The sequence below is a fragment of the Hemiscyllium ocellatum genome, chromosome 9, assembly GCF_020745735.1.
Source record: "Hemiscyllium ocellatum isolate sHemOce1 chromosome 9, sHemOce1.pat.X.cur, whole genome shotgun sequence".
NCBI lineage: Eukaryota > Metazoa > Chordata > Chondrichthyes > Orectolobiformes > Hemiscylliidae > Hemiscyllium > Hemiscyllium ocellatum.
The window spans coordinates 16,795,681-16,867,769 of NC_083409.1; the positions used below are offsets into that span (position 1 = coordinate 16,795,681).

The following is a 72,089-nucleotide window of genomic DNA, read 5'->3' on the forward strand; positions in this document are numbered from 1 at the left end:
TAAATATGTGGATAGTAATCGTACAGACCTGTATATATGAATGATTACTCTGTCCCTGTATACAAAGAAATGGAATGTTACGGATGTATGGCATGACCAATTGTACAGATCATCAAAATAGTTTACGAATAAAGTATATTTTTGAAATTTAAAAAATGCCTTATTCACTATCTTTCCGACCTGTGACTCTAATTTCAAGGACCTATGAACCTGCACTTCAAGGTCTTTTTGTTCAGCAACACTCCCCAGTACCTCACCATTAAGGGGTGACACGGTGGCTCAGTGGCTCAGTGATTAACACTGCTGCCTCACAGTGCCAGAGCCCTGGTTCGGTTCCAGCCTCAGATGACTGGAATTTGCACATTCTCCATGCGTCTGCATGGGTTACCTCCCATAATCTAAAGATGTGCAGATTAGGTGAATTGGCCATGCTAAATTGCCCAAAGTTCAGGCATATGTACAATAGGTTCATTCGTCAGGGTTAAATGTAGAGGAATGGGATAGGAGAATGGGTTTGGATGGGTTACTCTTCAGAGGGTCATTGTGAACTTGTGCCAAACGGCCTGTTTCCATACTGTAGGAATTCCATGATTAAGCATCTAAATCCTCTCCTGATTTGACTTTCCAAAATGCAGCATCTCACATTTATCTAAATTAAACTCCATCTGCCACTCATCGGCCCATTGTACACTGTGGTAACCTCCTTCACTGCCCACTACATCTCCAATTTGGTGTCATCTGCAAACTTATTAATGATACCTCCTATGTTCACATCCAAATCCTTATGTCAATGACAAAAAGCAGTGGAGTTAACACTGATCCTAGTGGCACACCACTGATCACAGGCCTCCAGTCTGAAAAGCAACCCTCCACCACCACCCTCTGTCTTCTACCTGCAAGTCACTTATATATCCAAGTAGCTAGTACTCCCTGTATTCCATGTGATCTAACCTTGCAAACCAATCCACCACAAGAAAACTTGTTGAATGCCTCACTGAAGTCCATACAGATCACGTCCACTGCTCTGACATCATCAATCGTCTTCGTTATTTCTTCAAAATCTCAATCAGGTTAGTGAGTCATGATTTCCCATGTACAAAGCCATGGTGACTATCCTGAAACAGTCCTTGTCTTTACAAATACATGTAAATCCTGTCCCTCAGGACTCTCTCCAACAAATTGCCCACCCACTATGTCAGGCTCACCGGTTCCTGGCTTCTCCTTACTACATTAGCTAAACTCCAGTCTTCCAGCACCTCACCGGTGACCATCAGTGATATAAATATTTCAGCAAGTGGTCCAGCAATCACTTCCCCAGCTTCCCACAGAGTTCTGGGGTGCACCTGATCAGATCCCAGTGATTTATCTACTTTTATGCATTTTAAGACATACTGCACTTCCTACTCTGTAATATGGACATTTTTCAAGATGTCACCATCTATTTCCCCAAATTCTCTATCTGCTGTGTCTTTCTCCACAGTAAACACTGACGCAAAGTACTTGTTTAGTATTTGCCCCATCTCCTGCAGTTCCACCATGGGCTGCCTTGCTGATCTTTGAGGGGCCCTATTCTGTTAATTGTTACTCTTTTGTCCTTAATGCACTGATAAACTCCCTTTGGATTCTCCTTAGCCGAATTAAGTAAAGCTATCTCATGTTACCTTTTTGCCATCCTGATTTCCCTCTTAAGGAGGAGGAGTTAGCAATTCTGGAAAGCGTGAAAATATTTAAGTTCCCTTGGCCGGATGGGATTTATCCAAGGATTCTCTAGGAAGCCAGGGAGGAGATTTCCGAGGCTTTGGCTTTGATCTTTATGTCATTATTGTTGACAGAAACAGTGCCAGAATACTGGAAGATAGCAAATGTAGTCCCCTGGTACATGAAGGGGAGTAGAGACAACTCTGGTAATTATAGACCAGTGAGCCTTACTTCGGTTGTGGGTAAAGTGTTGCAAAAGGTTAGAAGAGATAGGATTTATAATCATCTAGAAAGGAATGAGTTGGTTAGGGATAGTCAGCATGGTAGCTCCGGCCTCACGAACCTTATTGGGTTTGTTGAGAAGGTGACCAAACAGGTGCATGAGGGTTAAGCGGTTGATGTGATGGATATGCACTTCAGTAAGGCATTGGATAAGGTTCCCCACAAAATACCAAGGCATGGAATTAAGGGTAATTTAGTGGTTTGGATCAGAAAGTTGGCTAGCTGAAAGAAGACAGAGCGTGGTTTTTGATAGACAATGTTCATCCTGGAGTTCAGTTACTAGCGGTGTACTGCAATCATCTCTTTTGGGGTCACTGCTGTTTGCCATTTTTATAAATGACCTGAATGAGGGCATCGAAAGATTGGTTAGTAAATTTGTGGATGACACTGTGGTTAGTGGAGTTGTGGATAGTGCTGAAGGATATTACAGGTTACACAGGGACATGGATAAGCTGCAGACCTGGGCTGAGAGGTAGTAAATGCAGATTTTAATGCAGAAAAGTGTGGGGTGATTCACTTTGGAAGGAGCAACAGGAATAAAGAGCACTGGGCTAATGGTAAGATTCTTAGTAGTGTAGATGAGCAGAGAGATCTCGGTATTCATGTACACAGATCCTTGAAAGTTTGATAGGAGAAAGTGAGGACTGCAGATGCTGGTGATCAGAGCTGAAAATATGTTGCTGGAAAAGCGAAGCAGGTCAAGCAACATCCAAGGAGCAGGAGAATCGGCGTATCAGGCATGAGCCCTTCTTCATTCCGGAAACGTTGATTCGCCTGCTCCTTGGATGCTGCCTGACCTGCTGTGCTTTTCCAGCAACACATTTTCAGCCCAGTTTGATAGGGTGGTTAAGAAGGCTTATGGTGGGTCAATTTTTATTGATAGAGAGATTGGGTTTAGGAGTCATGAGGTCATGCTGCAGCTGTACAAAACTCTGGTTTGGCCGCAATTGGAGTATTGCATACAGTTGTGGTCACCGCATTAAACCAAGGATGTGGAAACTTAAGGGTTCAAATGAAATACACTAGGATGTTGCCTGGCATGGAGGGAAGGCCTTATGAGAAAAGGATGAGGGACTTGCGGCTGTTTTCATTCAAGAGAAGAAGGTTGAGAGTTGTCTTAATTGAGACATACTAAGATAATCACAAGGTTAGATAGGGTGGACAGTGAGAGTCTTTTTCCTCAGATGCTGAGGGGACATAGGTTTAAATTGAGGGGTGATAGATATAGGAGAGATGTCAGAAGTAGTTTCTTTACTCAGAGACTAGTAGGGGCATGGAATGCACAGCCTGCAACAGTAGCAGACTCGCCAACACTAAGGGCATTTAAATGGTCATGGGATAAACATATGGATGAAAATGGAATAGTGTAGGATAGATGGGCTTCAGAATAGTTCCACAGGTCGGTGCAACACCGAGGGTTAAAGGGTCTGGACTGCGCTGTCATGGTCTATGTTCTCTGTTCTAGATATGATATTGCTCACCACCGCCCTCTACAGGACAATTAGGGAAAGACAACAAATAGCAGACAAATCAAAGCTTGCCCCATCCCAGGAGAAATCAAAATAAATGACGTAGAATTCAAAAGATTAAACTGGTGAGGCTTGAACTCACCTCTTTGAAAGACTGGAGCCTCGGCCATGACATGGATGAGCCTGCATTTTTAAATTGCAAGGTGGAGTCCCCGACGGATCAGACACAAAATGAATACACAAAGACCGAACAAATGACTACCCAAGTGTGTCACCAAACTGCAATTTTATGGGCGGCACGGTGGCACAGTGGTTAGCACTGCTGCCTCCCTGTGCCAGAGACCTGGGTTCAATTCCCACCTCAGGCAGCTCTCTGTGTGGAGTTTGCACATTCTCCCCGTGTCTGCGTGGGTTTCCTCCGGGTGCTCCGGTTTCCTCCCACAGTCCAAAAATGTGCAGGTTACGTGAATTGGCCATGCTAAATTACCCATAGTGAAGGGGTAAATGTAGGAAAATGAGTCTGGGTGGGTTATGCTTTGGCAGGTCGGAGTGGACTTGTTGGCCCGAAGGGCCTGTTTCTATGCTGTTACTAATCTAATCAATTTGTCAGGAAGAACTCAAGAGAAAGCCATTAGTGGGTGTAAGAGGGTAAGACAGACTAGTGTCAGATGTCATTGAATGCACCATAAATGCACTAAAGCTGTTGGGATAGAGCAGGGCAATGGGATTAATTGAATTTTTCTATTGAGAGCTTTCCTGGTTGGAATGATAAACGTTAAACGGTGAAGTGTAGCTCATATTGTAAACAATGTACTGCAGTGGGCAAGAAAGGATGTTGAGCAACATAAACGCTTAAAATTGGGAAAGAAAATCAGAAAAAAAGAAATGGGAAAGGGCAATGGGACTTCGGAATGAATATTGAGAGTGAGGAGATGGAGGGGAGAGTGGCCAGGACAGCTGGACTGAAGAATGGTTAGGTCACATCTGGGATATGGTGTACAGTTAGGGGCTTCATTGAGGGGCATTGCAGAATGGGGCAGGGACAGGGATAGGGGATCTAGGTTACAGGGAAACACCAGAACAGAATCTCGAGGGGGAGGGAGAGTATTCTGATAACAAAACTTCTTGATAAAATCGACACAGTAAATGTAGATTTAATGTCAATACTGACAAACAGAAAGGCAAAATGACACATTCTCTGGTCATACACCAGGAACAGGAGGGAGATCAGGAAAAATATTTTGATATAGAAATTGGAATTTAGCAAGTGCTGGTAAACTGAGTCGTCCATTCTAAATGGGACAGAATTACTTCTTGAAATTTGAACAGGTCTGAAGCAAAAGAGCAAATTAGGATCAAATAGTCATTTGAGAATATTAAACTGGCCTGAAAAACGTCTGGCTTTTGGAAGCTTTTTGTTTTGACCTCTTCAGGACAATTTTGTTTTTTGAAACATTCAAATGAGGATCAGTTTGGAGAGAAAGAATGAAGATGGAAATGTATTAAGTTAACAATGAAAATTGATCTAAATTCAGCAGAGACCAGGATAGCTTCACCTTGAACTTAATACAGGAATTACCAGGTGAAATTTAATCACTGGAATGATTTAACTACCTTCCACCAGTTTGATTGTTTGAATTGTTCATCAGTTATTTGGATTACTCCTGGGATGGGGAGGACAATGATATGTCTGCTGTTTATTGCCCTTCCCTATCTATCCTGGAGAGGGCGGTGGTGAGCCATGAGTTTCTCAAAGAGGATCTGACAGTGGGACTAGCTCATGTGCTGGGCCTGAGTACAGCTGTCCCTCAGGAGAATGAGCTGTGGCACAAGGGAAAACCTGGGAGTGGTGAAAAGGCACAGGCAGACCGGCTAGGTTGCAGAGGGACAGAACCAGGTTTGACAAATGAGCTGAGGTCCTTCCGAGCTGAGTTGCAGACTCAGGCTTTCAGGGCCGCACAGCTTACACTGTTACTGACCATAGCTCCATGGTTGATGAGACCTGCCCCAGGAGAACATCCACAGAAAGCTGTCTCCTGTGTGTCTGATGTGTCTGTGTGTCTCTCAGACGTGACAGAGCAGGCAGCAAGAGATTCAGCAGCAACAAAGATGTTACTCTAGTAGCCCTCCCACTTTCACCCAGCGACTTACAAACTCCTTCCGGGGAAAGGGCTCAGCACCTGCTATCGCCTGCTTCAATCTGTCCTACACCCCACCTCAAGACAACTGATCCCACTGCCCCCTGCCCCTATCATCTGTTCACCATCTCTCTCCTGAAGGCACTATCTCTGGCTGGGAAACATCTCTAGCCTCCCCAGGTGGTCTCATTCCTCCAAGTGTGGGCTGGGATGGGGAAGCAAGGCAGGCTGTTGGACCGGGAGGTTTCAGCCTGGTCCCAGTGGGGAGCACTCTCCCCTCCCACTCACAATGTAGCAGACTGGGTGGATGAGCCATTGGGAAATGCAGGTTGCAGGGATAGTGCATTGGTTTAGATCTGGGTGGGATGCTCTTCGGAGGATGGGTGTGAACTCATTGGAGTGAATGGCCTGTTCGACGTTGTACGGATTCCATCATTACATGATTCTATCACTGAAGCAAATGATCCAGGCTGAGAGTGCAGTGCAACATTGTCAGAAGGTCAGTACTGAGGGACTGCCACACTGTCAGAGGGACAGTACTGAGGGAGTGCCACACTGTCAGAGGGTCAGTACTGAGGGAGTGCCACACTGTCAGAGGGACAGTCCTGAGGGAGTGCCACACTATTGAAGGGTCAGTACTGAGAGAGTGTTGCACTAATGGTGGGTCAGTACTGAGGGAGTGCTGCACTGTCAGAGGGTGAGAGCTGAGGGAGGGTTGCACTGTCAGAGGGTGAGTACTGAGGGAGTGTTGCACTGTCAGAGGGTGAGTACTGAGAAAGTGCCACACTGTCAGAGGGTTCGTACTGAGGGAATGCCGCAATATCAGAAAGTCCACACTGTGGGAGTGCTGCACTGTCAGATAGTTCATGATGAAGGCATGATGCACTGCTGGTGTGTCAATACTGAGGGAGTGCAACACTGTCAGACGTTCAGTTCTCAGGGATGATCTTTCAGATGGGATATTCTGATGTCTGCCCTCTCAGAGGCCAGTAGAAGATGCCATGACTCTATTAGAAGAGCAGAGCAGATCCCCATAAAATATACCTTTTAAAAAATACCTGGATGAGCGCCTGAAATATCCAAACATTCAATACCTTGGGCCCAGTTCTGGAAAGTGGATGGAGAGTAGATTTAGTTTTGCCTTGGTGGGACAGACATGATCAGATGAGGGACCTCTTCTACACTGTATGATTCTCTGATTCTGTGAAACCTCCGGCTGATGACCATGTTCTGTCCTCCCTCGTCTGATGAGTCAGTCTCTCCTCCATGTTGAACAGCACTTGGAGGAAGCTCTGAGGGTGGTGAAGGCACAGAATGTACTCTGGGTGGGGGGCTTCAATGTCCACAATAAAAGGGAATTTTAAAAAAAACATCGAGTTTGTTAGGTGTTGTGCACAGAGGAGACACAATTTTAAATAGAACAGGGCTGAGCTGACAGGACAAAGGTCATTGTCAGCACTGAATTTCAACTCTCTTCCTTCTCAGGACTGGCCTCTGGAGACTCTGAGGTTCGGGGTTTCAGGCGGGTAACTGTGACACGATAGACAGAGATTCACTCTGTACCCAACCAGTGCTGTTCCTGTCAGTGTGGAGACAGCTTTATTCTGTTTCTTATCCTGTCCCTGTTCTGGGTGTCTTTGTTGGGAACAGTACAGAAAGAGCTTTACTCTGTATCTAACCCTATTCTGTCCCTGTCCAGGAGACTGTTTGCTGGGGACAACGTTGACTTGTGATAACAAGCATAACCTTTCAAAGGTATTGAAGACAGTCAGCTGCTTCAGTAAACCAGATCTCCATCCTGCTCAGCCGCCAGTTCCACCTCAGGGTCTTGTCACTGTTTAAAGGGACAGGATTCTCATGTTAGTGGGAAAATCTCCACAAGTGTTTTCCTCAAGCTCCATTGTGGCTGTGAATTTGAGCAGCTTCCTCTGTCTGGGCTGTTAATTGCTGACTGTTTTCTGTCAATGTCAGTCCGGAAAGGGAAATAAAGATGAAGAAGATTCAGTCTCTGTCTTTGTCTCTGTTTCGTGTGTGCTTTGGAAATGTCCCGAACTGAAGCCTAAGGTGTGTGAAGTGAAACCCTCCACCATTAGGGCACGGAAAACGGGATTGAAAATAGAGAGTCCAATGGGGTCCCGGGAGCAGGAGGGCCACACTACAGTTAGGGCCAGAAGGGGCACTTTCAGCAGGAACGCAAGGCCCTGAGAAAATTTTCCCCAATAACTGGAGAAGAGAAGAAAGGTATGGTGGAGTACGGAAAGATTGAAGAATGATGCTGAGAGTGAGCTGAACTCAGAGTGTAGATGGGGAAGTTCCAACCCAGAGTGGGGAGGGTACCTTTCACTCCATAACCCCCATCCACCATGTTGGTGCTCTGAAGGGGCAGTACCCATCCTGAATACCTGTGCCTGATGGTGTACAGTGAATGGAGAAGAGCCTGTGTCCATATGTATGTGGGTGGGGAACAGGGAACATATTGAGTTTTTTATATGCATATATATATATATATATATACACACACACTCATACATCTCACACACAGATGCATCCATCAAAACCACTGGGATCAGTCCCCTCCAGTGGAGAGTGAACTGAAGGGGTTCACGGGGGTCTCTGGGATGGGAGGGCGAACAAGAAGAGGGAGAATGGGCTCTCTGGCAGTGCATCTGAACATAATAGAGTGAGCTCACTCAGGGAGTGTTCAGAGCTGATTGCCTGATTGCTGAGGGACTGGCAGTGTGTCTTCACACAGTTGAGAAGGAGAACGTGTCCCTTCAGAATGACAGAACTCTGAGGAGTTGCTCCGAGGGATCCAGATGTTGATCCCTTCCCTGGAACAGCAGGTGAAAAACTGCTGCATTGCTCAGGTTCCTTGATGCCACACACCATCAAAGAGGCCTTGATGTCAAGGGCCGTCACTCTGCCCTCACCTCACTCGCATGGTCAGGGAGAGCTCACTGACTCACATTTATCTGAATGAATTACACTTGTTACTGATCAGCCCATCTGACCCTCCAGCCCGTCTATATCCTCATGTCATCTTGTACTGCTTCGGGACACCCCCATTTGGGAAGGTCAATAAATGGAAAGCACTAAAACTTTAATTCAGATACTGATAGAGGAATAGACATCTTTCGTTTGTAAATGGGATCAACATTTCTTTATTGAGTTAAAGTGACTCAGATTAAACACATCTGTAGTGAATGTATAAATCTACGACAATTCCCACACAGAGTGTTTGGATTGGAGGCTGAGTTGAAAGTATTGGTGACACATCAGGGAGGTGCAGAGATACCTGGAGACTTTGTTCCAGAAGGATGTTATAAGCCTCAGGACCAGGCAGTCCCATTCCATATGTAGGAAGGGGCAGGAGGGTATGACAATGAGGAGGGCAGGTAAGGATTTGGAGAGCACTGTAGGACAGGAAAACCCTTCACTTTTGCTGTAGTTGTGGGTATGCTCGCTGAACTGGGAAGTTGATTTGTAGACATTTTGTCCCCTGTCTCGGTGACATCTTCAGAGCTTTGGAGCTTCCTGTGAAGCGCTGTTGTGCTGTGTCTTCTGGAATTTATTTGGTTCCATTCTTGCTGTTTTCAGTTACTGGTTCCTGATGTTCGTTGCAGTGGTCAGTGTACTGGGTCTAGGTCAATATGTTTATTGATGGAGCCCATGGATAAGTGTCATGCCTCTAGAAATTCTCTGGCTACCCTCTGTTGAGCTTGTCCTATGATCATAGTGTTGGCCCAATCGAATTTGTGGTCCTTGTCATCTGTGTGTATAGCTACTCAGGACAGCTGCTCATGGGGTTTAGTGGCTCGTTGGTGTTCATGGATGTGGATGGCTAGTTGTCTGGCTGTTTGTCCGAGGTGTTTCGTGCAAAACGTTGCATGGATTCTTGTAAATTACATCTGTCTTTCACACAGTGGGTATTGGGCCTTTTGTTCTCATGAGTTGTTGTCTGAGCGTGGCTGTCAGTTTCTGGGCAGTTTATGAGTGGTTGGAGAAGTCTAGCTGTCAGTTCTGTGATGTTTTTATATAAGGTAGCGTGGCTAGTGTGTTAGGTTGTGGCATGTCCTCATCGCGTTGTTTGTCTGTTAGGCATCTGTGGATGAAGTTGCAGGAATATCCGTTCTTTGCAAAGTCTTTGTAGAAATGTTCTTCTCTTTGCAGTTCGGGAGTGCTGCAGTGGGTTGTAGCCCTTTAGAACAGGTTCCTAATGCAACTTCTCCTGTGTGTGGGGAGGGATCAGGCAGAGAGGAAGAGTCAGTGCAGCCATTGTGCAGCATCCATTGTCGAGTTGTTCCATTTCCAATCCCACTGCAATGTCATTGTTTGCCCTGACACCAAGCAGATGCTCCCATCACAAGAGGCTCCATGGCCCTGAGGACTGTGAGAGTGAGCCCTGTCCATTCAGCCCGATCATCAAGCTCCAGCCTTCCTGATGTGGTGGCAGCCAGGAGAACCCTGCCCATGGGAGATTCCACACACACTCCCTCCCTCCCTGCAGGGAAAGATGATTCCATGGCCCTGCTTTCTCTCCAAACTGATCCAAATTCAAGTGTTGCTGAAAAAAAAGAGACATTTTGTCAAAGCTTTTGTCTTGCACACAACAAGACATTTTGTAAGAAATAGCGCAGCAAAATAATGGAGATCCCAGCGGGTCAGGCAGCATCCATGGAGAGAAAGCAAGGCAAAATGAAATGTTTTCACACGAAGGATCTTGTCTCACTCAAGTACTATATTCGCAAATGATTATTTGATCCTGATTTCCTCTTTTGCTTCAGGTCTGTTGAAATTCTAAAAAGTAATTCTGTCTTTTTTTGAATGGAGCACTCTGTTTATCATCATTCATCATTAAGTTCCAATAACTGCATCAAAACATTTTTCCTGATCTCTTTTCTGTACCTGGTATATGACTGGAGAATAAGTCATTTTGCCTTTCAGTTTGTCTGCACTGATGATAAATCTACAGTTACTGTCTTTATTTGTTTAAAAATTTGTGAACATCAGAATTCCCTCCCTCCACTTTCGAGATCATGTTCTGGCCTTCACAGAATCACAGAATTGAGGAATTCCTGCTGGGTGGAAACAGGCCACACAGCCCACCAAGCTCGTACCGACCCTTGAAGACCATCCCACCTAGACCCACACCTCCCCTACCTTATCCCTGTAACCATGCATTTTCCATTTGCTATCCTGCACATCTCTTGTGACCCTTGATCCCCTGTCCATTACCCATAATGTATTGTCCCTCAAAGCAGCCCCTAACTGTGCACCATTCTAGCCATGACCTAACCATTCTTCAGGACAGCTGCCATGGTCACTCTCCCCTCCATCTCCTCACTCTCAATATTCAATCCAAAATCACATTGACCTTTATTTCTGATATTGTTTCCAATTTAAAGGAGATCTGTCACTCCACATCCTTTCTTGCGCGCTGCAGTGTTGTTTATAATATAAACGGCCCTTCAACTTTTATCATTCTCAGAGGAGTTGCAACTGAGAAAACCCCTTCCAGCTCTCAGTGGAGAAATTCAGTAATTCCCGTTTCCCTGCTCTATCCCAATAGCTTCCCTTTCTGTGTGACTGTGTTTCTGGTGTGTTCAACAATATCTGACACTTGCCTGCCGAATGCACTTACACCCACTGATACCTGTTGAGGTCTCCCAGATAAATTGCTGCTCTTTGCAGTTTGGTGACCCACTTTGATAGCTGTGTGTTCGGTCTTTGAGTGTAATTCATTTTGTGTCTGATCCCAGTGTCAATCTGAAGGACACTCCACCTTTCAGTCTGACAAACCAGGTTCACCCACGTCATGGCTTATTTCCAGCCTAGGCTCAAGTATTCCAAAAAGATGAATTCAAGCCTCACCACTTTGATCATTTGAAGAGTATTTCATTTATTTTGATTTCTCCTGGGATGGGCGGGCACAAAAGTGGCTGCTATTTGTTGCCCTTTCCTAATTGTCCTGGAGAGGGCAGTAGTGAGCCATGTAATATCTGGGAAGGAAGGTGCTGGGATCTGAACAAAAAAAAACCCCATGAAACTCAATGTCATGTTCATGAATGTAGTTTGGACAAGGGAACCCAGTTATCACCCGGTCTGTGGCTCCAGTCGCACACAGTGACGCGATTCATTCTTAAAGTCCCCATAATCTGGCTCAGAACTCAGTACGAGTAACTAGAGATGGGCAATAAATTTGAGGTTTAATTTACAATAGTTTATCAGATAGTTCATTTTTAAAAAAGAAAATATTTAAAATATTTAAATCAATGTTAACCTGAGTGTACAAGGCATAACTTCAAACTTTGCTGATGGTATGAAACTTGAATGTATTACGGTTGATAAAGAAGATAGTGTCTAACTTCAAAAACGATGTAGATAAGTTAATGGAATGACCAGACGGCTGTAGAAACAATTTAATGGAAAGAGATGTCACTGATTCATTTTGGAAAGAAAACGTGGAGAGACAAAACAAACTAAAGGGTACAAGTATGGATGGGTGTAGGGGCAGTAGGACCTGGATGTTTATGTGCATCAGTCACTGAAGGTGGCAGGATAGGCTGCTGTTCTCATGAGAGAGCAGCTGATTAAAGCAGATTCCATATCAACATGAACATAGAATACAGCGTGGATGTGAAAAGCATGTTTCCTTTTCGGGGAGAACATCAAATTAAAACAAGTTCCCTCATAGAAGACCGAGATAAGCAGTTTTTTTTTCTTTCATAAGGTCATAGATCTTTGGAACTCTTCATCAAACATAGAAATGAAACCTCTGAATGCTTGTAGTGAAGAAGTAGATAGCCATTGTTTTCGAGAATCTATCAGAGTAAGGCAAGAATGTGGAATAATCAGGTCAGCCATGGGGAGCAGGCTCAAGAGGATGAATCTCCTTCCTCTGCCCCTAACTCATTTGATCGTGTGTCCAGTTCCACCGTTGAAAGAACAGCGCCTTGAAAGCTTGTGGTTTTCAATAAAGCAGCTGAAGTGGCTGCTGGTTTGTGTGGGCGCGAATGGAAGGGGACTTTACCCATAATCCTCAGCAGCCGTGCAAGCGCTCTCTCGCCACTAGAGGGCAGCTGCTTCACTGTCCCTGATCAGTAAAACGTAAAGTGGGACTCTGCTTGGAGCTGACAGGCTCAATCTGCAGAGACCCATAGAGAGCCAGTGCAACTTTAGAAGTAGGGTACTGAGGGCACCACAATGAAAATGTCCCTTGTGATAAGAAAAGTACTTTGATGGGACTTTTGCTTGTCTTCACAGTGTGCTGTTTGTTCATTCTGTGAAACACGTAGATGGTGTCAGTACTGACTTCCTGCCCCACTGTCGATGTAAAGGCAAGTGGGAACTGTTGAGGTTAATCCCATCATGAACATCAGAACATTCTGCTCAGCTGGAACTACATCCACTGACTAATTTCTCTGGCCACCATCACATTAAAACCAAATCTCTCCCTTTGTCATCACAAAGAGAAAGTGCCCATCAGATTCCCTCGTGTGTTTAGCCCAATAGGAGCAGCACTGGTAGACCGTGCTGCATCAGCCTGGACAGAAACTTGGGCAAACTCCAAATGAAACTGTGATCTTCAATGGATCTGCTGCTACAGGAAATATGCAATTGGAATCCTTGTTGGAATCTCTCACTATTTAAATAATAGTCAGCCTTTCGATTATTCCGAACAAAGTGCATGGTCTCACACTTTCTGATATTAAATTCCGTCCACTGTGTATGAGTGTTTCATTTTCAGTTTGGTCACCTCTTTGTGATCGACTGACTCAATGCATCTATCTATAGTGTGTCCCATTCCCATTTGATGATGGCCCTGACACTTGATTGTCCAGCCCTTTCCTGTTGGTTCCATTCAATGAAAGGCAGGCGGTTGGAGGAACACAGCAAGCCAGGCAGCATCAGGCGGTGAAGAAGTTGATGTTTTGGGTGTAACCCTTCTTCAGGAATGGCGGAGCTGCAGATAAAGGGGTGGCGGGGCCAGGGTGGAGAATGGGGATAGATGAAGACAGGCAGAGGACACGACCTGGTTCATCAATGGAAGGAATGAATCTGTTTGGTGGCAGAGAGGAATGGAAGAGATGGGAGGGGTTGGGGAGGGAGTCAGGGAATGGGAAGCGAGGGTGTTTGAAATTGGAGAACTCAGTGTTGAATCCTCTGGCCTGTAGACTGCCCAGGCGGAAGATGAGGTATTGTTCCTCCAATTTGCAATTTGGTTCATTGTGGTAATGGAGGAGGCCAAAGATGGTCATGGTGGAAAGGGAGTGGGAAGGGGAATTAAAATGGGTGGTGACTGGGAGGTCTGGTCGACCCCTACAGGCCCAGCTGAGATGCACAGCCAACCACTGCCTAAGTTTATGTTTGGTCTTCCCGATGTAGAGAAGACCACATCGCAGGCACCTGATGCAGTAAACTAGGTTGGAGGAGAGGCAGGTGAATGTTTGTCTCACCTGGAAGGACTGTTTGGGGCCCTGGATGGAGGTGCTGGGGTTGGTGTACCAGCAGGCTTTGCATCATTTCCGTTTGCAGGGGAAGGTACCGAGGGGTTCAGGAGAGATGGTGGAGAGAGTGGTGCAAACCAAGAATTGTCAAAGGGAACAGTCCTTGTGGAAGGCAGACAGGGGTAGAGTGAGGAAGACATTCTTGGTGGTGGGGTTTGGGGTTGGCAGAAGAGGATGATGGGTTGGATACAGAAATTGGTTTGGGTGATAGGTGAGGACAATGGGCACTCTGTCTTTATTCTCTTTGGAGGGGGGTGGGTTTAGAGCAATGGAACGGGAAATGGAGGTTGTGCAATGGATGACAAAGGGAGCAAAAGCATGTTGTTCGAAATAGGTGGACATCTGGAATACTTGGGAGTGGAATGTCTCCTCATCCGAGCAGATAGAGCAGAGGCGGAGGAATTGGAAGAATGGGATGGAGTTCTTGCAGGATACTGGGTGGGAGAATGTATATTCCGGGTAATAATGAGTTTGCAGTAAATGTCTATCTGAACACGGTCACTGGAGATGGGAATGGAGAGGTCAGTAAAGGGGAGGGAGGTGTCCGAGGTGGACCAAGTGAATTTGAGGGTAGGGTGGAAGTTGTGGGCGAAGACGATGAACTGCTCGAGTTCAGCCTGGGTGCAGGTCACTGCACCAATGCAGTCATCGATGTAATGGTAGCAGAGCTGGGGTACAGTGCCTGTGTAGGCACTGAAGAGGGACTGTTCAGCATAGACAATAAAGGGGCAGGGGGAGCTGGGGCCCATCCACATACTCATAGCCACCCCATGGATTTAGAGGAACTGGGATGAGTTAAAGGAAAAGTTGTTGAGGGTGAGGAGGAGAGGATGGAGTTGAGGTAGGATGAGAGGAGTTCGGTGGGGCAGGAGCATGTTGAGATGATGGGTCGGCCAGTGTAGTTGGGTTTGTGGATCTTGGGGAGCAGGTAGAACTGGGCAGTGCAGGGCTGGGGGACTATGAGATTGGAGACAGTGCAGGGGAGATCACTGGAGACAATGGGGGCACTGACAGTGTGAGTGATTTTGGCCTGATGGGTCACGGTGGGGTCATGGGCAAGGGGGAGGTAGAACGTGGTGTCAGAGAGTTGGGGTTCGGCCTCTGCGACATAGACGTCCGTTCCCCAGACTACCGCCTTTGTCAGTGGGTTTGATGGTGAACCAGGGGTTGGTACGAAGAGAGTGGAGTGCTGCATGTTTGGAGGAGGGGTGATTGGAGAGGGTGAGGGGAGGTGGAGAAATTGAGGCGGCTGATGTCACATCAGTGGTCAGCAATGAAGAGCTCTAGGGTGTGTACACAGCTGGTGGTGGGGGGGGCGGTGACCAAGTGGAGGAGGAAGGTTGAAGGTGGGAGGAGGGGTCCTCAGAGGGAGGTTGGGAGTTTTTGTTAAAGAAGAAGACATGGAGGTAGAGGCGGCGGAAGAAGAGCTCCACGTCCTGGTGGGTGCGGGGTTTTTTGAGGTGGGGAACGAATGTGAGCCCTTTTCTCAGGATGGACCTTTTGGACTCAGAGAGTTCGAGGTCGTGGGGGGATAGGAAATAAGGGGCAAGGCTTGGGGTGGGGGACGAGGTTTTCAGGGGGCTCCGAGATGGCTGAAGGAGGGGAGGGGGAAAGGCTGATGGGAATGGGAGAGAATGGGTGTGGGAGAGAAAGGAGATTGGAGTGGAGGTGGGTTATGGAGTGAGGTGTGGGAGTGGGAAGGTGGGGATGAGGTGAAGATGGAGAAGTGGAAGGATAGGGTGCACTGTGGGGGTGGATGGGTGAGGAGGGAGAGCGAGTGTGCTGGCTGGCTGCAGGTAGGCAGTTGGACTCAGGGTGACTCTGGGAAATGTAGTCTCAGTCTTGTTTGCAGAGTGGGAGGGGCCAGAAGTAGAGGCAGAGGTTGGAGCGAAGTCAAGGATGGTTTAGGTGTTTTGAGCAGAAAATATGTTGCTGGAAAAGCGCAGCAGGTCAGGCAGCATCCAAGGAATAGGAGAATCGACGTTTCAGGCATAAGACCTTCTTCAGGAAAGCCCTGAAGAAGGGCTTATGCCTGAAACGTCGATTCTCCTGTTCCTTGGATGCTGCCTGACCTGCTGCACTTTTCCAGCAACATATTTTCAGCTCTGATCTCCAGCATCTGCAGACCTCACTTTCTCCTTGGGTGTTTTGACGCAGCTTCAATTCCAGCCTCAGGCAACTGTCTGTGTGGAGTTTGCACATTCTCCAACTGTCTGCGTAGGTTTCCTCTGGGTGCTCTGGTTTCATCCTACAATCTAAAGACGTGCAGGTTAGGTGAATTGGCCATGCTAAGTTGCCCATAGTGGTCAGGGATGTGTTGGTTAGGCTCATTCGTCAGGGGAAAAGCAGAGTAATAAGATAGGGGATTGGGTCTTGGGTAGGTTACTCTTCCAAATGGCCTGTTTCCTCACTGTAGGGATTTTATGACAGTCCATTCCACATTCCCACCACACATTGAGTGAAAAAGTTCTTCACCAAATCTCATTTGCGGTGTCCATAATGAAATCTTTCAAACCATTCATTTTGTCTCGTGTCATTTAGCTCTTGAGCTCCTTGTTCAATAAATGTTTATTCTTTTTGATGAAATATGAGTTCTCTGACAGGGACAGTTAACTTTGCCCAATCAGGGAACCCTGGCTGACAGATAGAAAGGGGCATGTCAGAAGGACTGATACTCTGGGACCTGACTCTGAATAACAACCTGCCAACCAACCCCCTCCTTCTGTCACCCTCAATCTCCCCATGCTTACTCTTGTTTCACCTTCGATCCAGCCTGTGCTGCCTTTGGGAGAGGTTGACCTTCCCTCCATCACCCAGGAATGTGGTCATCATCCCAGAGCAGTCACACTTTTAACCTGAGGGTCATCACAGCTGGGGCAGGGGGAGAGAAGGTGGCACCTTCATGGTGGTCATACCTGTCATTAATCCACCGCAACCTCTCTTGGGGCTGCAAGAATTCAACCTCCCTCCCTCAGACAGCTCCCCTCCCTGGAAGGTAATATTGCTGCACCTTGTTTTGGGTTAATTAACCACTGAAATATGACTATGGGGAGCCAGCATTGGCTGGGCAGGCAGCCACGATTGACCCTGGATTCAGAAAGTCCCCTTGTAATTGGGCAACACATTAGGGAGCACAGTCTAGATTAGAGTAGTGCTGGAAAAGCACAGCAGGTCAGGCAGCATCTGAGGAGCAGGAAAATCGACATTTCTGCATTAGGGAGCACAGTGCCCACTGCCTCTGAAATCCCTCACTTACTGAGAATACACTCTCAGTATTCACCTTTCTCAGCTGCCATCTGAATTTACAATAAATTCTGTGTCCAATGATCCTGCCCCTCCAGCTACCTGATGAAGAAGCTGTGCTCTGAATGCTTCTACTTTCAAATAAACCTGTTTGACTATCACCTGGAGTTGTTGAATTTTTTAACTTTGGCCATCTGAGTGAGCTGCCATCTCAGACTGAATCAGCAGACCTGTTTTCCATTCATGATTTGAGAAGATTAAAGCCTAATCTTCAATCCCCAGCACAAAGCCCATTCTCAATCCATCGCTTGGAGACACATACCTCAGAGAGACACCTACAGACAGCACAGAGTAACACACTCACTCTGTGAGACAGGTAGCACTGAGGAACATGATCACACTCCATGCTGCAGACAGGTGTCTCCGAATGTGGGTGCGTTACTGAACGCTGCCTGTAGGTGTCTCTCTGAGTAACAAATCCACACTGAGAGAGACCCCTCCAAGCAGCATTAAGTTAAACACTCGCACTCAGAGAGGCACACATTCTCGATTAGAGTGGTGCTGGAAAAGCACAGCAGTTCAGGCAGCATCCGAGGAGCAGGAAAATCGACGTTTCGGGCAAAAGCCCTTCATCAAGAATAGAGATCTATTCCTGATTAAGGGCTTTTGCCCGAAATGTCAATTTTCCTGTTCCTCAGATGCTGCCTGAACTGCTGTGCTTTTCCAGCACCACTCTAATCTAGAATCAGGTTTCCAGCATCTGCAGTCCTTGTTTTTACCTCAGAGAGACACAGCTGACAATGTCAGTGATTGGCCGAAGATTGTTTCAGCTGCTACCCAACAGACAGCAGAGATTGCACAGTGCGATCCCATCAGCCGGGCCTGGACCAACAGAGTGAAAAGGGAATGCATCAGATTGTACTTATTGAGTCCTAACAACTTTCAGTTTCTGTTCTTTTTGGAATCTTGTAACCTGCATAAATTCCTGACCAAAGGGATCATTTGGAAATGATTAATGATTGATGATTGTAATTGATTGACAGGCCAACCAGCCAATCTTGACAATGGCTGCATTTCAGCAGGTCAATCAACTGGGGGGCGGGGAAGGTCATCTATTTCCAAAGCACACAGAAACAGAGACTGAATCTTCATCTTTATTCCCTTTTCCATATTCACATTGACAGAAAAAAAACCTGCAATTAACAGCCCAGACAGAGGAGGCTGTTCAAATTCACAGCCACAATGGAGCTTGAGGAAAACACTTGTGGAGGTTTGCTCAATAACATGAGAATCCTGTCCCGTTAAACAGTGACAAAACCTTAAATTGGAACTGGTGGCTGAGCAGGAAGGAGATCTGGTTTACTGAAGCAGAGAATTCTGAGGTTCACATTGTTTTGTACAGCTGACAGTCTTCAGCAACTTCAAGAGATTTTACTTGGCATCACAAGTCAACTCTGTCCCCATCAAACACTCCCAGAACAGGGACAGCATGGGGTTTGGCACAGCGTAAAGCTCCCTCGACACTGTCGCAATGACCTGCTTTTACATCCAAACCTCAGAAGGTTCTCTGAGCAGTCCTGAGAAGGAAGAGAGTTGAAATTCAGTGCTGACAATGACCTTTGTCCTGCCAGCTCAGCCCTGTTCTATTTAAAGTTGTGTCTCCTCTGTGGACTGTCTCACACTCTCTACACACATTCTGATCTCCTGATGCTCTTGCTGAGGGGAGAGGGGAGGGTCACGTGGGTGAGGGCACAGGAGAAGTGAGCGTTGGACTCCCAGTCAGACCCAGAGAGGGTCAGCAGGCTGCTGACACTGTAGGTGCTGTCCGAAGCTCGCAGGTAGTTGCTGGTCTGAACCCCATCCGAAATGACTGCACCGTCCTTCTTCCACTGCACCTCCAGCTCATCGGGATAGAAATGGTTGGCAAGGCACACCAGGGTGGCAGTGCCCTTGGCATTGACCTGCTCCGGGGAGGGGGGCAGCAGGGTCAGCTTGGGCTGAGAGTTGTCACGGGCTGAAAGGCAAGAGAAACAGTTTTAATCCCTGCCATTTGAAGGGAATTCAACCCTCACAATATTCACTGGCAATACAATCTTTTTGAACATTTGTAGTCAACAAAAGAACAGACACTTTTCAAATTGCTTCTTGGGATCTGAGTGTCACTGGCAGGGCCAGCATTCATTACCGTCCCTAGTTGCCCCTGAGAAGGTGATGGTGAAGCAGCAGAGAGAGAAGGGACAGTTTTGGACCATCGGTTATGGAATGAATGTGGGCATCTGGAAGGGCTATCAATGTGGGAGCATTTTAGTGACAGTGATCAGAACTCAGTGAGATTGAGAGTAGGGATGGAAATGGAGAACCATGGAGCAAGTGTAAAAGTTTTCATTTTATGAAACTGTGCGGTGCTTTGGTAAAAGTGGATCGGAACCAATGGCATGATGGGAAATCAGTGTCAGGGCAGTGGGAGCCCTCGAAGGATGAGACAGACTGTTCAGAATCTGTTCCCACAATGAGTAAGGGTGGGACTTCCAGATCTAGACCAAATGAACAAGAGGATTGGGGTTCATGTACAGACTTGGATTGGGAACTGGTTGGCAGGCAGCACAGAAAGAATGAGTCTTTTTCTGAATGGCAGGTAATTACAACTTAGGGTGCCACAGGGGTCAGCCCTTGGTACCCAGTTATTCATAATATATCACAATAGAGTCATAGGGACCCAAAAGGCCCATCAGCCCATTGTGTCCATACTGGTCAAAAAATAACAACCCAATAATTGTCATCCATTTTTCCAGCAAAAGGGAATTAGATGCAATGTGTATTTATGAAGGAATTAGATATACTTAGGATTAAAGGGATCAAAGAATGTGGGGAGAAAGTAGGAACAGGGATCTGTGTTGGATGATCAGCCATGATCATACTGAATAGTGGAGCAGGCTTGAAGGGCCGAATGGCCTACTGCTGCTCCTGTGTTTGATGTTTCTATCTGTTTCTCAGATAATGAAGGAATGTCTCTCATCATGTTGAAGCTGGAAGTCAGATGTGTGTGGAGCTGGAAGATGTGGCCATGGTGATTAATGAATGCAGGTCAGCGAGGTGGTTCCAGAAGACACATGGGAGAAACTGTTTTTCTTCTTCCCTTGATGGAATGAGGGCATTGCTGGATCGGCAGCATTTATTGCCCATCCCTAATCACCCAAAGGGCAGTTTAGAGTCACCCACATTGCTGTGGGTCTGGGGTCACATGGTAAGGATGGCAGTTTCCTTCCCTAAATGACATAAGGAAATCAGATGCTTTTTCATGACAATCAACGATGGTTTCATGGTCATCATTAGGCTCTTAATTGCAGATGTTTTTTGATTGAATTTGAATGCCACCATCTGCTGGATTCTAACCCTGGTCCCCAGAACATTACCTGGATCTCTGGATTAACAGCTCAGCAATAACACCATTAGACCATCACCTCCCTTATCTCATTTTTGGTTGACTGTGAAAGCAAAGAGTTTGTTTATTCTGGAACTGTATGAAACCCCAGTTAGAGCACAGTGAGAGACCTGTGTATGGTTCTGGTCACCACATTACAGGAAGGATGTGATCTCTCGAGAGACCAGGACAGAGGAAGAGTTTGTCTGGAATGGGGACTTTGAGCTTTAAGGAATGGTTGGATTGGTTGGGAATGTTTTCGTTGGAACAGAGGAGGCTGAGGGGAGATTTGATGGTGGTGTGTAAAATGATGAGGGGCCTGGACAGAGTGGGTAGGAAGGACTGATTTCCACCAGCACAGAGGGCAATAACCATGGGGAGAGATTGAAATCAGTTGGGGGCAGGATTATAGGGGAGTTGAAGGTATTTGTTTTCAGCCATAGGTTGGTGGGATGTGGGACTCACTGTCTGAAAGGGTGGGAGAGGCCGAAACCCTCATCATATTGAAAAAAACACTTGGATATTCACTTCAAACAGCAAAACCTCCAGAGCTATGGAGCAAGAGCTGGAAAGTGGGATGGAGCTCGATATCTCTTTAACAAACCTCCGATCACCCACAGATCAGGAGAACTTTATCCAAGAACATTGGAGCAGACTCGAATCCACACACTTCATGAAAGAGTCACATTGTGTGTCTGTGTAGAAGATTCTAGATTATATTTCAAACCTTGCTGCACACTATTGGGCTGAGCTCAAGGGTGAGGCTGCAAAGAGTCTCAGTGTCCTAGGGTCAGACAGGGTCACTGCTCCTAATGACCCCATGACTCCTGGAAAGTGAGAGTGCGCAGACAATGGATGAGGATCCAGATCAGGAGACTCCAACCCTTAAAGAAAGACTTGCATTTGTGTACCACCTTTCCCCAACTCAGGATGTCCCACTGGATCTTTCCAGCAGACTGTGCACAGCGAGATCCCAAACCCCATGTGATAATTAGCAGAGAAATACATTTTGAGTGATTTTGACTGGGGAATAAATATTGACCAGGGACACCAGGGGGAAATTACCTGCTGTTCATCCAATAGTGCCATGGAATGGCATCTTTCACAACTGAAAGACTCTCAGTTCATCGAAAACATGAAGAATAGTTCCTTGAAGATGAAGTTGCAGGAAGGTAGGGGAGTGACAAAGTCATTTGGTTTGCTTTCCTTTAATGGGCACTGCATTGGGTATTGGAGTTGGGAGCTGTTGCGGCTGTACAGGGCGTTGGTTAGGGCACTTGTGGAATACTGTGTGTAATTCAGTTCTCCTTGCTGTAGGAAAAATGTTGTGAACCTTAAAATGATCCAGAAAAAATTTACAAGGATGTTGCCGAGGTTGGAGGGTTTGCGTGAAAGGGAGAGGCTGAATATGCTGGGGCTGTTTTCCCTGGATCATTGCAGGTTGATGGGTGACCGTACCAGGTTTATAAAATCATGAGCAGCATAGATAAGGTGACTAGAGAAGATCTTTACTCCAGAGCAGGGGAGTCCAGAACTGGAGGGCATAGGCTGAAGGTGACAGGGGAAAGATTTAAAAGGGACCTAAGGGACAACGTTTTCATTCAGAGGGTGTTAAATGTATGGAATGAGCTACCAGAGGAGGTGGTGAAGGCTGGTACAATTACACCATTTAAAATGCATGGATATGTAAATTGGAAGATGTTAGAGGGATATGGGCCAAATGCTGCCAATGGGACTAGATTAATTTCGGATATCTGATCAGCATGGACGAGTTGGACCAAAGGGTCTGTTTCTGTGCTGTCCATCCCTCTGACTCTAATTGTATTTCAATCCAGCCCTTAACACTTCAGGCTCTCCCAAAGACATTTACAGACAGTTTTGTTTGACAAGCAGTCACTGTTGCAATGTCAGTAACGTGGCAGCCAGTTTCTGCACAGCAAGATCCCACTAGAAACAATGAGATCAAAGAGTAATAATGATGTTGGCTCAACGATAAATATTGGCCTGAACTCAACCCAAAGAGAAAGGAATTTGGTTCAGTTGGATGGAAAATGAGAAAATGGAAGGTAAAGGAGAAGGTAGGATTGCCGGTTAGTGATGGGATTGATTGTTACCAAAAAATAAAAGAAAGGGATGGAAGTTTTGAACATCAAAGGAACCATGAAAGTGCAGGGAAAATCAATAATAGTACAAACTTACAGAGGTTGTATCTAAATGCACAAAGCATTCCGAGTAAGGGAGTAATAGTGATGCCACACATTGAGGTAAATTGAGTTTCTAAGGAATTTAAACTAGTTAAAGTGGAGGAGGGCTCAGGAAAGGTTATTCAAGTTTCTAGAAGATGTAAAAGGACAGTGAGTACAGAAAGGATCAGGAATCGAACATAAAGCACAGCAGATAAGGGGACAATGATGAGAAGGAGGGCAGTCAATGCAGGACTGAGGGTGTTGTACTTAAATGCACACAGTATACACAATGAGATTGTAGTGCAGATTGAAACTGGCAGGTACGGTGTTATGGGTATCACAGAGACATGGCTGTAAGGGGATCCAGGCTGGGAACTAAATATTCAAGGATACATGTCCCATCAAAAGGACAGGCAGATGGGCAGAGGGACAAGTGTTGCCTTGTTAGTGAGAAATGAAATTAAATCTATGGCAAGAAGTGATGGAGAGTCAGAAGGTGTAGAATCTGTGTGGGTAGAGTTGAGGAACTGCAATAAACAAAGAATCTGATGCAAGTTATGTCCAGGTCTCCAAGCAGTAATCAGGGTGTGGGGAAGGAAATCAATCAGGAGACAGAAAAGTCATACACAAAGTATCAGGGCAGACCTCAATGGATAGGTGGACTGCGTAGCGCGGCTCAAGGAAAGGATTTCGCGGAATGTCGACGAGATGGATTTTGGAGCAGCTTGTGGTTGAGCCATGATGGAACAGGCAGGTCTGGATTCAGTGATGTGTAACGAGGAAAACTTGATTAGTGAGTTTAAGGTGAAAGTATCCCAATGGATACATGACAATAATACGATAGAATTCCCCTGTAGTTTGAGAGAGAAGCTGCAATCAGATTGAACAGTATTTCAGTTGAGTAAAGGTAACTCCAAAGACATGAGGAAGGAGCTGGCCAGAGTTGGTTGGAAGGGGAGCCGAGCAGGTAAGATGGTGGGGCAGCAAACAGCAGAGTTTCTGGGGGTAATTCAGGAAGCAGAGCAGGAATTCATCCCAAAAAAGAAGAAACATACTCAGGGGAGAACAAGGCAACCATGGCTGGTGAGGGAGGTCAAGGACAGCAGAAAAGCAAAAGAAAAAGCACACAATGTGGTGGAGAATAGTGGGAAGCCAGAGGATTAGGAAGCCTTTAAAAACCTGCAGGGGATAACTGAAAAAGCATTAAGGGTGGAGAATGTGAAATGTGGGAGTTATCTAGCCAGTAATATAAAAGAAGATTGCAGGAGTTTTATCAGGTGTATAAAAAGGAAGAGGGAGTCAAAAATAGACTATGGATCACTGGAAAATGAGGCTGGAGAAAGAATAACAGGAAATGAAGGAATAGCAGAGGAATTGAATAGATACTTTGCATCAGTCTGCACCATGGAAAACACCAGCAGTGTACCAGTAATTCAAGACTGTCAGGGGTCGGAGGGGAGTGCAGTGGCCATCACTAAGGAGGAGGTACTGGGGAAGCTGGAAGGTCTGAATGTGGATAACGCACCCAGACTGGACGAACTACACCCATGTGTTATGAAGGAGATCACTGAGGAGATTGTGGAGGCATTGGTGATGATCTTTCAGGAATCAATGGAGTCAGGGTGTGGAGGAGGGGTGGGGACGGAATTGGTGGGGGCAAGGGACAGGAAAATGGCTCACATACCACCCCTGTTTAAGAAGGGAGGGAGGTGGAAGATGGGACATGATAGGCCAGTTAGCCAGGACTCAGATGTTGGTAAGGTTTTAGACTTCAATTTAATGATGAAATTGCAGAGGATTGGAAGTGCAATGGCTTCATCAAGGAGACGTCATGCCTGGCAAATCTGTTAGAATTCTTTGAGGAGGCAATGAGCCAGTCAGACAAAGGAGAGTCCGAGGAAGTAATCTATTTGGATTTTCAGAAGGCATTTGACATAAGATAAGCGCCCACAGTGTTAGGGGCAATGTACTGACATGGACTGAGGACTGGCAGGTTGGCATAAAGCAGAGCGTGAGGAAGAATGGCCGCTGGTGACGAGTAGAGTTCTGCAGGTGTCAATGTTAGGACCATAACTATTCACGTTATACATTAACAATCTGGATGAAGTAAATGAAGACATTGTTGCTCGTGACATGAGGTAGGTGGAGGGACAGGTAGTGTTGAGGAAGTGGGAAGGCTGTAAAAGCTCCTCGATAGGCTCAGAGAGTGGGCAAAGAAGTGGCAGATAGAATATAATGTGTGACAGTGTGAGGGTGTGCACTTTGGGAGGAAGAAGAGATGCAAAGATGGTTTGCTAAATGAGGAAAGCCTTTGGAAATCTAAAGCACAAACCACATTCAGGTTTCTCTTCAGGTTAACAGGCAGGTCCAGTTTGTGCTTGGGAAGGCAAATGAAATAATAGCATTCATTTCAATAGGGCCAGGATACAAGAGCAGAGATGTACTGCTGAGGCTGTGTAAGAGTCTCATCAGACTGAATTTGGAATATTGTGAGCAGATTTGGGACCCCTATTCTAAGAAACAATGTGCTGGCATTGGAGGGGTTTACAAGAATGATCCTGGGAATGAAAGCCTTGTCATATGAGGCGTGCTTGAGGACTCTGGGTCTGTACTCGATGGAGTTTAGAAGGATGAGAAGGGATCTTATTGAAATTTACAGAATACTGATAGGCCTGGATAGAGTGGATGGGGAGAAGATTTTTCCATAATCAGGAGAGACTCAGTAACCAAGGCACAGCCTCAGAATGAAGGGCCGACCCTTTCGAGCTGAGATGAGGACTTTCTTCAGCCAGAGGGTGGTGAATCTGTGGAACTCACAGCGACAGAGGGCAGGGGAGGCCAAGTCACTGAGTGTATTTAAGACAGAGATAGATAGGTTTGTGATTGTAAAGGGGATTGAACGCAGAAGAATGGGGGTGAGAAGCATATCTGCCAAGATCAAATGGCAGAGCAGATTCAATGGGCTGAATGGCTGATTTCTGCTCCTATTTCTTAAAGACTTCTGGTGAGTTTCCCCAAAACCCTGGAACACTGAACCCACTGGACTGTGAGCCCTGCTGGAGCTGTTTGTCATCAGAACTTTGCCAAGAGATAACCAAAGAGTGGAGAGAGAATGCATCCATGTGGGAATTTCAGAATGCTTCCTAGCTCCTGGAATACCATGAGTACAGGAAGTGTGGTCATTGACAGCAGTTGAAGCTCCGGATTTCGGAGCTTGAGCAGCAGCTGGTGTCAGTGCGGACCGTCCGTGAGGCTGAGAGCTCCATGGAGAACACGTTTCTAGATGTGGTCACTCCGCAGCTTCAGAATATGCAGGGAGTGAGGGAATGGGGGAGCAGCAGACAGTCCAAAAGGACCAGGCAGCTAGTAGAGGAATCCCCTGAATGCATCCCACTCTCCAACCAGGATTCAGTTTGGAATCCTGATGAGAATGATGGTTCATCTGGGGAGTGCATCCAGAGCCAAGTCCATGGCACCACTGGTGACTCAGCTATATTGTTGGGGGGGTGGTGGTGGAGTGGGGGGGAGGGGGGTTAGTGTAAGGAAGACTGATCGTGAAAGGAGATTTGAGAGTGAGGGCATCGATAGGTGTTTCTGCAGCTGCAGATGGGAATCCAGGATGGCGTGTTGTCTCCCTGGTGCCAGGGTGAAGAATGTCACTAAGCGACTGCAAAGCACCCTGAGGGGAGAGGGGAACAGGCAGCAGTTTTGGTCCACATCGGTCCCAGTGACAGAGGGAGAAAAGGATGTAGTCCTGCAATTAGAATTTAGGGGGCGCTGGAGAGAATTAACATCAGGAACTCAAAGGTAGAAATCTTCAGATTACTCCCAGTGCCCCAGGCAAGTGACAAGAGGAGCAGGAGGATAACACAAGTGTCTGTGGGGCTGGAAAGAGGATCCAGGAGGGAGGGTTTTAGATTCTTGTGACATTGGGACTGGGTCTGGGTGAGATGGGACCTGGATAGACCAGACAGCGCTGCTCCTGAACAGAGCTGGCACTGAGCTCCTTTGAGGTGATCTACTCGTGCTGTTGGAGAGGGTTTAAACTAACTTGGCAGAGCTGTGGGAGTCAGGAGGAACTGTCAGAGAGGAACACCAATGTCCACAGAATCATTAGTGCAGTCAATAAGTTACCACCCAGTGGGATGGATTTAGAGGACTACATTTGCAAGGAATTTACAGAGACCTGCAAATATAATAGTCATTATTTTTTTTTGGGGGGGGAGCGTGGAATGTCTTTAATTTCTGAATATAGACTGGGGTAGTAGCAGTGTGAAGGACAGAGGGGCCAGAGTCGTGAGAGTGTGTCCATGTGAATTTTCTCCAGCCGCAGGTTTCCAGTCCAATGAGAAAGGAGGCTCTGCGAGATCTGGATCTTGGGAATGAGGAGGACCAAGTGGATCAAGTGTCAGTGAGAGGACACTTAAGGAAGAGTGATCATTTTATCACAAAGTTGAGGGTGATGGTAAAAAAGAACAAAGGCCTTTTCAGGGTCAAACATCTTCACTGGGGAAATGCCAGCTTCTATAGGATATGGATGTATTGGATCTGAATAAAGTGGGATCAAAGGTTGGCAGGAAAGTCCTGAAAAGAATAGTAGAGGATGTGGACCAGGTATAGTCGAGATACATTTGAAGGAGGGCAAACAATTCCTGAACTTACTCAAGGGCAAAAGTGGTAGAATTATGGTAAATAAGAAAAGGGCAAAAGAGTAACTAGAGAGAGAATAGGGCCCCATGAAGATGAACAATGTACCTCTGGGTGGGTCCACAGGAAATGGTTTAGGTCTTAAATGAATATTCCAGGTCAGTATTTATCATGGAGAAAGACATGGAAATTTGGGAACTTTGGAAGTAAATAGTAATGTCTTGACACAAGTCCACATTACAGAAGAGGATTTCTTAAAGTGCAAGACGGTAGATAAATCTCCAAGACCTGATCAGGTGTATCCCAGGACATTGTCGAAAGCTAGGAAAGAGATTGCTGGACCCCTTGCTGAGGTATGTTTCTGATTGACAGCCATGAGTGAGGTTCTGGAGAACCAGAGAGGTTGGCTAATGTTAGCCATTGTTTAAGGAAAAGCCAGGGAACTATAAACCAGTGAGCCTGATGTCATTGCTGGGTAAGTTATTGGAGTGAATTCTGAGGGACAGGATTTACATGCATTTGGACAATCAATGCAGTTTTGTGCATGGTAATCGTGTCTCACTAACATGATTAAGGTTGTTTGAAGAGAAGATTGATGTAGGCAGAATAGTAGACACTGTCTATATGGACTTCAGCAAAGCATTTGACAAGGTTCCACATGATAGACTGATTAGTAAGGTTAGGCCACATGGGATCCAGGGGGAGCTAGCCATTTGGGTAAAAAAATGACTTCAAGATAGGAGTCAGAGAGTGGTGGTAAGGGGTTGCTTTTCAGATTGGAGATCAGATGTCAGCTGTGTGCCACAAGGATTGGTGCTGGGTCCATGGCTTTTCATCATTTAAATAAATGATTTGGATGTGAATATAGGAATTATGGCGAGTTTGTAAATGACACCAAAATTGATGGTACAGTGGATAGTGAAGAAGCTTATCTGAGAGTACAGTGGGACCTTGATCATTTGGGGAAATGGGCAGAGGTGTGGCAAATGGACAAAAGTGCAGACTGTAGATGCTGGAAATCAGAGTTTAGATCAGAATGGTGCTGGAAAAGCACAGCATGTCAGGCAGCATCCGAGGAGCAGAAAAATCGACTTTTCGGCTAGAGGAATCCAGATAAAGGGCTTTTGCCTGAAACGGCAATTTTCCTGCTCCTCGGAAATTGCCTGACCTGCTGTGCTTTTCCAGCACCGCTCTGATCTAAATGTGTGACAAATGGAGTTCAATTTAGATAAATGTGAGATGTTGCATTTTGGAAAATCAAACCAGGGCAGGACTTGTACTGTTAATGGTGGGGCCCTGTGGGGTGTTGCTCAACAAAGTGACCTCAGGGTGCAGGGGCAGGGGCAGGGGCAGGGGCATTATTCCTTGACAGTGGAGTCACAGGGAGACAGGGAGATGAAGAAGGTGTTGGGTATACTTGCCTTTATTGATCACTGCACTAAGTATCAGAGTTGGGACATCATTTGCAGCTGTACAGGAAATTTGGGAATAATGTGAACAATTCTGATCATCCTGTGATAGGAAGGATGCTGTTAAACTTAAAATTCTTCAGAAAAGATTTACATGGATGTTGCCTGGAACTGGAGGGTTTGAACTGTCGGAAGATTATTTTTCCTGCAGGATCGGAGACTGAGGGGTGGCCGTATAGATGTTTATAAAACCATGACAGGCATGGACAGGGTGTATATCCCAGGTCTTTGCCTTGGGAAAGGGAATCTAAAACTCGAGGGTACAGGTTTAAGATGGGAGGCAAAAGATGCAAAAGGGACCTGAGGGGTAACTTGTCACACAGAGGGTGGTGCGTGTACGGATCGAGCTGTCAGAGAAAGTGTTGGAGACGGATACAATTATAGCATTTAAAAGATGTTTGGATGGGTACATGAATAGGAAGGGTTTAGAGGAATGTGGGTTAAATGCTGGCAAATGGGATGAGGTCAGTTTTGGATATCTAGTTAGCATGGAGAAGTTAGACTGAAAGATCTGTTTCCACGCTGTATGACTCCGTGACCATTAGAGGCTGGAAAAGCTGAGATCTTTTACCCTGAAGTGCTGGAGGCTGAGGAGTGACCTTATAGAGGTTTATAAAATCATGAGGGACATAAATAATGTGAATAATGCAGGAAGGAGGTGAATGTTTTGTAGAGCTGGCAAACTTATGCACAAAGATCATTCCAGGGATGAGGAATATCAGTTATGAAGATAGATTGGAGAATTTGGGACTGCCTTCTTTGGAGAAAGTTACAGATCACACAACATCAGGTTATAGTCCAACAGGTTAATGTGGAAGCACTAGCTTTTGGAGCACCGCTGACAACCATTTGATGAAGGAGGGGCGCTCCGAAAGCTAGTGCTTCCAAATAAACCCTCTGTTGGACTATAACCTGGTGTTGTGTGATTTTTAATTTTGTCCACCCCAGTCCAACCCCCGCACCTTCAAGTCTTTGGAGAAGGCAGCGAGGAGAATTGTTCCAGAAATTCAAAATCAGGAGGGGCCTGGAACAGAGTAAATAGGGAGAAAATGATTCCACTTGTGAAAGGATTGAGACCGAGAGGCCACAGATTGAAAGTAATTGAAAAAGTAAGAAAAGTGAGATGAGGGAAAACATTTTCAGCCAGTGGGTGGTTAAGGTGTGGAATGCACTGCCTGAGAGTGTGGTGGAGGCAGCTTCAATTGAAACATTCCGAAGGGAATGAGACTGTTATCTGAAAAGGAACAATATGCAGGGTGACAGGGAGAAGGCAGGAGAATGACACTCAGTGAATTGCTCATTCAGAGAGCTAGTCCAGACAGGATGGATGGAATGGCCTCCTTGTGCACTGTAACAATTCTGTGATTGTGTGATTGAGCAGAGTTAAAGCTGGGGGAGGTGGGAGCTCGGTGTCTCACTGTGCTGCTGCTGCTGCTGCTGCTGCTGCTGCTGCTGAGGTCAGTGAGATCAGAGACTGGGACAGGGAGCCAGAGCTCACATCAAACTCTGCCCCGTGTCCGTCACACTGAGACTGGCAGGAGGCTACTCACTGATTTCACTCCATGCTGCAGGAATGGGACCACAGGCTGCAAATGGACAGAGCTCCTCCACACAGTGAGTAAAACTGACTGACTTATATCTTGCTTTTTTTAAAGAGGGCATGAAAGTAAAGAAATACAGCTGGACACCCTGTTAGACACAGTGCTCCTCAATCAACCATTTCATTCACTGCAGCTTCCCACTAACACCTTCAACAAATCAGTAACTGTATTTTAGAAAGTGTGTTTCAGTATTGACAGGGTTAATAACAGAGGATTGAGGTTTACTTACTCAGTCTGAGCTTGGTTCCTTTACCGAACGTGTAAGGCCAGCTGTAACCTTGCTGACAGTAATAGTCAGCGACATCCTCATTCTGAACGTTGCTGATTGTCAGGGTGAAACTGGTCCCTGATCCACTGCCGGTGAATCGCTCGGAGACTCCTGTGAATCGAGTTGTTGCACGATAGATCAGGAGAGAGGGTTTCTGACCTTCTCGCTGCTGGTACCAGTTAACATAGTTGCTAACAGATTGACTGGCCGTACAGGTGAGTGTTGCGGTCTGGTCCCGTCCCACTGACAGCACCGGGGGAGACTGGGTCATGCTGATGTCCCCACTGATACCTGAGGGGTCAAAGAGAAACACAGTGAAGTCAGAACTGTCACAGAAAGAGCCGGTCAAATGAGAGATTGTTGGAGACACTGAGCATTCCTCTGGTTTCAGCATTTTCCCTTCAATCACAAGTCAGTGGAATTGGAGTGAAATGGAGAGCAGCGAAAGATTCAAGGTGGAAGGAGAGAGATTTGTACCTGCGACACAGAATGCCAGGGGCCAGATCAGCTGGATGTGTGAAATCATGGTGTGTGCTCCTGTCCCTGTGCCTGGTTCCTGATAAACTCTCCCTTCACTGGGCTCTGCTTTATAAAGCTGCAGCCTGTGAGAGTCTGACTGGGTGTTCCTCAGTATGTAAATGGCATCAGGCAGAGAGAGCCACGTCCTCATACTTCCTCTTCTCTCTCTTTCTATCTCACTCTCTCTGTCTCAGAGTCATTGATGTGAACAGCACTGAATGAGGCCATTTGGCCCATTGTGTCTGTGCTGGTAAACAAAGATCTGATGACACTAATCCCATCCTCCAGCTCTTGGCCCATTACCCTGGAGGCTACAGCAACACAAGGGAATATCTAAACACTGCTCCAATTGTCACGAGAGTTTCTGACTCAACCAGCCTTTCAGGCAGTGAGGTTCAGACTCTCACCACCCTCTGGGTGAAAACATTTCTTCTCAACTCTCCTCCCACTCTCCAACTCGCCTGGCTATGGACTCCCTCGTGTTCAGAACGATGAGAGGGGATCTGATTGAAACATATAAAATTGTAACTGGGCTGGGCAGGGAGGAGGTTTCCCCTGGTTGGGAGTCTGGAACCAGGGGACACAGGCTCAGGGGGATACAGGGTTGACCATTTCGGACTGAGATGAGGAAACATTTCTTCACTCAGAGGGTGGTCAACCTGTGGAATTCTCTACCACTGAAGGCTGTGGAGGATAAGGAACTGAATATATTCAAGAAAACAAGAGAGAGATAATTGTTTTGCATTTTAACAGCTTGAAGAGAATGGGGAGAAGGCAGGAATATGGCTTTGAGAGAGAGGATCAGCCATAGATCTTAGAATGCCTACAGTGTGGAAACAGGCCATTTGGCCCGACTAGTCCACACCGACCCTCAAAAAAATGATGACATTCAAAACTTGATACAGCCATGATCATACTGAATGACAGAGCAGAATCAAAGGGCCGAATGGCCTACTGCTGCTCCAAGTTTCTACGTGTCCATGTCTGTGTTACCTTCAATCTCTGTACCAGGTTATTAAATCCTTTACTGATGTAAAATGTGCCATCCTACCTACCCTATCATTGTCCTGAATAATCTTATCCCTCTCTATCAGGTCCCTTTTGAGCCTTCACTGCTCAAAGCTCACATTCAGGCAGCATCCTGGAAAATCTCCCTGTACCCTCTCAGGTACAATCACATTCTTCCCAGAGTGTGGTGACCAGGACTTGTCCCTCTCTCTCTGACTCACATCTGCCATTTCTTTCTCTCTACCTCTATCTCTCTCTCCTAATGTTAATCTCTTTCATGTTCTCTCCCTCTCTCTCTCACACACACACACGCGCTCTGTCTCATAGCCACATTCTCCAACTCACTGATGCTTTCTGACTACATCTTATCATCTGTTTCGCCTTCTCTCACTGTCTCTGTTACTCGCTCCCTCTCTCACTCAGCCTCCAATTGTTACCTGTCACTCTCTATTCCTCCCTCTTTCTCTCTCCCTCCCTCTCTATCTTCCAATTTACAGTCTCTCTCCCTCTCTCTCTGTCATTATAAATCTACCCATACTCATCTCTTTCTCTCACAATCAACCCTACCCTCCCTCTCAACTCTCTTCATGCTTAGTCTCACACCCATCCTGTCTCTTTCTCTCTCTCTCTCTCCTTGTCTCTTTGTCTCTCTCCATCCCTCTCAGTCACACTGTCTCACATCTTGTTTTTCTCTCTCTATCCCTCAACCTCACCATTTCTACCTCCCTCTACCTCTCTCTTGGTCCCCTCACATATCTTACACCGTATCAGATGCTCGTCCCTCTATCTCTCTCTCTCACTTTCTTTCTTTCTTTCTCTCTCTCTCTCTCTCTCACACACACACACATTATTTTTCCCTCCATCTCTCTCTCTCTCTGCCTCACTGCTCTCTCTTTCTGACAGTGTCCTGGGTGGTGACAGTTGAATGCAGGATAAATCTCCCTCTGCTTTGCCCCACTAATGGATGTTAACCCTTGACCCCTGTCTTCTCCTTGGGTAAGGCCCTATTTCCACGTTGACCAGGGTTTGGTCTTTCTCAGGAAGATGGACAGATTCTGGTCAAATGAAGGGCAGTTCTGTGCTGTTGGCCTATTCTCACTGGGGACTGATTTGGACACAAACCTCATTCCGTGAAGGCCCAGCAGAGAGAGGAGATCCTCAGATCATCAGCGTGAGTTCGAGGGGAGACAGGAGAGGCTCTGACCCACTGACCCATCCTGTCCATTCACAACATGTTCCAATCCTTTCCCCTCTCCTTCCCCTTCCATGGTCAGTCTTTTCTGAATGGAGAGGTCCCTTCCCTGTCTCACACCAAGGAGGAGATGGACAGATATTTAATGGGTAATGGGTTAAAGGATGATGGAAAGTGGGCAGGAAAGTGGAGTTGAGTCTGAGATGGGATCAGCCATGATTGTATTAAATGGTGGAGTGGGCTCGAGGGGCTGAATTGCCTGCTCCTGCTCCTAGTTCTTATGTTCCTCCACCCTCTCCCCCATCCCTCTTACTGCAACTTTGTGAACATTCTTGGAATGCTTGGACATCGAAGGAGTTATGTGAATTCAGGATTTGTGTGGATTTAATGTGGGGACAGAATTGCACACGGGCTGTGATAGATCCTGCGGGTGAATATCCTGCTGGCAGGCTCCCGCCTTCCATATACAGAATGGGGAAGTGGGGGATGTCGGAATGTACTGCCGGGGTACACGGCACTGTCCTCTAGCAATGTGGTTGACTCTCTAGTGCCCTCTGAAATGGCCGAGCAAGGCTCTCAGTTGTATCAATTATGACAATGTTTCAACAAAGAAATGAGACCGGACGGACCACAGGCATCGATCTAGACACCGAAAAGACAAGGACAGAAACAACCCTGTCTACCCTGCTCCATCCTCCTTACTGACATCTGGGAGCTAGTGCCAAATTCAGGAGAGCTGTCTCACAGATGACTCAAGCAACAGTCTGACACAGTCACACTCACAGAACCATACCTTACAGACAATGCCCCAGACACCACCATCACTGTCCCTGCATGTGTCCTGTCCTACCAGAAAGGCAGACCCAGCAGAGCTGATGACACAGTGGTCTACGGCCAGAAGGGAGTTACCCTGGGAAGTCTCAAAGTTGTCTCCCGTGAAGACTCATGACACCAGGTTAAACATGGGCGTGGAAACCTCCTGGTGATTACAAGATATCTTGCTCCCTCGGCTGATGAATCAGTCTCTCCTGGATGTTGAACAACATTTGGAGAAAGCACTGAGGGTGATGACAGCAGAGAGTGTACTCTGTGTGGGGGGGTTTCAATGTCCACCACTGAGAGTGGCTCGGCAGCAGCATTACTGATCGAGCTGGTTGGTTCCTCATGGATGTAGCTGAGGGACTGGCTCTGCAGCTGGAACCAAAGAGATGGAAAAAGTTGCTTGACCCCATCCTCACCAATCTTATGGCTGTAGATGCATCTATCCTTGACAGTATTGGTAAGAGTGACCATCACACAGTCCTTGTGGAAACAAAGTCTGTCCTTCACATTGAGAATCCCCTCCATTGTGTTGTGTGGTACTATCACCGTACTAAATAGGACAGACTCCGAACAGATATTGCAACTCAAGGCAAACTCTTATTGCACAATGCTCAGCACTCTTCCCAACTCCTCAGATACTGAAGCAGTCCACATGCAAATGCAACAATATCTGGACAATATCCAAGTTTTGTCTGAGAAGTGACATTTCCCATTGGTGCCATGCAAATGCCAGCCAATCACCATCACCAATAAGAGACAATCTAAACATCGCCCCTTGACAATCAATGCTATTACCATCACTGAATCCCCACGATCAACATTCTTGAGGTGTCATTGACCAGAAACACAACTGTATTCACCAAAGAAACACAGTGGTTACAAGAGCAAGTTAGAGGCTAGGAATACTGCATCCAGTAATTCACCTTCTGATCCCCCAAAGCCTGTCAACCAAGTCAGGAGTGTGAGCAAATACTCCCCACTTGCCTGGACAGGTGCAGCTCCAACAACATTCATAGATTGATAGTGTCACAGAGTCAAACAGCACAGAAACAAACCCTTAAGCCAAACTTCTACATGCTGACCAAGTTTTCTGAAGTGAACTCATCTTATTTGCCTGCGTTTCACACATATCCCTTGAAACCTTTCCTATCTATGTCGATTGTATCCTATGTCTTTCTTATCCACTCAAAAAGCTTGATACCATCCAGAGCAAAGCAAACTCCTTGATTGGCATCGCATTCTCAAAGCATCCAAACTCACCGTCACTGACGCTCCATAGCAGCAGTGTGTATTATCGATAAGATGCACTGCAGAAATTCATCACTGATCTTCAGATAGCACCTTCCAAACCCATGGACAAAAATAGAAATTTCAGGAAAAGCTCAGCAGGTCTGGCAGCATCTTGGAGAGAAATCAGAATTAACATTTCGGGTTGAGTATGAAATATTAACTCTGATTTCTCTTCACAGATGCTGCCAGACCTGCTGAGCTTTTCCAGCACTTTCTATTTTTGTCTCAGATTTACAGCATCTGCAGTTCTTTTGGTTTCCCTTCAAACCCACGTTCACTTCCATTTAGAACAAGAGCAGCAGATACATGGGAACACTGTGAGCTGCAAGTTCCCCTCGAAAAAGCTTAGCATCCGGACTTGAAAATATGTCGCTGATCCCTCAGCCTTGCTGGGTTAAAATGCTGGCATTGTGGGTCAACTTACAGCTTGTGGACGATAACAATTCAAGATGGCAGCTTCCCACCACCTTCTCCAGGGCAACTAGGGACAGGGTAAAAAATGTTGGCCCAGCCGGTGATGCCCACTTCCCACAGGTGAATATGTAAAACCAAATGAAGTGTCCCTCAGGAGGGGAGAGGGAATGTTCAGGATCCTGAGCTCCATTTCCCAGCCCAGGCAGTTTGTCTCCCAATGAATGAATGAGATGCCAATTTGAAGCCCAGGTTCAGGGCAGTCTCACTCTGTGGACATGAGGTCTATAAGAGGGAATTGGAGATTGAGCTATAAAAGAAAGATTTGCTTGGTTACGGGGAGAGAGAGGGGAGCAGTGGGATTAACTGGGTCATTCAAAGGCATGATGGGCTGAATGGCCTCCTCCTGTGCTGTCAGATTCCAGGGAGTGCAGACAGTTCACAGTTTTCTCCTGTCTCAGTAACAAACACCCAGCTGCTCCGAGCTCCTTCTTTCACTTCCTCTCTTGGTGAAGTTGCAACCTTGCGCTCTGACAGTCTTTGCAGTTATTTGTTGCACTGGGGCTTTCTGCTGTGGTCAGAATCTCTAATAATAAGTGTCCAATCAGTGACAATCACAGCAGCTAAGACCAGTCAGGACTGAGGAGCCAGGCTCACTGGGAAACACATTGGCAGGATCAAAGCCATCCTCTTCAGCTCCCAGTACAAACTCCATCCCTCTCCCTGAGCACTGTCTGCTGCTCTACCAGACTCTTTACAACTTTGGCCTCATCTTTGGGGCTGATTTGAGGCCCAAATCCTCCACATCACGATTATCAGCCACTGAAAATCTCAACCATGTTTTTGAGACCATTCCAATGTTATCCACGCCCACATCACAGCTACTGACTTCCGTAAACATCAGCTCATCCCAAACTCTGCTGTCAGTGTTCAAACTCACACCAAGTCCACCCCATACTCCTGTCCACGCCTCCCTACTCCACCATGACCATCACAATCCTCACTGACTGACATAAGCTCCTGGTCCAGCAACACCTCGATTTTCAAATTCTCATCCTTGTTCTCAATCTGCTCCCTGTTCTTCCACCCTCCCTATCTCTGTGACTTCCTCCAAGCTGCCTCACTCACTGTGATCAATAATCTTGGATATATGGCTCTCTGTTTCTTCATCCAAGTCATTGAGAAATATCGTGAAAAGCTGAGGTCCCAGCACAGATCCCTGGGAATACCACTACTCACATCTGGCTCATTGGAACACACGCACATTATCCTTCCTCTCTGTCTCTTAGACAGACCCATTCCTGACCCAAGGTAAATGCATTTCTCAAATTCCATCCAATTCCATGATTTGGAGATGCCGGTGTTGGACTGTCGTGTAAATGTTAAAAATCACACAACACCAGGTTCTAATGCAACAGGTTTGTTTGGAAGCATCAGCGTTTGGAGCGCTGCTCCTTCATCAGATGGTTGTGGAGTGTAAGGTCTGAATCAATGTTTCTTTTGTGGAACATTCTTAAATGTCTTTTGGAATTCCCTATAGACAATAGCCATCGACATTCCCTTATATCCCACACCAGTGAGCTCCTAACAAAGTGTAACCCGGTTAGTTAAAGATGTCTGAACCTTTGTCAATCCAGACTGACTCTCTCGGACCAGTTCATATTTGTCCGTTATTCTGTCTCTAAAAACAGACTCAACCACTTCCTGACAACAGACATTCAATGGAGATGTTCATTGTGATTGAGGCTCGTAAACAGCTAGCACTGACACGAGGGGCTGAACAGCCTCCTCCTGTGCTGGCACATTCTCTGTCTCCTGGACTGAAATATTTTACAGATTAAAAACTAAAGACCAGCAGCAAATTTTAAAATATAAATTAAAAACTCCTCAAATAATTTCCACATACAGGGCCGGGCGATGTGTAGTAATTGTACGATGGGGAAGCTGGTGGAGCCCATTGTAGCTCAGAGTGACCACATCTACAGCAAGTGTTGGTTGCTCAAGGCACTCCAGCTCAGAGTTGATGAGCTGGAATCTGAGCTTCAAACACTGCGACACATCAAGGAGGGGGGAGAGTTACCTGGACACTGTGTTTGGGGAGACAGTCACACCTTGTAGGTTAAATACTTCAAATTATGGCCAGTGGTCAGGGACAGGAGGGTGTGACCAAAAGTGAACAGGCCGATGCAGCCTGGATTTAGCCTTACAGGTGCCTCAGCTCCTTGTCCAACAGGAATGAGGTACTTGCTCCCTGTGTCAATGAGGAAAAGGATTGTCGGGAGAATGGGCAAATGTAGTTTGAGGATTTTGGTGATAGTGACCATAACTCTGGAAGTTTCAAAGTCATTATATAAAAAGATAAAGATAGGGCAGAAATTATAATGTCTAAACTGGGGAAAATGTAGGGATGTGTAGGTTAGGTGCATTAGCTATGGGAGATGCAGATTTACAGGGATAAGGTAGGGAGACAAGTCTGGGTGGGATGCTCTTCAGAATGTTGGTGTGGACTCATTGGTCTGAATGGCCTGTTTCACACGGTATGGATTCTATGATTCGATGACTCCTACGGGCAGTCATTGCTGGCTTGGCCAGAGATGTCCATTTCCTATGAATGAATGAAGGAAACCACTGCACCATGGTCCAGGAGACCACTCAGACTGGGGGAGCATAAAGAAAAGAGGGGTCTTGATAATGAGGGGAACTGATAGCATCCTTTGTGAGCAGGATTGAGAGCCCCACATGGTGTGTTGCCTGCCTGGTTTCAAGGTAAGGGCATCTCGAGCCGGCTTTTAAGTATAACAGACTTGGGGGGTGGGGGGGTGGGGGTTGAGGATCCAGTTGTTGTTGTCTGTGTCGGGACCAACAACGTCAACAAAAATCGGCAAAAGGCCCTATTTGGACAATATCAGGAAAGCTATCAGAAGGATATTGATTAGACAGATGGAGAGAAATAAGAAAGAGGTGAGTACAGCATCAGTGCTGAGGAACAGATTCCAGTGAATGGACTAAATAAGAGTTCTATATCCGAATGCATGAAGCGTAAGGAATAAATACAATAATCTGCAGGCACAAATTCAAATTTAAGATTGTGGTATCGGATCAATTACTGAGCCATAGTTGCAGAATCATTCAGATTGGGAACGATATCTATCGGGTTAGAAGGTTCACAGGATGGATATGGGAAATGGCAGAAGAGGTGGAGCAGCTTCATTGATGAGGGAAAAAATGGCTTCAATGGTGAGGGAGGTCATAATGAGGAGAAAACATTCAGTGGGACTGAGGAGCAGGAAAGGATCGAAAACTGTAGTAGATGTTGGATACAGACCCCCCTGACAGCAGCTCTGAGGTGCTGGATTGTATAAATGGAGGAATTAGACAAGTGTGTAGCAAAGCCAGTGTATTATTAATGGGGAAGTTTAACTTTAAATTAGATTGGGAGACAGACAAGCCCTCTGTCAGAAAGGTAGTGAATTGCTGCTGTGTGTCCAGAATAGTTTCCAACAGCAATAGGTCCTGGATACAACAAGGGGACAAGCAATATTGGAATTAGTAATGAATAATGAGCCAGATTTAGTTTGTAACTATTTGTGCATGAATATTTATCAAATAGTGATCATAACATGATCTAGTTCAGTGTCGCATTTGAAAGTAAAAAGCATGAATCAGCTGCTAGAATTTGAGATTAAGGTAAGGGCCGACTTTAACGAGATGCGACAGAGACAGTCCACAGTAAACTGGGAAAATCTGCTCATGGGTAAAACAACTGAAGAACAGTGGGGAATACTTAAAGGAACATTCAGCACAAAACAAAGCCAGTTTATACCTGAGAGGGAAAAGCGAACAAACAACAATGGTCAATTAAAGAGATAAGGGAAAGAATAAAATGTTAAAAAAGGCTTACAGAAAAGCCAAAAAAAGGACAGATTCCGCTGAATGGGAAGGATACAAAAGGGCCCCATATCAGCTTCTAAGAGCTACCATAAGGGATTCTGAAAGGAAACATGTAAGGGATAACAAAATCAATAAGGAGAAATGTTACAGTTCCATAAAAGGGAAGCTGGGAGGTCAGGAGCAATGTTGGCCATTAAAGACTGAAAGTGAGGGATATTGTCAGTGACAATGGGGAAATGACAGACATATTAAATAAATACTTTACCTCAAGATTTGCAGCAGAAAAGGAAGAGGACTTGCCTGAAGTCCCAAAGGAATTAACAGAGGATCTGTGTCAGGGACTGATTAGATTCCCTGCAGTGTGCAAACATGCCTTTTGGCCCAACCAGTCCACACCGACCCTCCGAAGAGTAACCCACCCAGACCCATTTTCCCTCTGACTAATGCACCTAACGCTATGGGCAATTTAGTATGGCCAATTCATCTGACCTGCACATCTTTGGATAGTAGAAGGAAACCCATGCAGACAATGTGCAAACTCCACACAGGCAGTTGCCCAAGGCTGGAATTGAACCTGGGACTCTGGTGCTGTGAGGCAGCAGTGCTAACCACTGTGTCACCTGAATAAAGTTAATGTCAATAGAACATGTGTAATAAGGAAAATAATGGAACTAAAGAGTGACAAATCCTCAGGACCTGAGGGTGATAAAGTAGTAATAGACCACATTGCAGACACCCTGACTATAATCTTTCAGAGTTACCTGGCTTCAGGAGTCGTACCTCTGAATTGGAAAATTGCAAATTTCATTTCACATTTAACAAGAATGTTAGAGAAAAACCAGGGAATTACAGGTCACGAAGCCAACGTTTGTGGTGTGGAAATTGTTGTAGTCTATAATCAAGGATGGGGGTAACTGAAGACCTTGAAAATGGTCAGTTAATCAGGGAGAATCAGCATAGATTCATGACAAGTTGGTCATGGTGAAAAAATCTCACTGAACATTTTTGAAGAGGAAACAAAATTACTGGACACAGTAATGTCAATGGATGTTGTTTATAGGGACTTCCAGAAGGCATTTGATAAAATCCCATGTAAGAAACTGTTCAACTCAGTTAGAAATCCACAGAATTGAGGCTAAAATACTGCCATACCGAAATTGGTTGACAGGTGACAGAAAATAGGGATCATGGATAAGTGCTGAAATTGGCAGGATGTGACCAGTGGTGTCCAATAGGAATGTGTGCGCACACCTCAATTATTTACATTATTTATTAATGCATTGGATAATGGCATAGAAAGTCAGATACTCTAGTTTGCTAATGACACAAAGTTAGACAGCTTTGTAGGTAGTGTTCATAGAGTCAGAGAGTCAGCATTCATCCAGTGCAATCTTTAACAGAGTATAATTTATCTTTGACATAGAACTCCTTGACTCCATCTCTCTCACTCATTCTCTCTCCCCACCCCTCTCTAACTCAGCTGCATAGATCTCACTCTGAGTTCCATTCCTCTTTCTCTGTCCAAGCTCTATCCCCCTCTCTCTTAGTGCTCCATCTCTCTCTCTCTCTCTCTCTCTCTCTCTCTCCCTGTGCTCCATCTCTTGCTCTCTAAGCTGTATCCCTCCCTCCATTTCAGCTGCTGGGAGTTCGATCTGAGCCAATGCCAGTGAATCCCATGGAGAATAATGACGGGATATTTGGAGTGTGAGTTTGATGATGTAAATGTGAACCATTGCAGCAAAGACATTACAGATGGTTTGTACAGACAGCAAAGCCCAAACCAGAGCATTGTGTCAATCAACACAGACCTAATGAAAGCTTCAATAAAATAATTATAAATGCGATTCTCAGAGATATCATTATTCTAGTTACAAATGGCTATTTCTCAGTGAAGATCCATCCTGCTGAATATTAGATACAGCTGGGCTTTGAAGAAATATTGGGCAGATGGAGTGTAATGTGGGGGAGTGTGACCTTGTTCACTTTCATAATAATCATTCAAATGTGACTGGAGAGTTGTTAAGTCCACAGAGCAAAACTTGCCATTGGGTATAATCCATTAGGTGTGATAAATACAGAACCTCGCTTAGTTCTAGTTATCAGTGAGTTCTTGTCAACATCCTTTTAACAAATCAATTTTATACAAGAATGACATACAACAAACCCTCTCTATACAACCTTCTCAGCTGGGAATAGGGCATCCCATATGCCTTCTTCACCACCCTGTCTAGCTGCGCTGATACCTTCTGGGATTGATGGAGTTGTACACCAAGGTCCCTTTGTTCCTCAGTACTCCCAAGGAACATAAGAACATAAGAACTAGGAGCAGGAGTAGGCCATCTGTCCCTTCAACCCTGCTCTGCCATTCAATAAGATCATGGCTGATCTTTTCATGGACTCAGCTCCACATTAGACCATAAGACAAAGGAGTGGAAGTAAGGCCATTTGGCCCATCGAGTCCACTCCGTCATTCAATCATGGGTGATGGGCATTGAAGGACAGTTACCCACACTCTCCCTGTAGCCCTTAATTCATTCCAAGATTAAGAATTTATCAATCTCTGCCTTGAAGACATTTAATATTTCAGCCGCCAGTGCGCTCTGTGGCAATGAATTCCAAAGGCCCATCACTCTCTAGCTGAAGAAATGTCTCCTCAGTTATGTTTTAAACTGACCCCCTCTAACTCTAAGGCTGTGCCCTCGGGTCCTAGTACTCCCACCTAATGGAAACAATTTCCCAGCATCCACCCTTTCAAAACCATGCATTATCTTGTAAGTTTCTATTAGATCTCCCCTTCTAAAGTCGAATGAATACAATCCCAAGATCCTCAGCCATTCATCATATATTAGGATTACCATTCCAGGGCTCACCCATGTGAATCTCCACTGGACACGGTCCAGTGTCAATATGTCCTTCCTGAGGTGTGGGGCACAAAAGTGGACTAAATGGGGCCTAACCAGAGCTTTATAAAGTCTCAGTAGCACATCTCATTTTACATTCCAACCCTCTTGAGATAAACTGGAGAAAGTGAGGACTGCAGATGCTGGAGATCAGAGCTGAAAAATGTGTTGCTGGACAAGTGCAACAGGTCAGGCAGCATCCAAGGAGCAGGAGAATTGATGTTTCAGGCATAAGCCCTTTTTCATTCCTGCTGCGCATTTTCAGCAACACATTTTTCAGCTCGAGATAAATGACAACATTACATTTGCTTTCTTAACCACGGATTCAACCTGCAAGTTAACCTTTAGAGAATCCGGGACTAGCATTCCCAGATCACTTTGTACTTTGGCTTTATGAATGTTCTCACCGTTTCGAAAATTGTCCATGCCTGTAGTCTTTTTTCTGAAGTTCAAGACTTGGCATTTACTCTCACTGTATCTCTTAATTCCTTTATTGTTCAAAAAAATCTACTTAGCTTTAAAACATTTACTGAAGTAGCATCAATTTCTTCATTGAGCAAGGAATTTCATAGATTTATGACCCTCTGGATAAGAGGTTCCTTCTCAATTCAGTCCTAAATCTGCTCCCCCTAATTTTGAGGTTAAACCCTCTTGTTTTAGTTTCACCTGCCAGTGAGGACATCCTCTCTACTTCTGTCTTATCTATTCTCTTTATAATTTTATTTGTTTCTATAAGATTCCCCTCATTCTTCTAAGTTCCAATGAATAGATCCCAGTCTACACAGTCTCCCTTCATAAGCGAAACCCCTCCACCCCAGAATCAGCCTGGTGAACTTTCTCTGCACCCCTCTAGTGCCAGTATTGCCTTTTTCAAGTAAGGAGACCATTACTGCATGCAGTACTCCAGGTGTGGTCTCACCAGCACCCTGTACAGCTGCAACATAATCTTCCCGCTTTTTGAACTCAATCCCTTTAGCAATGAAGGACAAAATTCCATTTGCCTTCCTAATTGCTTGTTTTATCTGTAGACCAACCCTCTGTGATTCATGCATAAGGATACTCAAGGTACATGCCTTTCATTGTGTATATCCTTCCCTTATTAGACCTCCCAAGTTGGATCACCTCAGAGGTATCAGGATTAAATTACATCTGCCATTGCTCTGCCCAATTTACCAGCTGACCAATATCAGACTGTAGCCTGAGACCCAGTAATCCAAGATGGCCGCAGAGTCAGACACTTCAGAACGAGTTCATCTGCTCCGTCTGTTTCCTTTTCTTCTTTCTATCCCACTTCTCTTTTCCTTTTCTTTTGTGTTTTTCTTTTGTCCTTCTCCCTAATTTCTTCTCCCGGACTCGGACTCGCAGCCTCAGTTGCCAGGCCTCTGACCCAGTGCAGACCTAATGATGTGGCCTCTTGGCTTGATGTGGCAGTGTCCTGGCCTGGCAGGGAGATCTACCAGAGCTGAAAATGTGTTGCTGGAAAAGCGCAGCAGGTCAGGCAGCATCCAAGGAACAGGAGAGTCGGCGTTTCCGGCATGAGCCCTTCTTCAGGGATACCTTCCAGCCCAACGAGGCAGTCCAACATGATGGCCTCTGTTTGATGTGGTGGCCTCTCAGCCCAGCATGCTAGACTGTCAGCCCAGCGTGATGGTCACTCGGCCTAGTGTAGCGATCTCTGAGTGGCCCAGAGTGGTTCTCTCTCAGCCCACATAGTGGTCCTTTCTGTATATGGTGGTCTCTCCACCCGGGAAGGCCTCAGCGTGGACTTCCGGTCTCGAGATGATGATTTAAAGAATGATCCCATGGTAGCTAAGTTCTTAAGAAATGCTGTAATGTTTGAACTTTCAGCTTTATTTCTTCATTTTCTACTTAAAACTAAAAAAGATCTGCAACGTGTAACCTTGAACTTTATTCTTTCTTTCTACCTTGTTCTTACGATTCTGTACTGAGGTCCTTGTACCTAAGATGGCACCTTGTGAGGTGACGTTACATACTTTTCACTGTACTCCAATACTTTTGCAATCGAGAACACGTGACAATAAACTTAAATAAAAATCAAATCAATATCAATAGCACCACCAATTTATGTGGCCTCTGAAAACTTTCTAATTTTACAATCACAGTCAATTTGTTAATGTACATTACAAACAGCAAGGGTCCCAGCCCCAATCCCTGTCTTACACCACTGGTCACAGGCTTCCAATCACAAAGACAAACCTCTCCCATCACTCTTTGCCTCATATTTGGATCCAATTTGCCAAAATGCCTTGGATCCCATGGGCTCTTACCATAACTCCAGGAAAGGCAAGAGAGGTAGGCAAGTAGTGCAGGAGTCTTCTGTGGTTATTCCCATTTCAAACAAGTATGCTGTTTTGGAAAATGTAGGGGGTGATGGAAACTCAGGGGTACTTAGCATGAGCAGCCAAGTTTCTGGTATTGACACTGGCTCTAATGTAATGGGAGGTACGTCGGGTTCCAAACAATCGACTGTGTTAGGGGACTCTCTAGCCCGAGGTACAGACAGACATTTCAGTGGCCAGCAGTAAAAAATCAGAATGGTGTGTTGCTTCCCTGGTGCCAGGATCAAAGATGTCTCCGGGAGGGTGCAGAATGTTCTTAAGTGGAGAGAGACCAGCAGGAGGTCTTGTACACTTTGGAACCAACGACATAGGAAGGGAAAAGGTTGAGATTCTGAAGGGAGATTGCAGAGAGTTAGGCAGGAATTTAAAAAAGGAGGTCCTCAAGAGTAGTAATATCTGAATTACTACTGGTGCTATGAGCTAGTGAGGGCAGGAACAGGAGGATAGAGCAGATGAATGCATGGCTGAGGAGCTGGTGTATGGGAGAAGGATTCACATTTTTAGATCTTTGGAAGCTGTTTTGAGGTAGAAGTGACCTGTACAAGAAGGACAGATTGCACCTAAATTGGAAGGGGACTAATATACTGGCAGGGAGATTTGCTAGAGCTGCTCGGGAGGATTTAAACTAGTAAGGTGGGCGGGTGGGACCCAGGGAGATAGTGAGGAGAGATTTCAACCTGAGATTGGTAAAGTTGAGAACAAAGGCAAGTCAATCAGTCAGGGCAGGCGGGGACAAAGCAGAGAACAAGGTAAGACTGATAAATTAAACTGCATTTATTTCAGTGCAAGAGGCCCAACAGGGAAGGAAGATGAACATGGGGCGTGGTTAGGATCATGGGACTGGGATATCATAGCAATTACAGAAACATGGTTCAGGGATGGGCAGGACTGGCTGTTTAATGTTCTAGGATACAAATGCTACAGGAAGGACAGAAAGGGAGGCACAAGAGGAGGGAGAGTGGCATTTTTGATAAGGGATAGCATTACAGCTGTACTTAGGGAGGATATTCCCAGAAATACATCCAGGGAAGTTATTCGGATGGAACTGAGAAAAAAGAAGGGGATGATCACCTTGTTGGGATTATAATATAGCTCCCCTCCAGTAGTCAGCGGGAAATTGACAAACAAATTTGTAAGGAGATTTCAGTTATCAGTAAGAATAATGGGGTGGTTATAGGAGGGGATTTTAACTTTCCAAACATAGACTGTGACTGCTATAGTGTGAAGGGTTTAGATGTAGAGGAATTTGTTAAGTGCGTACAATACAATTTTCTGATTCAGAATGTGGATGTACCTACTAGAGACGGTGCAAAGCTCAACCTTGGAAATAATGCAGGGCAGGTGACTGAGGTGTCAGTGGAGGAGCACTTTTGGTCAGCGACCATAATTCTATTCATTTTAAAATAGTGAAGGAAAAGGATAGACCAGATCCAGAAGTTGGAGTTCTAAATTGGAGGAAGGCTAATTTTGCCAGTATTAGGCAAGAACTCTGAAAAGCTGATTGGGGGCAGTTGCTCGCAGGTCATGGGACAGCTGGAAAATAGGAAGCCTTCAGAAATGAGATAAATTGAGCCCAGAGATAGTATATTCTAGTTACGGTGAAAGGAAAGGCTGGTAGGTGTAGGGGATATTGGATGATGAGAGAAGTTGAGGGTTTGGTTGAGAAAAAGGATGAAGCATATGCCAGGTATAGACAGGATAGATTGAGTGAATCCTTAGATGGATACAAAGGCAGTAGGAGTACACTTAAGATGGAAATCAGGAGGGCAACAACATGAGATAGCTTTGGCAAATAGGGTTAAGGAGAATACAGAGGGGTTTTATGAATACATTAAGGACAAGAGGGTAACTAAGGAGAGAATAGGGCCCCTCAAAGATCAGCAAGGCGACCTTTGTGTGGAGCAGCAGGAGATGGGGCAGATACCAAATGAGTATTTTGCTTCACTTTAACTGTGGAGAAGGATATTGAAGATATAGAATGCAGGGAAATAGATGGTGATATCTTGAAAAATGTTCATATTACAGATGAGGAGGTGCCAGATGTCTTTGAAATGCATAAATGTGGATAAATCCCCAAGACCTAATTAGGTATACCCTAGGACTCTGTCGGAAGCTAGGGAAGTGATTGCTGGGCCTCTTACTGTGATATTTGTATCCTCAATAGTCACAAATGATGTGCCAGAAGACTGGAGGTTCACTAATTGGTGCCACTACTTAAGAAAGGTGGTAAGGACAAGCCAGGGAACTGTAGACCAGTGAGCCAGACGTCAATTGTGAGGAAGTTATTGGAAGGAATCCTGAGGGACAGATTGTCCATAAATTTGGAAAGGCAAAGACTGATTAGGGATAGTCAGCATGGTTCTGTGCATGGGAAATCATGTCTCACAAACTTGATTGAGTTTTTTGAAGAAGTAACAGAAAGAATTGATGAGGGCAGAACATTAGACTGGATCTGTACGGACTTCAGTAAGACATTCAACAAGGTTCCCCATGGAAGATTGGTTAGCAAGGTTAGATCTCATGGAATACAGTTAGAACTAGCCATTTGGATACAGAACTGGCTCAAAGGTAGAAGACAGTGGGTGATGGTGGAGGGTTGTTTTTCAGACGGGACGTCTCTGACCAGTGGAGTGTCATAAGGATTGGTGCTGGGCAACTACTTTTTGTCATTTACATAAATGATTTGGATGTGAACATAGGAGGTAGAGTTAGTAAGTTTGCAAATGACACCAAAATTGGAGGTGTAGTGGACAGCGAAGAAAGTTACCTCAGATTACACCAGGATCTTGATCTGATGGGCCAATGGGCTGAGGAATGGCAGGTGGAGTTTAATTCAGATAAATGCAAGGTGCTGCAGTTAGGAAAGCAAATCTTAGCAGGACTTATACACTTAATGGTCAGGTTCTCGGGAGTGTTGCTGAACAAAGAGACCTTGGAGTGCAGGTTCATAGCTCTTTGAATGTAGAGTCGTAGGTAGGTAGGATAATGAAGACGACATTTGGTATGCTTTACTTTATTGATTAGAGAATTGAGTATGGGTGTTGGGAGGTCACCTAAACCACTTTTGGAGTATTGTGTTCAATTCTGATCTCCTTCCTATCAGAAAGATGTTGTGAAACTAGAAAGGGTTCAGAAAAGATTTACAAGGATGTTACTAGGGTTGGAGGATTTAAGCTATACGGAGAAGTTAAATAGACTAGGGATGTTTTCCCTTGAGTGAGGTGTGACCTTACAGAGGTCCCTGCTGAGGGGTGACCTTACAGAGGTTTACAAAATCATGAGGGACATGGATTGGGCAAAGAGACCAAGTCTTTTCCCTGAGCTGGTGGAGTCCAGTAATAGAGGGCATGGGTTTAGGGTAAGAGGGGAAAGATATAAAAGAGACTTGAGAAGCAACTTTTTCACGCACAGAGTGGTGCAAGTGCAGAATGGGGCTGCCAGAGGAAGTGGTAGAGGCTGGTACAATTACAACATTTAAAAGGCATCTGAATGGGTATATGAATAGGAAGGGTTTGGAGGGAACTGGGCCAGGTGTTGGCAGGTGGGACTAGATTGGGTTGGGATGTCTGGTTGGCATGGACAAGTTGGACCTTAGGGTCTGTTTCCATGCTGTACATCTCTATGACTCTAGAAGGAGGCTGTTCAGCCCCTTGTGTCAGTACTAGCTGTTTACTAACCTCACTCACAATGAACATCTCCACTGAATTCTGGATGAGTGGTGCTGGAAGAGCACAGCCATTCAGCCAGCATCCGAGGAGCAGCGAAATCGATGTTTCGGGCATAAGCCCTTCATCAGGAATAAAGGCAGTGAGCCTGAAGCGTGGAGGGATAAGCTAGAGGAGGGTGGGGGTGGGGAGAAAGTAGCATAGAGTACAAGCAAATGTGTCTGTGGTAGCGAGTTTGTTTCATGAAATGTTTGAAGAGCTTCAGGGCAGAGGAAATGACCTGGGAGTTGCAGTGGGAGAGGGACTCCCTGAGATTATTGTAGAGAGAAGCTCTTCAACCATGTCATGAAACAAACTCGCTCCCACAGCCACATTTGCTTGTACTCTATGCTACTTTCTCCCCACCCCCACCCTCCTCTAGCTTATCTCTCCACACTTCAGGCTCACTGCCTTTATTCCTGATGAAGGGCTTTAGCCCGAAACGTCGATTTCGCTGCTCCTCGGATGCCACCTGAACTGCTGTGCTCTTCCAGCACCACTCATCCAGAATCTGGTTTCCTGCATCTGCAGACATTGTTTTTATCTCTGTTGAACGTCTATTGTTGGGAAGTAATTAAATCTGTTTAGAGACAGAATGTCTGACAAATGTGAACAGATCAGAGTAAGTCAGCATGGATTAAAAAGGGTCAGACATCTTTAACTAACCTGGTTACATGTTTTAACGAGGTCACTAATGTGTGAGATAAGGGAATGTGTTGTTTATATGGACGTCCAGATGACATTCAAGGAAGTTCTGCACAAGTGTTATAATGTTATCGTTGGAACAAAGAGATGACAGATAAACATATTCTGGATCTTTCTGCACAAATGAATTCTCAAATAAATCTCAGACACGTTGGTGAACTTGGGGTTTTATCAGAGGAAGGAGCTGAGGGAAGTCAGTTGTTGGAGAAAAATGGTTCTGGGTAAATTAGAATGTCTTAAATCAGGAGGGCCAAATAATCTATTTTCAGGAGTGCTTCAGGAAGTGGTTGTAAAATATGAGAAACATTGATGGTTATCTGTTTGTCGACTGTGGAATAGGTCCTACAAAATGGAGGGAGTTAATTTAACACGCCTATTGAAAGAGAGAGAGAGAGAGAGAGGGAAAATAAGAAATTTTAGACCAATTAGCCAGAAGTCAGCAGTGGAGAAAATGCTTAAGTTCATTATAAAATATTTTATAGCTTAGCACTTTGAAAACAGTGGCAGAACTGGACAGAGTCGGCATGAATTGTCGAAAGGGAAATCATGCTTAAAAAATCGACTGGAATTGTTTGAGGATGTAGTGAGTAGATTTGATAAGGTGGGGGCCCATGGATATGGTTTGTTTGGACTGTGTAAGGGGAATAGATCGGCGGTTCTGTGGTCAAATACAAGACTCACGAATAGCATGTTGCCTCCCAGTTGTACAGCTCAGGGATGTCTCAGATCGGCTGCAGGACATTCTGAAGGGGTGGGTGAACAGCTAGCTGTGATAGTGCATGAAGGGACTGATGATATCGTAATAAATGGAATGGGGTCCTACAAGCAGAATTTATGGAGTGAGGAACCATATTAAAATGTAGGATCTCAGAGGTAGTAATCTCAGGATTGCTCCCAGTGCCATGTGCTAGTCAGAGTCGAAATGAAAATATAGGCAGGGTGAATGCGTGGCTTGAGAGATGGTGCAGGAGGGAGGGTTCAGATTTTTGGGACATTGGGACTGGTTCCTGGGGAGGTGGGACAATTACAAATTGAGCGGTCTACACCTGGGCAGGACTGGAACCAGTGTCCTGTGGGATATGTTTGATCACGCTCTTGGGGAGGGTTCAAAATAGTGTAGCAGAGGGATGGGAACCAAATGAGGAGGTTAGTGGGCAATAAGGAGGGAGTAACTAAAGCCTGTCAGGAACTAGATATTGAAGTCAGTGTGACTAAGGTTAAGAGTAGGTAGGGAGCAGATGATGAACGCAAAGGGACAGATGGTCTGAGATGCATTTGTTTTAATGTGAGAAGCGTAGTAGGTAAGGCAGAGGAATTTAGGGCTTGGACTAGTATCTGGGAGTATGATGTTATTGCTATTACTGAGACGTGGTTGAGGGAATGGCAAGATTGGCAACTAAATATCCCAGGATACAGATGTATCAGATGCGTTCGAGAGGGAAGTAAAAGGGATGGAGGAGTTGCATTACTGGTCAGAGAGAATATCACAGGTGTGGTGAAGGAGGGCACTATGGAGGACTCAAGCAGTAGGGCAATATGGGCAGAGGTCAGAAACAGGAAGGATGCAGTAACAATGTTGGTGCTATCCTACAAGTCTCCTAACAGTGAACGTGAGATAGAGGTACAAATATGTAAACAGATTATGGAAAGATGTAGGAGTAACAAGGTGGTGGTGATGGAAGATTTTAATTTTCCCAACATTGACTGGGATTCACTTCATGTTAGAAGTTAAGATGGAGCAGAATTTGTAAGAAGCATCCAGGAGGATTTCACAGAGTAATGTGGAAGTAATCTAACTTAGGAAGGGGCCATACTGGGCTGGTGTTGGGGAATGAGCCCGGCCAGGTGATTGAAATTTCAGTCGGGGATTACTTTGGAAGAATGATCACAATTCCATACGTTTTAGAATGCTCATGGATAAAGATGAGAGTGGTCCTAAAGGAAGAGGGCTAAAGTGGAGGAAGGCCAACTATCCCAAAATTTGGAAGGAGCTGGGGAATGTGGATTGGGAGCAGCTGTTTAAAGGGAAATCCACATTTGATATGTGGGTGGCTTTTAAAGAGAGGTTGACTAGAGTCAGGACAGACATGTCCCTGTGAAAATAAAGGATTGAAATGGCATGATTAGGAAACGCTGGATGACAGATGAAATTGTGAGACTAGCTAAGAGGAAAAAGGATGCATACATAAGGTCTAAGTGGCTGAAAACAGACAAAGCTTTGGAAGAATATCGTGAAAGTAGGACCAATCTGAAGTGAGGAATTAAAAGGGCTAAAGGGGTCACAAAATATCATTAAGGAAAATCCCAAATCCTTTTATTCATACATAAGGAGCAAGAGGATGACTCGAGAAAGGGTTGGCCCACTCAAGGATAAAGGAGGAAAGTTATGTGTGGAGTCAGAAAATGGATGAGATTCTTAATGAGTGCTTTACGTCGGTATTCACCAAGGAGAGGGAAATGACAGATGTTGAAGTTGGGGATAGGTGTTTGATTACTCAAGGTCAAGTCGATTTAAGTAGGGAGGAAGTGTTGGGTATTTTAAAAGGCATCAAGGTGAACAAGTCCCCAGGTCAGGATGGGATCGATCCCAGCTTACTGAGGGAAGCAAGAGAGGAAATAGCTGGGGCCTTAATCGATATCTTTGTAGCAACCCTGAACATGGATGAGGGTCCCAGAGGACTGGAGAATTACTAATGTTTAAGAAGGGTAGCCAGGATAATCCAGGTAACTATCAACCAGTGAGCCTGATGTAGTGGTAGGGAAGCTGCTGGAGAAGATACTGAGGGATAAGATCTATTTACTTTTGGAAGAAAATTGACTTATCAGTTATAGGCAGCATGAAGTTGTGCAGGGAATGTCATGTCTTACCAACTTTATAGATTTTTTTGAAGAACTGATGAAGTTGATTGAGGAGGGATGGGCTGTGGATGTCATACGCATGGACTTCAGTAAGGTGTTTGATAAAGTTCCCCATGCTAGCCTGATAAAGAAATTTAAGTCGCATGGGGTCCAGAGTGTACTCACTAGATGGGTAGAGAACAGGTTGGGCAACAGAAGACAGACAGTAGTGGTGGGAGTACTTTCTCAAAATGGAGAACAGGAATCCGTGCTGGTACCGCTCTTGTTTTTGATCTCCATAAATGATCTGGAGGAAGGTATAGGTGGTCTGATTAGCAAGTTTGCAGATGACACTAATATTGGTGGAGTAGCAGATAGTGAAGTGGACTGTCAGAGAATGTAGCAGAATATAGACAGATTGGACAGTTGGGCAGAGAAACGGATGGATGGAGTTCAAACCAGGCAAATGCGATCTGATGAATTTTGGAAGATCCAAATCTGGAGTAAACTGTACGGTGAATGGAACACCCTGGGAAAATTGATGCCCAGAGCGACCTGGGTGTTCAGGTCCATTGTACCCTGGAGGTGACAACACAGGTCGACAGAGTGGTCAAGAAGGCATATGGCACATCTTCCTTCACCAGACGTGGTATTCAGTACAAGAGTTGGAAGGTCATATTAGAATTATATCAGACTTTGGCTTGGCCACATTTGGAATACTGCGTACAGTTCTGGTTGCCACATTACCAGAAAGATGTGGATGCTTTGGAGAGGGTGTAGAGGAGGTTCACCAGGATTGCCTGGTGTGGAGGGCACGAGCTATGAAGAGAGACTTAGTAGATTAGGATTATTTTCATTAGAAAGTCAAATGTTGAGGGGGGACCTGATTGGGGTCTACAAAATCATGAGAGATATAGACAGGGTGGATAGCAAGAAGCTTTTTCCCAGAGTGGGGGACTCAATTACTCGGGGGTCATGAGTTCAAGGTGAGAGTGGAAATATTTAAGGGAGATATGTATGGAAAGTTCTTCACACAGAAAGTGATTGGTCCTGGAACACGTTGCCAGTGGAGGTGGTAGAGGCAGGTACAATAGCATCGTTTAAGATATATCTAGATAGATACATGGATGGGCAGGGAGCAAAGGGAGACAGACCCTTGGAAAATTGATGACAGGTTTAGATGGAGGATATGGACCAGTGCAGGCTAGTAGGGCCGAAGGGCCAGTTCTTGTGCTGTAATTTTCGTTGCTCTTTGTTCTTTGAACTGAGGAAGCTCAAAGGAACAGAGTGATCTTGGGTGCTTCTCCACTGATCCCTGAATATGGCAAGACAGGTTAACAGAGCAGTTATGAAGGCATAGGGGACACTTGGCTTTGTCATGTCAGGTATTGGTTATAAAAGCAGGAGGATATGGTGCAGTTAAGCAGAACATTGGTTAGGCCACAGCTGGAGTACTGTGTGCAGTTCAGGTCACCACACTGTAGGAAGGAGGTGATTGCACTGGTTGGGGTGCAGAGGGGAATCACCAGGATGTTGTGTGGGATGGAACCTCGCAGTGATGAAGAGAAATTGGATCAGCTCGGGTTGTTTTCTTCAGAGCAGAGAAGGTGGAGGGGGGACCTGATAGAGGTGTATAAGGTTATGAGGGGAATTGGCAGGGAGGTGAGAAAGCAGCTGTTCTCCTTCTTGGGAGGGTCAATAACAAGTTGACTCACATTCAATGTGAAAGCTAGGAGGCTTCAAGATGTTTTAAGGAAAATGTTTTTCATCCAGAGGTTGGTGTGCATCTGGAATGCACAGCCTGAGAGGGGAGTTGAGGTGGGAAACCTCACAAAGTTTAAAATGTACTTGGGTGAGCAGTTGAAATGTCATAACATTCAAGCTGTGGGCCTCATGTTGGAAAGTGGGACTGGTATAGGTTTAGTGTAGTGTGGCTGGTACACAGTTAATGAACTGAAGGGCCTCCTCTGTACTGTGTGATTTTCTGATTCTGTCGTGGGTAGTTTCAGGCTCCTTAACTGAGGAAGGATGTTCTGGCTGTGGGGGGAGGGCAGTGAAGGTTTACCAGACTGATTCCTGGGAAGACAGCACTTAGATCTGATGAGAAACTGGATCAGTTAGGATTATATTCATTGGCACTTAGAAGATTGAAAGGAATCATATTGTAACCTTGAAAATCCGAACAGGACAAGACTAGAACAACACAGGGAGGATGTTCCTGATGACTGGGGAATCCAGAACTACGAATTATGGTTTAAAGAAAAGGGAAAGGTTATTTCAGACTGAGCTGAGGAGACATTTCTTTAGCCAGAGACTGGGAAGCTCGTGGAATGTTCTATCACAGAAAGCAGTTGAGACCAAAACATTCAATATTTTCAAGAGAGGATAAGTATTTTCTTAGGACTAAAGGGGATAAATTTTATGGAGAAAAAATGGGAGCAGGGGACTAAGTTGGATGATCAGCCGTAGTCATATTGAATGGCAGAGCCAACTCGAAGGGCTGAATGGCTTCCTCTTGCTCCTAGTTCCTTTGTTTCTATGTTTGAGAGACTGTTCATAAACATGGAAACATATGGAATTATAGAGTCTTAGAGCCATCGAGTCCTACAGCACAGACACAGGCCCTTTGGCCCAAAATGGACCGTGCTGACCAAAATTTCCATCCATGCTAACCCCATTTCCCTGCACTTGGCCCATATCCTTCAAATGTTTTCCTATCTATGTATTTGTTCAAATGTCTTTTAAATATTGTTAATGTATCCACCTCAATCACTTCAGCTGGCATCTCATTCCACATGCGTGCCACCCTCTGTGTAAAAATGTTGCCCCTCAGGTTCCCTTTTATTCATTTCTCTCTAACACTAAACTGATGCCCTCTCATCCTCGATTCTCCAAACCTATCCATGTCTCTCATGATCTTATACACTTCTAAAGGTTTCCCAACCAGTCTCTTACACTCTAAGAAAAAAGTCCTAACTTGCCTAACTTCTCCCTATATGTTGAGTCCAGGCAACATCCTTGTAAATTTCTTCTGTGCTCTTTCTGGTTTAGTAATATCCTTCCTATAACAAGGTGACCAAACTGAATACAATATTCCAAGTGCGACCTCACTGACATCCTGTACAAGATTAGAGATTAGATTCCCTCCAGTGTGGAAACAGGTCTTCGGTCCAACCAATCCACACCAACCCTCTGAAGAGTAACCCACCTAGACCCATTTCCCACTGACTAATGTACCTTAGACTATGGCCAATTTAACATGGCCAATTCACCTGACCTGCACATCAAACTTACTAATCATGCCTTACAGTTTCTCATCCAAATCATTAATATTGATAACAAACAGTAATGGGGCCAGCACTGAGCCCTGAGGCACTCCACTCAACACAGGCCTCCAGTCTGACAAGCATCCTTCCAATATTACCTCTGCTTCCTATCATCAAGACAGTGATAGAAAAGTATTTGTCTTTGGTTAGGAATTAGTTTGGAGGTAGGAGACAGAGAAGAGGGATAATGCTCTCCAATAAACAAGATGTGAATAGTGGTGTCCCCAGGGATTTGTGCAGGGGCCTCAGTATTTCACGATATTTCTCAATGACTTGGATGAAGGAATAGAGAGCCAATTATCCAAGATTGCTGACCACACGGAGTGAGGCAGCTTGGAGGAGGTTACAGAGATAGGGAGAGTGGAGGGCAGAGAGGGATTTGAGAACAACGATGAGAATTTGAAAATCGAGGTGTTGCTTGACCAGGAGCCAATATAGGCACGAGGTGCAGGGGGTTGTGGGAACGGGACTTGGTGCAAGTTTGGATACGGGCTGCATAATTTTGGATGAGCTGAAGGATACGGAGGGCAGTGGCTGTGATGTGCATCAGCCATTGGAATGGTCATGTTTGGAGCCCCATAAACCTGGCTGAGATTTTCAGTGGCTGATCTTTGTGATATGGAAGATATGGGGCTTAGATCATTCTCAAACATGAGACCCAGTTTGTAAAGAGTCTGGTTGAGCAGCAGACAGTGCTCAGGGAGAGGGATGGAGTTTATACCAGAATCTGAAGAGGATGGCTTTGATCTTCCCAATATGTTTCACAGTGAGCCTGGCACCTCAGTCCTGACTGCTCTTAGCTGCTGTGATTGTCACTGATTAGACACTTATTATTAGAGATTCTGACCACAGCAGAAAGCCCCAGTGTAAAAAATAACTGCAAAGGCTGTCAGATCGCAAGGTTGAAACTTCACCAAAAGAGGAAGAGAAAGAAGGAGCTCAGAGCAGCTGGGTGTTTGTTACTGAGACAGGAGAAAACTGTGAACCATCTGCACTCCCTGGAATCTGACAGCACAGGAGGCTGGTTCTAGGATTTATTTTTTGCAGAAACAGCACAGTTTTGGAAAAGGTGTCAGTCATTCTCTCACAAACACACACGCCTGCACTCGGAGATCAGAAACAGAATCCAGCAGCTGCTCTGTCTCCAAGCTGTGAAACCTGCACAGAATTGTTCCCTCATTCAGTTTATAACTGGCAGGATAGACCAAGCAGGGGAAAAAACACAGTGGTGTATACAGTCGGAAGGGAGTTGCCCTGAGAGTCCTCACCATTAACTATGGAATCCATGAAGCCTCATGACAGCAGGTCAAACATGGGGAAGGAAACCTCCTGCTGATTATCACATAGCACCGCCCTCCGCTCCAACCTCAACTGAGCAGTCAGTCCTCCTCCATGTTGAACAACACTTGGAGGAAGCACTGAGGATGGGAATGATGCAGGATATACCCTGAGTAAGGGACTTCGAAGTCCACCATCAAAAGCTGCTCAGAAGCATCACTACTGAGCAAGCTGGTCACGCTCCACCTGATTCAGCTGCGAGACTGGACCTGGGGCAGGTGGTGAGGGAACCAACAAGAGGGAAAAACATACTCACTATCACCTTCACCAATCTGCCTGCTGGTGTATCTGTCCATGACAGTATCAGTAAGAGTGACCACAGCACAGACCGTGTGGAGACAAAATCCTGTCTTCCCTTTGAGATTATCTTACATTCTGTTGGGCAAGAGATATGGAATGTCAGAAAGAACTTTGATTTTAGCAGCAATTGTCAAAGTCTTGGAAATTAGTGCCCATTCAGGTGAGACAGGTGAAGAAACTCAGTGATTGCAATGGCAGATTGGATGGGCTCTTAATGGAAATAAACCTGCAAGGCCCTGGGGGTCGAGTAGGGGAGGGGGTGGGACTGACTGGATTGCTCCATGAAATGACAGCATTTCCCTGACAGGCTGAATGTTCTCCCCCTGTGCTGGAAATAGGTCTCACTCAATGAGGGGTTCACAGTTAGAGAGTCTGGATGCAGTAAATACAGGACAAATTGTTTCTCCAGGCAGGAGGGTCAGTAACCAGAGGGCACACATTTCAGAAAGGGTCTGAAGTACAAGAGAGAAGATAGGAACATTTTTTATCCAGCGAGTTCATGATGACTGTCTGCAAGGTGAGTGGAAGTGGATTCAACAGCAACTTTCAAAAGGGCATTTGGAGAAATAGCTGAAAAGGAAATAATTGCAGTTATACAGGAAGGGCTGGGGAAATGGGACTCATTGGACTCATTTGACTAACAGTCGCAATTAACCCAGTGACCTCTGTCTGTGCTGTTTTAGAGCTTACACATACTTAGACTCACCTTTACACAAAGACTGGGAGAAACAGACAACCCAGTTTACAGAAGAGTGTTTTCTCAAGGGAAACTCTCTTGAACCAACTCAGGGAACAGGCCAGACTAGATTTACTGATGAGGAATAATTCAGCAAATCAATGGCAAAGGAACAGTGAACCAAAAGTGATGGGATTGAACAGTATATTCAATAGCACAACCATTCAGAGGGGGAGGGATCAAGGGCAGGAAGTCCGAGAGCATGCTGTAGGGGTCTGAAGGCTCTGCTGTCAATGGTGGGACGGAGCAAGCAGCAATGGGCAGGAGACCAGAGACAGAAGATGGAAGGGGGAGAGAGGGAATGTGAGTCTGCAGCAGGACACAGACGGAGGGAGGCCATGGTGGCAATTGGCTGGCAGTGAGGTCAGGGGTCATTCTGGAATGAGAGATGGATAAGACAGGGAAGGGCCCACTCCATATCAGACAAATTGGAGTTTATGGAATATGGCTTTAGGAAGCTAGGAGAGGACATTAGAATCATAGAGTTAGGGAGCAGGACGAGCAGGAATTAGGGTTTCTGTGGTCAAGGGGGCGAGGTAGTGCAGAGACAATGTTGTTGAGATTGAAATAAGAGGCATACGTGATGGAAAGGATGTGGGGTTTGCAGCTCAGGTGCTGGATAGTCCTGAGGGAAGGAGGGCCATGTTTACTGGTCTCTTCTGGAGCATCCAGTGGGAAGGAGGTCCCTGTTTATTGGTGTCTATTGGAGGTTCCAGTGGAAAGAGGTCCATGTTTATTGGTGTCTATTGGGAGGTGGTCCATGTATACATCATTAAAGAGTCATAGAGGTTTACAGCATGGGACCAGGCCGTTCAGCTCAACTCATCCATGCCGACCAAGTATCCAAAACTGAACTAGTTCCATTTGCATGTGTTTGGCCCAATTCTCTCTAAATCCTTCCTATCCATGTTCCTGTAAAAATGTCCTTGAAATGTAGTAATTGTACTCACCTCTACGAATTCTTCTGGCAGCTCATTACACATACACACTAACCTCTGTGTGAAAATGTTGCCCCTCAGTTTCCTACTAATTTTTTCCCCTCTCAACTTAAGTTACTCCTTCTAGTACTGGACTCTTCTACCCTGAGGAAAAGACTTTGATTATTCACCTTATCTATGACCCTCATGATTCTATAAACCTCTATAAGGTCACCCCTCAGTCTCCTGCATTCCTTGGAAAAACATCTTGGCCTATTCATCCTCATCTTGTAATTCAAATCCTCCAATCTTGATAACATCCCTGTTAATCTTTCTTGTATTCAAACCACTGTCATAACTTCCTTCCTATAGCAGGGTGAGCAGAAATGTACTGTGTCCAAATGTGGCCTTCCCAATGCCTTGTACAGCTGTAACATGATGTCCCAGCTCCTGTACTCACTGCTTTGACCAGTGTAGGTGAGCATGCCAAATACTTTCTTCACCACCCTGTCTACCTGTGACCCCACTTCCAAGGAACTATGTACCTGTACCCCTCAGACTCTCTGTTCAACAACACTCCCCATGGCTCTACCATTAATTGTGTAATTCCTGCCCTGGTTTGTCTTCCCAAAATGCAACTCCTTCCATTTATCAAAATTTCCATCTGGATATGTTGACCCACTGGCCCAGTTGATCAAGATGACATTGCACTCTTGGATAACCTTCTTCCCTGTCCACTATGCCAACAATTTTAACATCAGCCACAAACTTACTGACCATTCCTGCTATTTTCTCATCCAAATTACTCATATAAATGATGAACAACAGTGGATCCAGGATCGATTCTTTTGACAGGCAGTTGGTCACTGGCCTCCAGTCTGAAGAACAACCCTCTCTCACCAGCCTCTGCCTCCTATCATCAGGCCAATTTTATATCCAATTGGTGAGCTCTCCCTGGATCCTGTGTGATATAATCTTACTGAGCAGTCTACCATAGGGAACCTTGTATTAACTCCATGTAGACAGAGTGTACTACTCCATCTTTACCTATCTTCTTGCTTACTTCTTCAAAAACTCAACCATCTACTCATCTCCATTGGAAGTTCCAGTGATTAGGAGGCCCATATTTATTGATCTGTCTTGGAGGATCCAGTCAGAAGGAGACCAATGTTTACTGGTCTCTAGTGGAGGCTCTTGCAGGAAGGAGGCCATGTTTACTGGACTCTGTAGGAGAGTCCAGTGCATCATGGACTCCAAGGTGAGTGTGGGGTTCAGTTCCTTTCTGTTGTAACTGTGTAATGGTTCAACCCACATCCCAGTAAAACACCCTGACTCAGAGACTGATCATGGAAAGGGAAAGAGAGGGGTAGGAGAGGGGAAGCGATTGGAAAATATTGTGAATGGACAGGCTGGATCAGTGGGTCAGAGCCTGTGCTGCCCCCCCCAGCTCACACTGATGGCCTGAGGATCTCCTCTCTCTGCTGGGCCTCCATGGAATGGGCTTTGTGTCCAAACCAGTCCCCAGTGAGAACAGGCCAAAAGCACAGAACTGCCCTTCATTTGACAAGAATCTAGCCATCTTTCTGAGAGAGGCCAAATCCAGGTCAATGTGGAAAATGGGGCCTTACTCCCGGAGAAAACATGCTTCTGGGGTCAAGGGTTAACATCCATGAGTGGAGCAGAGAGAGGGAGATACATCCTGAATTCAACTGCCACAACCTGGGACACTGTGAGAAAGAGAGAGAAGTGAGTCAGAGACAAAGGGTGAGTGTCTGTACGTGTGTGTGTGTGTGTGTGTGTGTGTGTGTGAGAGACAGAGAGAGAGAGAGAGAGAGAGAGAAAGTGAGAGACATGAGTATGATTAGAAACAGAATGACAGAGAGGGAGGGAGTGCGACTGTAGATTGGGAATACAGAGAGGGAGGGAGAGAGACAGAGGGAGGTATAGAGAGGAGAGATAACAGAGGATTTAAATTGAAGCGAGAGAGGGAAGGAGTTATGGAGACAGTGAGAGATGGAAAAATAAAAATTATGAGATGGAGTGAGAAAGCATGAGTGAATTGGGGAGAGTGGCTATGAGACAGAGTGAGAGAGAGAGAGAACATGAATGAGATTAACAGGAGGAGAGAGAGGGATAGAGAGAAAGAAGTGGCAGATGTGAGACAGAGAGAGAGAGAGAGAGAGGTGGATAGGTCCTGGTCACCACATTCTGGGAAGGATGTGACTGTACTTGAGAGGGTGCAGAGATTTACCAAGATGCTGCCTGGGATGGAGGGTCAGCTGTGGGGAAATCTTGGAAAGGTTGGGATTGTTTCCTTGGAGCAGTGAAGGCTGAGAGGGGACATGATAGAGGGGGATAAGATTATTTGGGGCAGTGATAGCGTGGGTAAGAAGGCACTTTATATGTCAGTAAAGTACTCAATAACCTGTGTCCCAGGTAACACAGACATGGACACAGAAACTCGGAACTGGAGTAGGCCTTTTGGCCCTTTGAGCCTGCTCTGTCATTCATTATGATCATGGCTGATCCTCCATCTCAAAACCATATTCCTGCTTTCTCCCCATTCCCTTCATGCTGTTAAAATGCAAAACAATTATCTCTCTCCTTTTCTTGAATTTATTCAGTTCCTTGGGTTCCACAGTTGTCCTACCCTTTGAGTGAAGAAATGTTTCCTCATCTCAGTCCTAAATGGTCTACCCTGTATCCCCCTGAGACTGGGTCCCCTGATTCCAGACTTCCCAACCAGGGGAAACCTCCTCCCTGCCCAGCCCTGTTAGAATTTTATACATCTCAATCAGATTCCCTCTCATCCTTCTGAACTTGAGTGAGTCCAGGCCCAGTCAAATTGGAGTGAGAGGAGAATTGAGGAGAAATGTTTTCACCCAGAGGGTGGTGGGAGTCTGGAACTCACTGCCTGAAAGGCTGGTTGAGTCACAAACTCTCGTGACACTGGAGCAGTGTTTAGATATTCCCTTGTGTTGCTGTAGCCTCCAGGCTGATGGGTCAAGAGCTGGAGGATGGGATTAGTGTCATCAGATCTTTGTTTACTCACACAGACACAATGGGCTAAATGGCCTCATTCAATGTTGTTCACATCAATGATTCTCTGAGAGAGCGAGAGAGAGAGCGAGAGAAGGAAGTGTGAGGGGCTGACGTGGCTCTCTCTGCCTGATGCCATTTACATACTGAGGAACACCCAGTCAGACTCTCACAGGCTGCAGCTTTATAAAGCAGAGCCCAGTGAAGGGAGAATTGATCAGGAACGAGGCACAGGGACAGGAGCACACACCATGATTTCACACATCCAGTTAATCTGGCCCCTGGCATTCTGTATCGCAGGTACAAATCTCTCTCCTTCCACCTTGAATCTTTAGCTGCTCTCCACTTGACTCCAATTCCACTGACTTGTGATTGAAGGGAAAATGCTGAAACCAGAGGAATGCTCAGTGTCTCCAACAATCTCTCATTTGACCGGCTCTTTCTGTGACAGTTCTGACTTCACTGTGTTTCTCTCTGACCCCTCAGGTATCAGTGGGGACATCATCATGACCCAGTCTCCCCCGGTGCTGTCAGTGGGACTGGGCCAGACTGCAACCACCACCTGTATGACCAGTCAAAGCATTAGCAGCAACCTTGCTTGGTACCAGCCGCGAGAAGGTCAGAAACCCTCTCTCCTGATCTATAATGCAGCAACTCGATTCACAGGAGTCTCCGATCGATTCACCGGCAGTGGATCAGGGACCAGTTTCACCCTGACAATCAGCAACATTCAGAATGAGGATGTCACTGACTATTACTGTCAGCAGTATAGCAGCAGCCTTTACAGTGATACAGAGCCATACAAAAACCTCAATATGCACAACACCACCTTCTGTACTGACACATCCAACAGTTATATGAAATGTATAATAAGGGACAGATAGTCCCACCTCTTGCACTGACACGTCCACAGTTATATATAAAGTAAATTGAACAAATTACCCCATGCTGGGTTTGTCACTGTCTACTACACATTCCAGTCCCTGTAGTGTCCACCTCTCACTGAAGGCCTCAAGTTTCCCTCTTACACTCCATGGCCACATGTGAAGAACAGCTGCAAGATTTAACAATGAAAACTAAATTTCACAAACCCCCGAGAGTAGCTGGACACAACCCAGGGAGACAGAGAGAGAAAGACACATGAATGAGGGAGAGACAGAGAGGGGTAGGGAGTGAATGAGATTGACCAAGAATAGACAGAGACAGAGAGAGACAGGGAGAGGTTGAGAGTGACAGGGGGAAGCAGAGAGCAGAGGTTTTTATACAGCCTCTGCACTGGGAGCTCTCACTGTGTACACGTTCGGGAAAGGAACCAAACTCAGACTGAGCAAGTAAACCTCAATTGTCCGTTATTAACCCTGTCAATACTGAAACACACTTTCTAAAACACAAATGCTGAATTGTTGAAGGTGTTAGTGGGGAGCTGCAGTGAATGAAATGGTTGATTGAGGAGCACTGTGGCGAACAGGGTGTCCAGCTGTACTTCTTTAGTTCCATTGCCCCGCTTAAGCAGCAAGACAGAAGTCAGTCAGTTTTACTCACTGTGTGGAGGAGCTCTGTCCATTTTCAGCCTGTGGTCCCATTCCTGCAGCATGGAGTGAAATCAGTGAGTAGCCTCCTGCCAGTCTCAGTGTGACAGACTCAGGGCAGAGTTTGATGTGAGCTCTGGCTCCCTGTCCCAGCCTCTGATCTCACTGACCTCAGCAGCAGCAGCAGCAGCAGCAGCAGCAGCAGCAGCACAGTGAGACACCGAGCTCCCACCTCCCCCAGCTTTAACTCTGCTCAATCACACAATCACAGAATTGTTACAGTGCACAAGGAGACCATTCCACCCATCCTGTCTGGACCGGCTCTCTGAATGAGCAATTCACTGAGTGTCATTCTCCTGCCTTCTCCCTGTCACCCTGCACATTGTTCCTTTTCAAATAACAGCCTCATTCCCCTCGGAATGTTTTAATTGAAGCTGCCTCCACCACACTCTCAGGCAGTGCACTCCACACCTTAACCACCCTAAAAATGTTGTTCCCCATCTCACTTTTGTTACTTTTCCCAATTGCTTTCGATCTGTGGTCTCTTGGTCTGAATCCTTTCTTAATTGGGAACATTTTCTCCCTATTTACTCTGTCCAGGCCCTTCCTGACTCTGAATTCCTTGAACAAATCTCCTCTCAGCCTTCTCCAAAGAAGACAGTCCCAAATTCTCCAATCAAACTTCATAACTGATGTTCCTCATCCCTGGAATGATCTTTGGGAACAATTTTTGCCATCGCTACAAAACATTCGCCTCCTTCCAGAATTCTTCACATTATCTATGTCCCTCATGATTTTCCAAACCTCTACAAGGTCACTCCTCAGAACCTTCCGCTTCAGGGGAAGAAGTCTCAGCTTTTCCAGCAACTCATAGTCACAGAGTCATACCGCGTGGAAACAGACCTTTCAGTCCAACTTGTCCATGCTAACCAAATATCCTAAACTGATCTCATCCCATTTGCCAGCATTTGGCTTACATCTCTCGAAAACCAGCCTATCCATGTACCCATCCCAATGTGTTTTAAATGCTGTAACTGTATCTGCCTCCAACACTTTCTCTGGCAGCTCAATCCAGACACGCACCACCCTCTGTGTGACAAGTTACCCCTCAGGTCCCTTTTGAATCTTTTGCCTCTCACCTTAAACTTATGTCCTCTTGTTTTGGAATCCCTTTCCCACGGAAAAGACCTTGGATATACACCCAGTTCATGCCCCTCATGGTTTTATAAACATCTATAACGTCACCCCGAGGCCTTAGATGCTGCAGAGAATATAGCCCCAGTTTCTTCAGCCTTTCCCGACAGCTCGAACCCTCCAAATCCTGGCCACATCCTTGTAAATCTTTTCTGCAGCTTTTTAAGTTTAACGACATCCTTCCTACCTCAGGATGATAGAATTGTTCACATCATTCCCAAAGTGGCCTCACCAATCTCCTGTACTGCTCAACATTATGTTCCAACTCCTGTACTCAATGCAGTGATGAACAAAAGCAAGCAAACCAAACACCTTCTTCATCACCCTGTCTACCTGTGACCCCACTTTCAAGGAATAATGTACCTGCATCTTCACCCCTAGGTCTGTTATTCAGCAACACTCCACAGGGCCCTCCCATTAACTGTATAACTCCTGCCCTGGTTTGCCTTTCCAAAATGCAACATCTCACATTTATCTAAACTGAACTCCATTTGCCACTCTTCTGCCCATTGCCCCATCTGATCAAGGTCCCGCTGTACCCTGAGATAATCTTCTTCACTATCCACTGTCCCACCAATTTTGGTGTCATTTACAAACTTACCGTAACTCCTATATTCCCATCCAAATCATTTCTTTAAATGATGAAAAGCATTTGTGGACTCAGCACCAATCCTTGTGGCACACAGCTATTCACAGATCTCCAGTCTGAAAAGCAACCTTTTCCCACCACTCTCTGCCTCCAATCTTCAAGCCAATTTTTTGACTCCAATGGCTCGCTCCCCCTGGATCCCATGTGGTCTAACCTCACAACCAGTCTATCATGTGGAACCTTGTCAAACACTTTACTCTGAAGTTCATATTGACAATGTCTACTGTTCTGTCTTCATCAATTCTTTTGGTCACCTCCTGAATCAAATTCAGGAGACATGATTTCCTATGCACAAAGCCACACTGATTATCCAAACGATGTAAATCCTGTCCCACAGAATCCACTCCAACATCTTACCCAGCACTGACATCAGGCTCACTGGTCTATAGTTCCCTTGCTTTTCCTTTCAGAAATAATGGCATAATCTTAGCCAACCTCTCTGTTTCTCCAGCACCTTATCCATGGTTGCCGATGATACATATATCTCAGCAAGGGTCCCAAAAATCACTTCCCCAGTTGCCACAATGTTCTGGGATACACCTGATCAGGTCCTCGGGTTTATCTACCTTTATGTGTTTTAAGATCTTTAGCGTCTCCTCATTTATATGTGTTCTCTTTTCAAGACATCACTATTTTTCCAAATTCCCTAGCTTTCCCCACAATATATACTGACCTAAAATATTTGTTCAGGATCTCACCCATCTCTTGTGTCTTACCAAAATATAGCACTCCCATTTATCTGAATTAAACTCCATCTGCCAGTCCACAGCCCACTGGCCCAGTTGGTCAATATTCCATTGTATTCTTAGACAGCCTTCTTCACTGCCAATGATTAGATTAGATTCTCTACAGTTTGGAAACAAGCCCTTTGGCCCAACAAGTCCACACTGATCTCCGAAGAGTAACCCACCCAGACCCATTTCCCTCTCAGTAATGCATCAAACACTATGGACAATTTAGCATGGCCAATTCACCTGACCTGCACACCTCTGGACTGTGGAAGGAAACCAGAGCACCCGGAGGAAAAACACGCAGACACAGGGAGAATGTGCAAACTCCACACAGACAGTCACCCAAGGCTGGATTCAAACCTGGGACCCTGGTACTATAAGGCTGCAGTGCTAACCACTGAGCCACCATGCTGATCCCCACCCCTGAGCCACCACTAAGCCACCAATGCCACCTGAAAATTCACCTAAACACACTTTTGCCAGTCTGGTCACTATATTCAGAAATTAAAGACCCCCCCCCCCCCATTTATAAGGGCTCTATCATATTTGCAGGTCTCTGTAAATTCCTTGCATTTGTATTCCTCCACATCCTTCCCACTGGGTGGTGTCTTATTGACTGCTGTGAGGATTCTGTGGTCCTTGGTGTTCCTCTCTGATATTTGCCCCTGGCTCCCACAGCCCTGCCAAGTTAGTTTAAACCCTCTCTAACAGTAGTAAACCACCTCACAAAAATCTAAAGCCCTCCCTCATGGATCCTCTTTCCAGCCCAGCAGTCACCTGTGTTCACCTCCTGATTCTATTCTCACTTGTGTGGGGTGCTGCAAATGTGTTGCTGGAAAAGCGCAGCAGGTCAGGCAGCATCCAAGGAGCAGGAGAGTCGACGTTTCGGGCCTGAGCCCTTCTTCACTTGCGTGGGGCACTGGGAGTAATCTGGAGATTCCTACTTTTGAGTTCCTGCTACTAATTAGCAGCAGGAACTCAAAAGTAGGAAGCTCCCAGATTACTTAAAAGTCGGAAGCTCCAAAACCTCTGACTGCAGGACTACATCCCTTTTCTCCCTCTGTCACTGGGACCGATGTGGACCACGAACTGCTGCCTGTTCCCCCTCTCCCCTCAGGGTGGTCTGCAGCCGCTCAGTGCTATCCTTGACGCTGGCACCAGGGAGACAACACACCATCCTGGATTCCCATCTGCAGCTGCAGAAACACCTATCGACTGCCTTCACTCTCCAATCTCCTCTCACTATCACTCTTCCAGTTTTCCTTGTGCCCCCCTGTACAGCTGGGTCCCCCCGTGGTGCCAGGGACTTCGCCCTGGCTACACTCCCCAGATGAACCATCATTCGCATCAGGATTCTGAACTGAATCCTGGTTGGAGAGTAGGATGTCTGGGGATTCCTGTACTAGCTGCCTGGTCCTTTTGGACTGTCTGCTGTTCCCCATTCCCTCTCTCCCTGCATACTCTGAAGCTGCGGAGTGGCCACATCTAGAAACGTGCTCTCCACGGAGCTCTCAGCCTCACGGACACTCCGCACTGACACCAGCTGCTGCTCAAGCTCCAAAACCGGAGCTCCAACTGCTGTCACTGACCACACTTCCTGTACTCATGGTATTCCAGGAGCTGGGAAACATTCTGAAGTTCCCACATGGATGCACACTCTCTCCACTCTTGGATAATCTCTTTGCAAAGTTCTGATGACAAACAGCTACTACAGCAGGGCTCAGAGTCCAGTGTTCAGTGGGTTCAGTGTTCCAGGGTTTTGGAGAAACTCTCCAAAAGACTTTAAGAAATAGGAGCAGAAATCAGCCATTCAGCCCATTGAATCTGCTCTGCCATTTGACCTTGGCAGATATGCTTCTCACCCCCATTCGTCTTCCTACTCCACAAGAATGTTCGATCCCCTTCACAATCACGAACCTACCTATCTCTGTCTTAAATACACTCAGTGACTTGGCCTCCCTGCCCTCTGTAACAATGAGTTCCACAGATTCACCACCCTCTGGCTGAAGAAATCCCTCCTCATCTCAGGTCTAATGGGTCGGCCCTTCATTCTGAGGCTGTGCCTTGGTTAGCGAGTCTCTCCTGTTTTCGGAAACATCTTCTCCACATCCACTCTATCCAGGCCTATCTGTATTCTGTAAATTTCAATAAGATCCCGCCTCGTCCTTCTAAACTCCATTGAGTACAGACCCAGAGTCCTTAACCATGCCTCATATGACAAGCCCTCCATCCCCAGGATCATTCTTGTAAACCCCTCCAATGCCAGCACATTGTTTCTTACAATATGGGTCCTAAATCTGCTCACAATATTCCAAATTCAGTCTGACCAGAGCCTTACACAGCCTTAGCAGTACATCTCTGCCCTTGTATTCTGGCCCTATTGAAATGAATGCTAATATTTCATTTACCTTCCCAAGCACAAACCACACCTGCCTGTTCACCTTAAGAAAATCCTGAATGAGGTTTGTGCTTTAGATTTCCAAAGGCTTTCCTCATTTAGAAAATACCTCCACACCCTGACTCCATTGATTCCTGAAAGATCATCAAAAATGTCTCCACAATCTCCTCAGTGATCTCCTTCAGAACACACTGGTGTAATTCATCTAGTCTGGGTGAGTTATCCACACTCAGACATTTCAGCTTCCCCAGTACCTCCTCCTTAATAATGGCCACTGCTCTCACCTCTGTCCCCTGACAGTCTTGAAGGACTGGGACACTGCTGGTGTTTTCCATTGTGCAGACTGATGTAATGTATGGATTCAATTCCTCTGCTTTTTCTTCATTTCCTATTATTCTTTTTCCAATGTCTATTTCTGCCTCCATCTTCCTTTTTATATATCTGATGAAACTCTTGCAATCTTCTTTTATATTACTGGCTCGCTTTCCCCCACATTTCACCTTCGGTACCCTGAATGTGTTTTTTCAGTTATCCTCTACAGGTTTTTAAAGACTTCCTAACCCTCTGGCCTCCCACTATTTTCCACCACATTGTGTGCTTTTTCTTTTGCTTTTATGCTGTCCTTGACCTCCCTCATCAGCCATGGTTACATTGTCCTCCCCTTAGTGTGTTTCTTCTTTTTTGGGATGAATTCCTACTCTGCTTCCTGAATTACCCCCAGAAACTCTGCTGTTTGCTGCCACATCATCTTACCTGCTCGGCTCCCCTTCCAATCAACTCTGGCCAGCTCCTTCCTCACGCCTTTGTCGTTCCCTTTACTCAACTGAAATACTGTACCATCTGATTACAGCTTCTCCCTCTCAAACTACAGGGGGAATTCTATCGTATTATGGTCACTTATCCAGAAGGATACTTTCACCTTCAGCTCACTAATCAAGTTTGCCTCATTACACATCACTGAATCCAGAACTGCCTGTTCCAAACCGCAAGCTGTTTCAAAAACCATCTCATAGACATTCCATGAGAGACGTGCTACCCAATCCACCTCTCCATTTTTTTTAATGGATTTTCTGTCTCCTGATTGATTTCCTTCCCCACACCCTGTTTACTGCTTGGAGACCTGAACTTGCATCAGATTCTTTATTTCTTGGGTTCCTCAACACTCCCCACACAGATTGTACACCTTCTGACTGTATCTTTCTTGCTATTGATTTAAAGTCATTTCTTACTAACAAGGCAACTCCTGTACCTCTGCTCTTCTGCCTGTCTTTTTGATAGATCATGTATCCTTGGATATTTAGTTCCCAGCCCGGATCCCCTTACAGCCATGTCCCTGTGATACCCACAACATTGTACCTGCCATTTAATTACAACACCCTCAGTCCTGCATTGACTGCCCTCCTTCTCATCATTGTTCCTCTTATCTGATGTGCTTGACATTTGATTCCTGATCCCTTCCATGCTCTCAGTCCTATTACATCTTCCAGAATCTTTGCTAACCTCTCCTGAGCCCTCCTCCACTTTAACTAGTTTAAGTTACTTGGAAACTCAATTTACCTCGATTTGGGGCATCACTTTGTCTCCCTGACTCGGAATGCTTCGTGCATTTAGACACAAAATCTTTAAGGTTGATCTATTCTTGACTTTCCCTGCACTTTTATGGCATCTTTGATATTCAAAAATTCCCTCCCTTCCTTTTATTTTTTGGTAACAATCAATCCCATCACTAACCAGCAATCCTACCTTCTCCTTTACCTTCCATTTTCACATTTTCCATCCAACTGAACCAAATTCCTTTCTCTTTGGGTTGAGTTCAGGACAATATTTATCCTTGAACCAAAATCATGAAGAATGCTCTTTGATCTTATTGCTTCCAGTGGGATCTTGCTGTGTAGAAATTGGCTGTCCCTTTCCTGAAATTGCAACAGTGACTGGTTTTCAAGCAAAGTGTAACTGTCTTTGGGAGAGTCTGAGGTGCTGAGGGCTTGATTGAAACACAATTAGAGTCATAGAGATGTACAGCATGGAAACAGACTCTTCGATCTGACTCATCCATGTCAACCACAGAGACATAGAGTCATAGTGTCATAGAGATGTACAGCACAGAAATAGATCCTTCTGTGTAACTTGTCCATATCGACCAGATAACCTAAATTAATCTAGTCCCATTTGTCAGTATTTGGTCCATATCCTTCTAAACCCTTCCTATTCATATACTCACCCAAATGCCTTTTAAATGTTATCATACCAGCCTCCACCACTTCCTCTGGCAGCTCATTCCAAAAATGTACCACTCTTGCAGGAAAACATCATGCCTTAGTTCCCGTTTAAATCATTCTCCTGATACTTTCCACCTATGCTCTCTAGTTCTGGACTCCTTCACTCTGACCAAAATATCTTCTCTATTCACTTGATCAATGCCCCTCATTATGTTAGAAACCTCGATATGGTCATCCCTCAGCCTCCAGCGATCCAGGGAAAATAGCCTCAGCCTATTCAGCCTCTCCCGATTGCTCAAACCCTCCAACTTGGCAACATCTTTGGAAATCTTTTCTGAACCAGTTTAAGGTTCCCAACATTTTTCCTACAGCAGGGAGGCCAGAATTCCACACAGTATTCCAAAAGGGGCCAAACTAATGTCCTGTACAGGTGCATCAGCTCCTAACTCCAATACTCAATGCACTGCCCAATAAAGGGAAGCATGCCAAGTGACTTTGTCGCTCCCCTACCTACCTGCAACTCCACTTTCAAGGAACTAATCTTTTTTGGGATGAACTGGGAGTCTTTCAGAGGTGCTTTTCCTAAACACCCTGTTCAGAAACAAACTTCTTGCTTTCACACTCAACTAAAAATAAGATAAAGGAGGTGATGATTTAATGGTACTATCGCTGAGCTGTTCATCCAGAGATCCAGATTAATGTTCTGGGGGCCAGGGTTAGAATCCTGCCGCAGCAGATGGTGGAATGTGAATTCAATTTTAAAAATCTGCAATTAAGTGTCTAATGATGACCATGAAACAATTATTGATTGTCAGGAAAAAGCCATTTGATTCCCTGATGCCCTTTAGGGAAGGAAACTGCCATCCTCACCATGTGACTCCAGACCCACAGCAATGTGGTTGACTCTAAACTGCCCTCTGGGTGATGAGGGATGGGCAATAAATGCTGATCCTATCAGTGACACTCACATCCCAAGAAGCAATTTAAACAATGCTTGTTTTTTTATGGGGATTGTTAGGTATTGGCTACAAATGTTCAAACATTTTATCAATGAATATTCTGAGAGTTGAAATCCCTTCAAATGGCAGGGATTAAAATTGTTTCTCTTGTCTTTCAGGCCGTGAGAACTCTCAGCCCAAGCTGA

The 72,089-nt window shown here is 45.6% G+C and overlaps 1 gene segment (V, D, J or C); it reads right to left on the reverse strand.

Annotated features, from left to right (window-relative positions):
* Nucleotides 1-18,477: 18,477 nt before the first annotated feature.
* On the reverse strand, nt 18,478-31,466 carry LOC132818610 (Ig kappa chain V region Mem5-like). The segment is given in 3 exon segments: nt 18,478-19,351; nt 30,891-31,220; nt 31,407-31,466. Coding segments are annotated over 3 exon segments (708 nt in total).
* Nucleotides 31,467-72,089: the final 40,623 nt, after the last annotated feature.